This window comes from Ammospiza nelsoni, chromosome 6 (assembly GCF_027579445.1).
Source record: "Ammospiza nelsoni isolate bAmmNel1 chromosome 6, bAmmNel1.pri, whole genome shotgun sequence".
Lineage (NCBI taxonomy): Eukaryota > Metazoa > Chordata > Aves > Passeriformes > Passerellidae > Ammospiza > Ammospiza nelsoni.
This window is the reverse complement of record NC_080638.1, coordinates 59,323,903-59,384,850: the sequence shown is the minus strand read 5'-3', so window position 1 is coordinate 59,384,850 and position 60,948 is coordinate 59,323,903. Positions and strand designations below refer to the sequence as shown.

At 41.7% G+C, this 60,948-nt stretch overlaps 1 protein-coding gene across 3 annotated transcripts; it reads left to right on the top strand.

The window, feature by feature from the left end:
* The first annotated feature begins 1,093 nt into the window (after positions 1-1,093).
* On the top strand, positions 1,094-30,042 carry PPM1A (protein phosphatase, Mg2+/Mn2+ dependent 1A). 3 transcript variants are annotated; one of them, XM_059473753.1, is made up of 6 exons: positions 1,094-1,430; positions 15,320-16,171; positions 17,906-18,023; positions 22,960-23,068; positions 25,641-25,698; positions 28,029-30,042. In XM_059473753.1, exons 2-6 carry the CDS (start codon positions 15,338-15,340, stop codon positions 28,056-28,058), a joined length of 1,149 nt encoding a protein of 382 aa, XP_059329736.1. In that variant the 5' UTR covers positions 1,094-1,430; positions 15,320-15,337; the 3' UTR covers positions 28,059-30,042. The 3 variants fall into 3 exon arrangements, with proteins under 3 accessions (XP_059329736.1, XP_059329735.1, XP_059329737.1); XM_059473752.1 differs by having other exon boundaries at positions 27,957-30,042; XM_059473754.1 differs by lacking the exon at positions 22,960-23,068.
* The last annotated feature ends 30,906 nt before the right edge of the window (positions 30,043-60,948 follow it).

Here is a 60,948-nt window from a genome sequence, read left to right as displayed (position 1 = left end):
CGTCCTCCTCCCCTCCTTGAGACAAAAGAGAGATTTGTCTAAAAGCTTCTCTTCTCAATGTGCTCCCCGCAGGCTGATGGGGGAGTCGCTCCGTGAACACACTCCCATGTCTTTTGTCCACAGGCCAGCCTTCATCAAAGGGGGCTGAAACCCGTGGGATTATTAAACCCATTATGCGTTCATTACTGGTAATCCGCTGCTGATTCTGCCAGCGGTTGTGCTTCCAACGGGAAATCCTGCGGGGCTGCGGCTCAGGCGAGCGTGAGTCCCTCAGGAGCAGGGGACAGTGACACGCTGTGCCAGGCTGGACCTCAGGAGGGATTTCTTCACGTAAAGGGTGATCAGATATTGGATCGGCCTGCACAGGGAGGTGATGGAATCGATAGGGAACGGCTGGACACGGCACTCAGTGCTATGGTCTGGTTGACACGGTAGTGTTGGACTCGATGATCCCAGAGAACTTTTCCAACCTAAATGATTCTGTGATTCGGGGAAACGAGGCTGATCCCGCCAGCGCCTCGGGACCCACTGCGCGCTCCATGGTCCTCAGGTGGGCTGAGCTGCCGCCGCCACCGCACCGGGACCGGGATGCGGATTGGAATAGGAGCAGGACCGGGATGGGGATGAGGATCGGGATGCGGATCGCGATTTGGATCGGGACGCGGATCGCGATTTGGATCGGGATGGGGAACACCCTCCCCGGCTCTCGCGCCAGCCTCTCCCCCTCAGGGGCAGGGGCGGGGCCGATGACGTCACCGCCCCGCGCGGCGCGGGACCCGGGGCGGAGGGTGATGTAATACTCGTAACGGCCCTGCTCCGTCCGACATCCGGGTACCCTGCCGGGGTGCTGCTTTTTTTTTTTTTTTCCGCCTTATATATATATTTTTAACTCTCTCTTTTATTAATATGAAAAAGCTCAATTTGCCGCTTTTGGGGCGTTTTAATTATTTGATTTTTTAAATTTTTTTTTTTTTTTAACGGGGGGAGGGGAGGCGGCGAGGAGGGAAAGGGCGCGGGGGCGCGCGCGCGCGCTCCCGCCTCCCCTCCCCTGCGGCGTGCGCGCCTGCGCAGAGGGGCGGCGGCGGCGGCAGCGCAGTGCGAGTGTGTCCGTGTGTCCGCCCGTCCGTCCGTCCGTCCGTCCGTCCGAGGCCGGCGCTCCGCGCAGCGCTGCGCTGGTGGGCGCGGAGCAGCTCCGGCGGGGGACGGGGACGGGGGGGGCCGGCGGCGGCGGCGGAGGGGGCGAGATGAGCGCTGGGCTCCCCCTGGGCACAGAGCCGCCCTGTGAATGAGCTGAGGCGAGGCCGCCAGCCGGGTGCCCCCCTCCTTCTCCTCCTTCTCCTCCTTGTCCCCCCTCCTTCCCCTTCTCCCCCGCGCACCGCCGGGAGCGCGGCCCTGCCCGCACAGCCGGCGCCGACGCCGCGGCCGGGGGGGTAAGTGGCGCTGCGCAGTGCGGGGCCGGGGCGGGGTGAGGGGGCGGCGGGGCCGGGGCGCTGCGGGGCCCCGGGGCCTGTAAACAACCGGGGGCGGCGGAGCGCGGAGAGCGCGGGAGCTCGGCGCCATCCCCGGCGGCACAGCTGGGAGCGGGTCGGGCGGCCGCAGGGAGGGAGGGAAGGAGGGAGATGGATGGGGAAGGGGACGGGGGGAGCGATCCCGCTGGGATGCCGCTGCCGGGAGCCCCCTGCATTGCAGGCGCCCGCTGAGGGTGGGGGTGTCCCCGGAGCCCCCCGAGCACGGCGGGAGGAGGGTGAGCAGCGAGCGGGGTCTGGGCCTGGCTCAGGTAGGAGCTGCAGCTTTCCCTTTCTCCCTGCCCCCTCCTTTCCTCGCCCAGAGTTCATTTAATAAAGGCTATAAACAGCCTCCTCTCCCATCGCCGCCCTGACGCTCGGGGCACGGCACTGACTTGGGGGGGGGGGGGGGGGGAGAAAGAAGAAAAAAAATAAAGAAAAAACAACACCACGTATCTATTTATAAAGCACCCCACCCCGGCGAGGGTCGGAGCATCAAGCGCTCCCCAAATAGTGTCATTGTGAGGCAGCGGGCGGCTTTCCCTCGCCAACGCCTTTCGGGCGTTTAAAGTTTGTGAGAGGTTTCGGTGCCTTTGGAAACAATGTCGTGAGCAAAGGTTGCGCTGACGGTCTGTGATCTGTCACGGCGTGCGTGGTAAAAGGCCGTGGAGGAAAATGCTGGCCTCGCTGAAAAAGTTGTGCGGCGATTTGCTGGGGAATTGGGCTTGCGTTTGGAAATGCCAGAGGTTCTGAGTTTAGGTCTGTCCTTCTTGTGACATGAGATTGTGTTCTGGTAGCTGTGATACAACAGCTAGAGCTTGACAGTTTCAGGAGAATTGATTTTGCTGACATGTGTTCGATATGTATTTGTATTTATTTGGTACGATTAAAATATTTCTTAGTGTTGCCATGCGGATGGCAGAATTTTGAGGGTACAGAACTAATGTTTAAGTTTACAGTAGCACTTGGGAAAAAGTAAATTTTCTGGAGCTATATCTTTTGTCGGATGGAAAAGTGCTTGCACTGGGGTGGCATCTGTGGTAACCTTAAAGTTTAAGGTCGTTACAGTATTTCATCCAAAGGAAATTTTTATTTTTATTTTGGTAAACAGAAGGCAGTTTTAGATCACGAGAGCAGTAGCTGGAAGGAAGGTAGGTGATATGTTTTCCTTAGATTGTGATATTTAGCATCAGAGTAAGCAGAATCAATTTATGAACTAGAAGTTCTAACTCTTGTGATTCTAGGGAATGAATTTCCAAATATGAGCCCTTGTGGCACTTTGCTGAGCTGTTTCAGTGATTAGGTGGCTGAAGCAGGTTTTGTGAGGTACTGGTGGAATAAAGGCTAGATTTAACTCGGGACCCTGAGTGAGTTGCCAAATTACCAAGAATTTGGTCAATTCTTTTGCAATTTCTAGCCACATTTCTTCTCTGATAGCTTCCCTTCTGTTGCTGTTCATAGTTTCTTCTGTGAATAACATCAGAGAAAACGTGGGCCAGGGAAGTTTTGCCTATCCAGTCACAGCAGTGTTCAGAGGGAAGGTGTTGAAGGACAGCAGCTTGGATTGGTGCGCCAGCATTAGCTGCTCCTAAAGTTTTCACTCCCTAAAGTTTCTGGGTCTCCTTTTTGTATATGAGCCTGGGCTAAAATCTTGCTGATGCATCATGCCAATTATTAATGTTTTTCTCAGAGATCTTTGTTAAAATCCTCAGATAAACGTGGAAAGAGTTTGTCTGTCCTCTGCTCTCCCTTGGCATAGCCATGTTTTCTCATATACAAGCAAGGCCTAGCTCTGGTTTTCAGGTCTCTGCCTGGTGGTTGTCAGGTAAATCTCTCCCCTGGAGGTACAGTAGAAAACCATTCCTGTTTTCCAAGTATTTCCTTAACTGTCTCTAGGTTTGCTCGGGATGCTTTTGTTGAAAGTGAGGAGAGGTGGAAATGCCAAATGAGTGGCAAAGCTTGCAGGTCCAAACAAGCAGAACTCACTCAGGGCAATTTGAATTAAAGCAGAATACTAAAAGTTGGGCTTGTTGGTTTTTTTTGTTTTTCTATAAAATCAAGCTCATTGCTTCTTATCTGGAGTGCAGCTTATCCAGTGGAGTTGAGTCATTCTTGCTGAGGTAGCATTTTGAGAACTGTCGTTAAAATGCTTAGATATTTAACTCTGGCACAGTGTAATTTGCAAACTTATGTAACTGCTATGTTTTTGAATGCAGCTGTCAATAAGAGATCTCATTGCCTTTTTTTTTTAGTGGAAGTAGGGAATCTAAAGCAGCTGCTTTTACAAGATGACCTAAATATAAATAATTCAAGAATAGCATATTTCTTACTAAAATGTTGACATTGCTACTGGCTTAATTCTTATGTGTTCAGGTCAATTCTGATGTACAAAATGTTACGTAATTGGCTAAGCAGAACATCATTGCAACTAAGTGATGGAATGATGCAGGTTGTGCTAATAAATAAACAAGTTTTAAAATGGGAAGTACTGTAAAATAACTGTTTTCATTTTACCTTTGCAAACCAGAGACATTTTAAGGACTTGAATAGTAGTAATGTTTGAATTCAAGGCAGTAGTGGTTTATCATAGTTAAACCTGAGCCAAACTGCATTTATGCTTACTATGGCATGTGGACCTTTGTCATTTTTGCTCCTCTTTTCTCATAAATCATACATGACTTTCAGTTTTTATTAAAAAAAATTGATGTATCATCTGTTTCATTCTAAATGATGCAACTTGTAGTCTCATTTGTTCTTTAGGAAATTAATCTCTTTTTGGCTAATACTTGATTGCTGAGCTCTTACTGATCTCTGTAATTTTAATCAGATGATCCAAATTGCAGTTAAGAATACTAGGATAAGAAATAAACTTTGTAACATTTACTCATGCTTAACTACAATCCTCTTCGATGAATGAATGGCAAATGCAAAGTATCAAGTCTGTGTATACAATATGTAATCCCTGAAAAAATGACAGTGTTCTTAGGATATTTAGAAGATCCAGGGAACGTGCATAAATGTACATTTTATGGCATTTTATGTACATTCCATTCATCAGTGCTAAAAAATATTTTTAAGGGAGGATTTATATATTTGAGCCATGATGTGGTGCAGATCACAGCGGAGATAACATTTTCTACTTGGAGCTTCTTAATGTTGCTCTCTGTCTGTCTGTGAAGGAACAATTTAGCATTTAATAAGATTTAATATTTCTAGAGTAAATCACTTGACTCTTAAGACTGGGAGGAATGTTTAGGCCAAGGGAATTGTAATCAGGGTGATACCATGGCAGTGAGTAGGCTGATTTCTGTTCCTGGGTAGAGGCAGTAACCACTGGGTGTTACTGGTGTTGAGCCACTGCTGCAAGGTCTGCTTTTCTATATTTGTGAGCTAAACTCTGCTCTGTGTTAAACCACAAACTGAGTTACAGATTTCTGTCAAGTTGCTGTCTTTTTTCTTATTTTGTTTGTGTTTAAACACAAACACCAGTACAATTCACTAATGGATATTTCAGCTGCCTGTTGGAGCCTACAGAACAGAGTGTGTTTATAAATACATGAAACAGTTGCTCTGATTTTTTTTAACAGCTCTTCTCGAAAGGTGTTTATATGTGACTAAAACAACAGAATAAAAACTTTTGCACTGACAGACAGTTGCAATGAAGTACACTTCTGCTGTTTAGAGTATAAACTTTATAGCAGTATATATCTATATGTATCAGAAGAGCATCTAAAAGTGCCAGGAAGGAAAAACCAAAACTGGCTAACCACATTTCAATATTGAAATGTAGAGAAATGCAGTTTACAGAGAGAGGAAAAAGTACATTAGCCTCTTCTCTTCATTGCTAGCAGGTTAATTCTCAAAAGTAAGAATATTTTAGTAGATAAAAAGGTCTCTAAAGTCTTCTAAGATAATAATTTACAAACCAAACAGACTCAAGTGTAACATGGCTTGTATTTTGATAGCTGCAGTTTAAATAAAGCAAAGCACTTCAGTGTGCTTGTGGTGATATGCCACGTGCAGCTGAATTATGTGGGACTGCTCAGATTTGTGATGTTGCTCTCACATTCAGTGCCTTGCTGGATTGATTGTGACCTAGAGAATGAAATGTGCTCTCATATTTGGGTCTCAGCTGTAACTTGAAGGATTTTCTGTATCTATGTGTGCAATTCATTTTTACTGCCAACTGTCCCTGTCATCTGAAATTCAAATGGCAGCCTCTATTGTTCTTGACCATATATCATAGCTATTAGTCCATTAAGTTCTGTGGTATTTTTTCCTTAGAAATGCTCCAAAATGCAGTAGCCACGAGAAATGTGTAAACTGTGCCTGAGCACTTTGTGTTTGAGGATGAGTTGAAGGAATTCTCCAGCTGTTGAGTAAAACCCAGGCTGTGGAAAGGAGTGCAGAATGTGGAAAAACGTGGGCGGTTAAGCAGCTAGCATTAAATTGTAGGAAAATTTAATGAAGAAAGAATCAGTTGCTGTCAGTAAATAATTTTCTAGTTCCCTCAGTCAATTGCAGTAAGTATTTGGACAGACCCTTGTTAAAAATCAACTGCTGCTACTCTCTGTAAAAAACCACTCTGAGGCTGCAGGGCAAGGCCCTGTAAGCTTAGGAAATGCTGGCATTAGCACTGCTTTGGTTTTTGAAGGAGAGGTGAATTCAACATTGTCCTCATTAAGTGGCCAGAATGTTTAGAGCTGTCATGAACTCTGGTTTGGAGGGAGAGGAGCAGCTTTAGTGCCTTGTTTATCATGGGAGTGATAGAAGTGAGCTTGGCAATCAGTGTGCCCTCAGGAAAGCCTTCTGTCCTGAGAGCTTCTGTCTGCAGAAAAGGCTAAGAACAAGGGTTGTTTTTTTATTTGTTTCTTTTTATGTAGTCTTGGGTGAAAAATCTGTTTTATTGCAGCAGTCATCATCTGTCCTTGTTCTTTTAATGAGATAGGAATGCTGGGGACGTGAGGGCAAAATAGCTTTGTAAATAAAAGCTCTGTGTGTGTACAAATGAGCAAACTCCAGCTTTTCCTAAGCTTTGAGGATTTAACTTCCAGGTCTTAATGTGCTTCTGGCATAGTTTTGATGTCATTTCCTTGCAAGCAAAGCCAGGTTCCAGCTGTAACTTCAGAACATTTCCTATTTTATTGCCATTTTATTCCCGTGTGTAGTCATCAGGTTTCAAGTCTCTCCTGTGTGCTGCTTTTCCTATATCCTCACCAGAACAGTGTTAATGTTGCTGAGATTAGAACCCCACAAATGTTTTCATGTGAAGTGAAGGGTCTGGGAAATTGTTAGTGCATTATTTCATAATATTGAGTGCTTGACTAAACAGGAAGTTCTGGGCCCTCCATGCAAACATCATCTTCTAATTATTGGGCACACACATACTGGTTGTGTTTTCTCCAAATAGTTTATTTTTATTTTACTCCCAAGCTCTGTCTGTATAAACTTTATTTTCACTTGGGTTTCATTCAGCCATATTGTTAAAATAAATTGCTTATAAGACAAACTGTAAACAATTGGCTGATGCTTCTTGTTGAAGTTAGAAAGATCTGAAGTTTGAAAGCTTTAAATAATTAGTTTTTAAAAGGAGCAGTGATATTGGTGAGCAACTAGAAACACAGAGAGGAGAAATTAAGGAGCAGACAGAGGAATGATTCCATGTGTTCAGTTTTATTGAGCTGTTTAGGACTGTATTAAATTGTTAATTTAACTAAATTGTTAAGATGTTTGTGGTGAGGTTATCAGTGAAACCATACAGCAGAGGGATGGTGGGGTCCTGTAAGAATTTGTACACATTGCCACAGGCAACAAACAATATCAGCTGCAAAAAAAATGGCAGTTTCCTGACCCGAGAGTGACTGTGTGAGTATAATTTGTTCCCTATATTTCAGGAATAGTTCAATTAATACAATTGCTGTTTTGCTGATTTTAAAATTGTAATTCGAGCCTCCCTTTGTCTTTGAAGTTTCAGCAAATAATCCCATTGGGACCTCTTTCCATAGAGCATCTTTTTCCTGGTTTATTTTAACACTTAGCTAAAACACTGACAAAGTGGCAGCAGCTTGACTTCAGGTGCATTTGAACAACCAGAAGAGTTGTGGACAAAACCCATTCAGCTCTAGAGGCTCTTTACCCAAAATCTTCACTCTTTTGGGTAGGGGCAGAATGGCTTAGGACTCCCCAGGTGTCTTGATTTGTCTGAATAGGTTTAGCTGAACTTGATTAAAAAAATAAATGCTTTTTGTTTGATTAGGTTTGGTTTTTTTCCTTTGACACAGAAATGGCATCGGAATTACATGAGCCTTCCTCCAAAAAAAAACATTCCTCTGTGAATCTTTAACTTTCTTTTTGTGGCAGGTATTGTTTGCTTGGGAAAACTGACAATGAATGAAGATATTGAGGCTTCAAGCTCTAAATAAGAGATCAAAGAAAAGCAATTTAGAGAAAATAAGGATTTTAGCTATTATTTGAATAATTTTATATGTTCAGATTTGTTAAATTCGTGCACTCTGAGTGGCTTGTACCCAAGTAGGAATTTTCACTTAGGCCCACAATGTTTAGGAGTGGGGAAATGATCTGCAGTGATGAGAAATGACAGTGGCAGAGCACTCGTGGTATTACAAATACTGGAAAAATTTGTAATTCAACTTTCATAACTCACTATAGCTCCATTCTTCTGGGTTGTCTCTTTCTGTTTCCTTTTCAGCCATGTTTTCTTTGTGGTGGAACTGTTGCTGTGTGCAGCTCTGTTGGAAAGGCTGCCTGGCTCTGTGTACTCCTTCTGTCATGAGCAGCTTGGTTGGAATCCTTAAATTCACTTGTTTGCCTTGCTCTTTCAAAAAATTTGAATCATACTGCATCTCATTGATACATAAACTGAAGCAAGGCCTTTCTTTCTCCCAAATTCTGTCTGCACAGACTGCAGCTTCCTTGGATCTTCCAGTTATTTTTTTTTCTGTTGTTTCAATGGGGCTCTGAATTTTGGCTGGAGCATGCAGGAATTTCTGTGCTGTTAACAAAGCACTTGTCTGAGCTTTTTTTCTAAAATGGGTGACTTTTGTTTATTTTCCAACACTTCTAAGTAAGAAATCTTTGGAAAATGAAGTATAACCAGCAAGGTGCTGAACTCAGCAGCAGCATGGACATGTTTTCTGCTTATTAATGCTTTCAAGCAAGGACTTTGGTGTTTTCATTCTCATGCTGTTCAGACAGCAGCACATGAATTTATGCAGAGCTACCTCATTGATTTTCATAGTTCTTTTAGTGCCATTTTGGTTGTCTCCATAGTTTTTCTTAGTGATTGGGCTGCTCATACTTTGATGCTGCTGTGGTTTTTTTGTACCTTCCCACTTCTAATTTGTAGTACAGATATTTAGAAAGGAGCAAGAATTCTGTCTGGGCCAAGAAATACTCACTGAATGGTGTTCTGAGGGTGCCAGTCATGTTAGGATCCTGATGAGTGACTCATGGATGCAAGTTGTATCTCCTCTCAGAATCAATGTAGTGAATTTTCATTCCCAGCAGTGCCTTTGGTGATTCTGGAAAGAACTTTCCATAACTGTCCAGATTGCAAAATTAACTCCATAAAGATTTCTTGAAATTACATCACCATCTTTCAAACTTTTGAAGGAACCATTTGTTAGAGGTGAATTATCTGTTTCAATGTCCAGGGCTTCCTTTTGCAGAAATCAGATTACACATGTCTCTGCTGGAGAGAGTTTGAACCTCAGCCAAAATACACTCAATATTGAGAAGCTTCTCATTTAACCTTGGAACAGCTTTAGTTGTCTGCAGGAAAGGTAGGTAGGAGCAGAAGATCATGTTTGAAGAAGAAGCTGAAACATGTTGTTGGAGGGAGGGTGTTAACTTAGAAATGGTTACCTTCAGTGTTCCAGAAGGCTTTAATAATCCTCTCCTAAATCCTACCTGCCCTGCCATACACACCACGTGGCATCAAATATTTTGCTGCTTAGTACAGGGAGGCATTTGGAAAGGCTGTCAGCTCCTAGCAAGGAGAAGGGATTTTAAACAGAAGTTATGTTTTTAAAAAAACAACTCTCCAAACAACTTAGCTCAGTGAAATGACAGTGCCTGTGGAGCAGCTATTAAGAGATCAGAGCTCATAGGTGTTTGTATCAGAGGTGCAGTGATTTAGTATTTTCTGCTGTGCTGTGAGGTTGTAGCAGCCATCACTGTTGCATTTTAATTACTGGGAGAGAGGGAGGATAAGTCAGGGAAATTTGGAATAGTTCATACTTTCCTTCATACACACAGAGTTATTAACTAGCTTCCTCTGATGTTTTGGTTTTTGTTGTTGTTTTTTTTTTAGTCTGCCACAAGCCATACCTCCTACATCTGTTCTAAACCAAAAGTTCTTAATGTTACTAGAAATTTTCTTACCCATATGGGTAGTTTATGTTCTTCCTTTTGCAGTTGCCTTACTGAAGTAGAACACAGACTTGAGTTGGATCCCCAAGAAACAAATGTTCTGGTGAGGAAATGGTGGGTTAGTCTGTGTTTATTGAAATTGCCCCAGCTCTGTGTTTTATTTCTTTTACTTCTTTTACATAAACAGTTCATGTCTCCTAGCTGCCATATATTCCTGTGTCTGAAAGTACACATTCAGAAACATCAACTGTAATTTTTTGGTGTTTTATTGATGTTTCAAACTGTGAGTGCCAGAACTCAGTCATATAGCCTCCAATAGCTTTTAAATAGTTTCATTGGCAAGAAGCTTTTTCATGACTTCATTCAGCCCATGACTGTGGTGTAATTATGTCTCCTCATCTGCGTGTTCTGTTTTATTTTAGTCATTCTTCCGATCCCTGGGATGTTCTCTGACATGTTGTTTGTTAAAATTAATTGATTTGGGGCATCCACTATGTACTGTCAGTTTTTCATTCAGGAGGCTATAACTTCTGAAAATGTTTCCATGTTTGCAGAATTACATGCTGTCTGCTACTGCATCCAGGCAGAGGGAACAGTACAGCAGACCAGGCTGCAGTTGAAGTGAACACACACCCTTTTTCTAGTCTGTATAATTTGGTGACTTGCTCTATGTCCTGTAGTTCAAGCAAAGGTTGTAATCTTTCTCTGTGCTCCTCATTACAGCACACAGGGTGTAATGTCACTGAGAGAATTGTTCCAGGAAATTGGAGTGTGGGGGTATTTCTCAGCTTAGTTAGAACAAGTGCCTGTGACTTCAGTGTGGTTCATGTAAGCAGCTTATCCTAGTGGAAGGAATACAGCTTGGACATTGTTTAAAAAGGATTATTAATTTACATATTGTTCAAGTGAAAGTTTCAGATGGGGGTGGTTAGTTTGCTGGGACAAAATGATCAAATCTTTGTCTAAATTCCTTGGAGAAATAAATTTGTATTTCTGTAGGGCTATGTGGAATTGCATTAGCTGTCCTTTGTGAACAATTTAGGGCTTATGTTCATTTGAACCTTCAGGCAAATGAACAAGCAAATAGCAAACCAGTAAAATTTATTTTCCTGTGTAGCAGAAAGCATTGCACTTGTGCTGCCTGGATAGCACAATTTGAGGAACAAATGAAGGAGCAAAGAGATTTCATGCATTCCAGTGGTGTATCTGTGGTTGTCCCCGGTTCTCCATGGCCTGGGATACTAATTACCCTCCTTTTTCTTTGCCACTCTGTTCTCCAGTTACATCTACTTTCAAGGAGTTTAGTACTGACTCTTTGGCATGCTCCATTCATTATTTCAGTTCTGTTTCTAATGCTGCAGTCCTCTGAATTTTGGCACTCTTGTGTTTTATCCAAGACCTTGTTGATTTTTCTAGGTTGTGTACAGTATTCTTACTTTTCTGTCTGCAAACTTCAACTTGAGTTTTCTGTGCACTTGCTGGAGAGACTGTCCTTCAGTTTGACCTCCACAAAATCAGTGCTTCAGAAACTGTGGTTCAAATGCACTTGGAGATGCAGAGATGCACCCCCTGCACACTCATTTCTGTTCACAGGGGTCCATTTTCACATCTGGTTTTGTTCACATGCCTCTCTCTTCTTCAGAGCCAAAATCCAGAAATTTTGACTGCAGAAAGTTCTTCTTATTTAGTACCTAAAACTGATGGAAGTCACTGATTTGGAAATGGTGATCCAAAAATCATCTTAGATTAAAACTGAGGCTTGTTGACTGATGGCTGTGCAGTTGTAGCATGAGATGGTGTGTGAGAGCCACCATTTATGAAGAAAATGTTATACCTCTGACCCTTTTACAAAGCACCACCCTTAAAATACTGTTCAGAATGCTCCTGCTTTAAGGAAAAAAAAAAAAAAGGTGGTGTATTTTGCCACTAAACTTCATGATTAAAGTGCCTTTTCTCTTACTTTGCCTTTAATGGGAAGAATGTCTGTCTCCTTCAGTACATATGTGCATCATTCAAGCCTTCCAAAAGTTGAGGCTTCCAGGGTAGAGGACTGGTTCTGTTTCCTGCCATGAGGCTGCAGTTTTCTGGCATGATTGTAGAAATGTGTGACTGGATTAAGAGAGTAAAATTCTTTGGAGGATAAAGATCATAAAATGAGGGCTCCTCATAAGAAAGATGACTAAAGACATGAAGAGAGGCTGAGTTAAGCCATGTTCAGGATCTGTTTTATGGATTTGCATGCACTCTGTTCTGTGTTTTTACATAACAAAGTCATGCTGGAACTTGGGCACTTGCACTGCTATAGGTTAATCAGATTTGCATACAGAGTTATGTGCTTAACCAAAGGTGTCATTCCAGCTCAGTCACTGGAGTGCACAAAGCACCTCATCAAAGAATGACAAATGTGCTCATAATTTAGGTGGACTCCAGTGTGTGAAAGATGTGAACTCAAAAACAGCTCTAAAAGGTATTTTAGTAGGAAGGAGGCATGGCTTTCTTATGTCAGCATTTCTCTGTGTGTGTCCTTCCCTTGTAAAACTAAAATTCTTTTTGTTCATAGCTAAGACTCTTGAAATTCTTCAGGTTTTAACTGCACATTGAGGATATGGGGGGAGAAGTAGCAGGTAGTCTCCAATTCATCACAATTCACAGATGGTTCTGTTTTAACTGACTGAATTTTTTCTGAATGAGAATTGGAATTCTGGGAAAAAACCTAAAGATCTGGCACATTCCTCCTATCCACAAGTAAGCAATGCTTTTTCTGCAGATACAGTGAGGATTTTGAAAACCTGGCCTATTCTCCTGCAGGTTTAGACTGCTACTCTGGTAAAAGTCTGGTTGGCTGGAATATGGCAGGGAAGACAACTTCAGTCTGTTATTGCAGTTTTCAGAGGGGGATCACGTCCTGCTGTGGGCAGCTTCTGAAGGAGTTGTTCCATGGCCACCCTGTGGTTTTCCTTTTGCCCAGCTGTATTCTCATCCATGGTGGGCAGCTCTCACCCCTGAAGAATCCTGGATCAACATCTCACCTACAAAGTTTAGCTTCAAAGACCACCAGTTTTTAGGGTTCATTCTAGGAGGCGATAAGGCAATTCGGTATTTAAATGGAGAGTGATTTGTTAACTTCTGGCAGTTCTGTAGTTGTTAGAACTTCACACAGACTGTAAGTATTTCTAATTTACATGATAAACTACTGAGCAGGACAAACAGTTTACAAAGCACAGCTCTGAATGTTGTGTGCATACTAAGGTGAGAGATTAGAAGAAAAATGGCCCTTTTTAGTCCAGATTTTGACAGTGTTTGTGGTCAGTATAACTGTACCTGCTCTTAATGTTTTCCTGTTTTATTTTAAATAAAGCAATAATGTCAAATACTTCACAGAATTATATTGGCCAGGGCAGTGTCTGCTTTTTAAGCTCTAAATTAAGGTGAAAAAGTTGAATATCTGCATTCTGTTTAATGATCTCCTCAACAAAGAGAACATTCAGTGTTAAACTCTGCTCCTATCATAAAATGAATAAAAAGTGTTATTCAGCAAAATAATTACCCACAGGATTTATTGCAGCATTCTGTAATTATTTTGATCACTCTGACTTCACTAGAGTTGCATGTGAAGATAAAAAAGTCTTAAGTCGTATTTTTTTCCTAGCAACTGCAGTAATGTGAACCTCCTGCATGTGCTTGGGACACGACACACGGTGCACCCTCTGTTTTGTTGGTTAGTTACAGCTTCCTTGGCCATCAGTATTTTGTGCTCACTTGAGAAGAGGCAGAACTCCAGAGCAGGGTTTGGGGTGAGGGGAAGCAGAGGTGAATCGCTGCTGCCATCCCCCTGCAGCTGAAGTATGTGTTTTGTTTTTGTTAGCAAAGCATGTGAGCCAAAGAGTGCATAACCAGTCCCCATGCCTCACATTTGAATCACTGTTGTGGTGAGATCAAATATAAACATTTCTGGGCTGTTTATTTGAACACAGATGTTTCAGAAAGGTTGACAGTGGCTGGAAGAGACAGTGTGAAGAGCTTTTTTCATGTATGGTGTCATTAATGGCAGTAAAAGCATGCTATAAAAATGTGATGTTGTCACTTAGAAAACTGGTCAGATATATTCCATGGTCAAGCTAAACATTTCTGAAACCCCTGGTGTACTGATTTTTCTGCTAGTGCAGCTGTTAGTTGGGGCCTCAGGTAAAATCTGTTTTTGAGGTTCTTTTCACAGATAATTTTTGTCCACAGTCTTCAAACAGAAAAGCTCATAGTTTTGTTCCATTACTTTGTATTGTATAACAGTGATTTGCAGGCTCTTGGATGCTTCCCAAGGCATAATTTGCAAGTATAAAATGTGTGACCTATTTTGTACGATTTTTTAATAATGAATGCACAAATAAAGCAATGTGGATTAGAAGGGTGGGTTGGATGGTTAGGGTGTGAAAACCATGAAGATAAACCAGTCAGTTTACACTGCCTGCAAATATCACTTATTCTCTTAAGCATGAATATTTGCTGCATCACATCCCAGTGAGGAGAGGGTGTGCAGTGTATGGGTCTGGCTTGAATCTTGATTCACACAAGAATATACAATAGATGTGATTTTATTTCCACCCAGATTTTCTCAGATTTGTCAGGGGCAGTTGTCTTTCAGTGAAGCATGAATGCATGAGGGTTTTAAGTAAATCTGCAGCACAGACATCTGAGAAGCTGCTGCGTAATTTAACCGAAAATCTAAGGATGAGCTTTCACAAGATGGCTGAGCCAAACTAATGGCTTGCTGCTGCCTAAAGGGACAGCTGCTCTGTTCCTTCCCAGTCCTGCTGCTAGTTTATCCAGTGCTGCTTTTTCCTTTATGCAGACTCGCATCCTCTTGGTCATTCTTATCATTTATCTGCTTTAAAAAAGCCAAATAGCAACTGAACCCAAAAACCCCTGAAATCCCCATCTTAAAAAAAAAAACCTAATCATTTTGCTTTCATTTTCCCATCGCTACCAGAAAAGCAGTGTTAGCAGGAATTTGTGGCCAGCAGGTAGGGATCTAGGGAATGCCAGTGTCCTAGAAACATTGAACTCTTTCATGGCTCAGTAGTTGCAGGGAACAGCCATTCAGATGTGTGCCAGTTAACAAATCCTCTTTGAAACTCGTTGCATACACAGTTCTATTAGAGGCTTTTGCCAGAGCCATGAATGACAGTGAACATGAATTTTTCAAGTAAAACAGCTGAAAATACAAAAATATGAAAAGTACAGTTCAGCTAGTAGTAGTGTCCTTGTTTAAATTAGATGAAAGCAATGCAAATTTAACTGGAGACACAGAAAATTCAGCTTTACAGCTGTGTACTTCGGGCATCTTACTTGTACCCTTATTTAATATCTTCCAGCAGGATTTTTAAGAAACATCTTAATAATCCTTTTTGTTTTTTTTATCTTTGTAGAACTGAAGGAAGGTCACCATGGGAGCATTTTTAGACAAGCCAAAGATGGAGAAGCATAACGCGCAGGGGCAGGGGAACGGGCTGCGCTACGGCCTGAGCAGCATGCAGGGCTGGCGCGTGGAAATGGAGGACGCGCACACGGCTGTGATCGGTTTGCCAAATGGACTCGATGGATGGTCGTTTTTTGCTGTCTATGATGGGCACGCTGGATCCCAGGTTGCCAAGTACTGCTGTGAGCATTTATTAGATCACATCACGAGCAACCAGGATTTTAAAGGGCCAGATGGGCCACCATCTGTGGAAAGTGTAAAGAGCGGCATCAGAACAGGTTTTCTGCAAATTGACGAACACATGAGAGTCATCTCTGAGAAGAAGCATGGCGCAGACAGAAGTGGGTCAACAGCTGTGGGTGTCATGATTTCTCCCCAACACACGTACTTCATCAACTGTGGAGACTCGAGAGGGTTGCTCTGTCGAAACAGGAAGGTTCACTTCTTCACACAGGATCACAAACCAAGCAACCCTCTGGAGAAGGAGCGTATCCAGAATGCAGGCGGCTCCGTCATGATTCAGCGTGTGAATGGCTCCCTTGCTGTTTCAAGGGCACTTGGGGACTTTGATTACAAATGTGTCCATGGGAAAGGTCCAACAGAACAGCTGGTCTCACCAGAGCCTGAAGTTTATGAAATTGAGAGATCAGAAGAAGATGATCAGTTCATCATCCTGGCGTGCGACGGTATCTGGGATGTTATGGGAAATGAAGAGCTGTGTGACTTTGTAAGATCCAGACTTGAAGTCACTGATGACCTTGAGAAAGTTTGCAATGAGATAGTTGACACCTGCTTGTACAAGGTAGCCAGACTTGAGAGAAGGAGTTTACTGTGCTTTCCCTATTAGAAGTTTATGAGCAAGCTAATAATAACTTTGCTTCTTCCAGTCTATAAATATTCAATGGTTTATGGTAACATGACTTTGACAGTGATGACCATGTATCCTACAAAAGTGGTGATAGAGGGGGAATGAACACAACAGAAACAATGTTTTTCTGGGTGGTTTTGGTTAATTAAGAGATTATAATCATGTACAGATACACTGTGATCAGTGGAAAACTATAAACTTCTGGGAATTTATGGGCAAGCTAAAGACAATAACTGCCCTTTTTTGTTTCATAATGTACTTTACAAAACCTCAACTCTTAAGACTTAATCAGGCTAGAGAGTGTATTTCCCCTTCCTAATCTTCCCCTGCTTTCTTGGGCACATAGTATTAACATCACTGTCATATTTACATCAAGATAAATGCAGAATCAGTGAACCTTGACTTCATGTTTTGAAGACTTGGCTTCCTAAGTTAGTTTTTCTTTTGGTTTAATTACTGTATTTCTTACTCCCTGTTGTGTGGTACAGCTCTGAAACCAGCTCTAGTAGATGGAGACTATTTGGGTTAACAAAACTATGTAACTTTGTCTGCATTAACTTCTACTTTGTGTTAATGAGTTGCAGTGTGATGCAGTTACTGAGTTTCATAAGCTTGATACTTATTTTGCAAAGGCAAATTGGCAGTCATAAAGAAAAAAAGCCAACTTTTTTCTAGAGAAACAAGACAACATCCCTGCTCTTCCCACATGGCTAATAGTATCATTGTTTCCCATATGAAAAATTGGAATTGCTTTCCAACACCTTGGCAGATTGATAATGGTTACATTTTTGGTTACTATTTTTCTTTGGGAATCCTAAAAGCAAATACCAGGAAGGGAACAGTGGCTTGTGGATGCTGTAAGCTTTGCAGGAGCCAACTGTCAGCACCTTCCCATGCCTGTATACTGTTTTTTTTGCACACTGGCTTGTTCTTGATCTTGCTGACATCACTGGAGTTAATTAGTGTTAAAAGTTAAGCCTGTGGATGCATATTTGTAGGCCAAAGCAAAGGAGTATTGTAAGTAAACCAAACACTTACTTTGCATGAGCAGAATGTGTTTGTATTTTTAAATATCCAAGTATTGAGGGTCCTTTATTTGGAGTATTAAATGTAAACATTTTTTTTTGGAAGATCTCAGTACCTTACAGCTGGTTTTCTAACAAATTCTGTCACTTGCAACTTTTCATGTTTTAAATGAAAAGATGAAGGAAAAACCTAATAGCTGTGATTTTTAGTGGAAGCACTGTCTGAATTTAGCACCTTCCTGATGAGTGCTTTTGAGCAGTCATGGTTTTGTTCACCCATTCAGCTGTTTTCCCAAAATGTTTGGATGGCACTTAAAACAAGATGGAACACAACTTTGTAATTATACATCACTCATTACTGATGTCAGTTTTTAAATGACAGTGGGGTGTCTGTAACTGCCTCCCTGTAGTCTTCAAACCATAAAAGTGGAAAAAACAATGACTGAAGAGTTGTACCAAATGAATGGGCCTGGAATTCTCTAAGGGGTACAGGGAGATGAATTCTAATGGTAGTATTATTCCATAATAGTCAAAACTGGATTCTGATACCATATGATTTGTGAATTTCTGTATTTAAAATGCTTTGATGTGTGTTTAGCCTGGTGTGTATACATTTCTCAAATCATGTTTTCTTTTCCACCAGGGAAGTCGAGACAACATGAGTGTGATATTGATCTGTTTTCCGAATGCACCAAAGGTATCACCAGAGGCGGTGAAAAGAGAGGCAGAGTTGGACAAGTACCTGGAAAGCAGAGTAGAAGGTGGATCATTTAAAAAAAAATAAGTAACTTTGTTTCTAAACAGACCCCTGGCCCCCTTCCCCTTCCAACAATTAAACCCTTAACACATACAGGCTTTTTAATAGACCTTCAAGTGCCATTGGCCATCCTGTGTACCTCTGAAAAAGGCACTCTGTATATCCTGAAAAAGTTCTGCCATGAAAGTGCAGCAGCCTGTAGCCCTGAAAATTATTCAGGATGGCAGAGAATTCATTTATGCCCAGTGTTCTTCCTGAGTCTGTTGACAGCACTAACTTCAGACCAGTGAATCCTGGTTCCTGTCACATGGAGTTAAAGAAAATAATCAAAATATCTTACAAAGTGTCTGTGAAGATGATAATTTGAGTGCCATTTATAGTTAAGTACAAATCAGTTAGCTGTAATATTTTATTATCCAATAATAGTATGGTTACAACTCAATTACTATAATCTTTAAGCACCTGCTTACGTATTTACTTATTTGAAAGTATGTCAGAAATTTGTCAAAGCTAATCTTTAAGCATTTGTGACAAACAAAAGCTGGGAACTCATCTTGATAGTAACTTAAAAATTTTTCTTAAACTTTAAATCAAAACTGTGAGTCTGGGGCTTTTTGGATCACATAAAAATGATATTTGAAATCAAGTAGATTCAAATAATTTCTGATTAAAACTGCATTTATAGTGCCTTTTGATATTTAAAACCAACTACATCTTGGAGTTTGTTTCTGAAATCTAAGACATGCTGTATGCATTATTTGCATAGGTTCAGTCTATTTTTGAAGTGGACTCCTCTGTATGTTACAAGTCTAGTTATGTGTGTGTATCCTTCCAAGAACCCTCAATAGCACACAGGGCACGAGAGGCAGAGTTCTCCACAGCTGTGCCAGCAGTGGTCAGTAAGTTAGAGGAGTACATTATGCACTTTTTCCTCCTTAACTTGCATGATGGTAACACATTGCAGCTCCTGAAATTTCACAGAGAACTTGCCTACATGGGAATTTTGGGCTCAGACAAATCCATGTGCAATTTTTACAGCACTTACAACCTGTGTAGGTGCTCCTGCAGAAAGTACCACGTTTTTCCAAGGTCTCACTTGCCAGCTCTCAGCAAACTGCATCTGTTGTGCCCCTGAACAAGTGCCCAGGCAGACATTTGTGTGTTTAATGCCCACACTTGCCTGAGAGGAGAGGAGAGGAGGGGTTGGTGCACAGTCAGTGCTGGTGTGAATGTCCCTGGCAGCGTGGCAGGAATGTCCCCATGCAGTCCCACTGCGGGAGGGAGGTGCCAGCAGAGCAGGGAGCAGGTTTGCACCAGGAGGAGCTCACAGTGTGTGCCCACCCACAGATCTGCTGAGGAACAAGTGTGCTGTACATTCACACATTGATTCACAGCCTGCTAACTCTCCTGATCTGGGCAAGTGCTGCCTTCTTATCTTAGATATTGTGGCTGAGCTCAGACAAACCCGTGACCTAGAATATGAAAATATGATGAAGCCAAGGCTGCATCTTCAGCTGGCCTCATCCTACCCCAGGAGTGTTACAGTGAGGAAAGCTGGCATTTTTGTATAGCTGCTTCATTTGGTAAAGGAACAGCCTAAACACTGGGCCTGCATGTGGTTATGGTACATACCAGGAATTTGGCTGCTGGTACTTTGCATTTATACAAATAGGAAATTTGCAGGAATGATCAAAGTGTGATAATTGCATAGAGGCAGAAGGATTCTGTATGTAGTTATAAAGCACTTTAATTTAATGGGATGGTGTCTGAACAACTTGAGGAAATATACTGTACTTCCTCTCAAGGGTCTTTGCTTAAATTTTAGAATTATCCTCAATTTTTTGTCTGTTGTTGCACAAAAAGATTATTTAAATGAATGTTTAGTAAACACTACTCAACCCAGCAGTGATTTGTATCAGCTGTGTGCAGAATTTGGCCTTTTAGGACTTATGCATGAGGAAAGTTGAAAGGCCTGAACCAAGGCAGAATTTCAAGAACAGAAGTTGATAACTTTGTTATTTAATATATAATTAATTAATTAATGTGCCATTGCATTGTTTCTGAAGTAAGTGGATAATGCCTTATTGACTAGTAAGGTAGGACTGCTGCAGCATCTGAAACTTTATACACTACAGTGAATAATCTTGCTCTTATCTTAGGATATTATAAGAGTGGCAGTGCTTAACTTTAAAAGCCTGACTTTGGGCTGAAGGAACTAAAAAATATAAAGAATACTTTTAGAATGATCTTACTAATCTGTAATATCAATTTAAATTTAAAATTCATTAAGAGGGAAGCTTGGTTAAAATGCATATTACATATTTTTATGCACTTCAGTTCTCAGTGAAGTCCAGCAGGTAATGAGAGTCGATACTTTCTAATGTGCATTTTTTTCTGGTTGTATTTTTATCCCCTTGGCCCAGAATTTACCTTTTTACTGTTAAGAACTAGTGCAAATTTTAGGACTGAATAGGATTTAATAATGATGGTCATCTTGAATAAGGAGAGATGATTCAGATTTTAAAAAATGTAGAAACTTTTCTACTTACTGTGTCGCTTAAGACTCTCCTGATATGTTTGTGGTCCAGATTTGTAGCTGCAACAAAAAATGGAAGAAGCAGCAAGTGTGGAGAAGCATCCTTGTGCCATTACTTGCAATAAATCAATGTTACTCCTAAAGTATCATGTGAACTTCATGGTAGAAGTAATCAATCATTCCAAAATGTGTTGCTATTATTTGCACTAATATGTGTTATCAATGTGTTGACTCTAAAAAGAAACTTGTCTAAGCTTTTTTTTCTGTTCTCATTTTTTTTTACATAAAACCATTCCATAATAGATATTCCCTGCAATATTTATACCTATGTAGAGATGAATAATTTTAAGTTAGCTGTTATATGTTCCTTCCCTGATTTTCACATAAACAAAGTTCTGGCTTTTTCTTAAACTTTGTATGGAATTCCCATTTTTGAATCCTTTATTTTAGGGTTGTAAGTACATTTTTCCAGTACTTGATGCCATGGAAATGTGTAGAAGGTTTAAAAGTAAATTAAAGACTGGGGGGAGGGTTAAAGGTGTATTGAAACAAGATAATTCCAATAAATTAAACACAGCTAGCAGACCGACTCCATTTGTTGTGTCTTCAGTGTTCATTCAGTCTGTATCTATAGTTTTATCAAAATATAAATGTATTCATTTAGTGGAGACTGTATGTTAAATGTACTGCAGTTACAGGTTGTGAAACTGTGTAGTATAGGTCAAGTATAAATTCCTTATTTTTGTACAGCAGAACTTTAGAACTAGCACAATGTAGCATATTCTAGATGTTCAAAATTGCACAATAAAGGAACTTGGCAAACCAAATCTGAGATCTTGGCTTCTTATTCAGATTTAAGATTTCATAGATTATTTCTTTGCTAAATGTAAGATGGTAAAATGAACTTTGGCTGTAGATTTTGAGGAAATGGCAAGTTTTTGAGGTGTCTCTGGTGTGCAGTGTCATGTATTTAAAATTTAAGTTTTGAAGGAAACAGCTTAAAGCTTTGTGCTGCAGAGTTTGATGCTGGTTGAGGACTAGGCAGTGTTTCCACTATACCTTGCAAATAATTTACACAGCCTGACTGCAAAACAGAGCTGATGGTTTTTGTAAGCACACGCAGCCCTGAAAAACCATTACATACACAAAAAGTAATTCACAATTGTTTTTTAGGTTTTGTTTTGTTTTGACTAAAAAGGACTGGATACATGTTGGTTTTAAAAGCTTTCAATGTACCTTATCTCACAAATTATAAAATGGAAACTTGGTGTGTTCTTCTGGAATTTAGGGCAAAATCTGAATGCTTGAGTATTTTTCAAAAGTGGTACTGATGAATTCCAACTACTTTCAAACTGTGTAAATGCTTTATTAGCTGAAGAACAGTGTGCATGTACATACATGCATGTATAGATGTGCACATATGTACACATTGTTGTATGCATGTTCCAGCATTCACTTGGAGATGAAAAACACCAGGTCTTAATAATTCACATGTTTTGCAACTTCTGAGAGCTCGTGTTTACAGAGAAATGAATGAGATGCATTTTAAAAAATGTTCTTTAAATTTCATAAAATGCCTGTTTAAGGAATGACTCTTCATACTTCTTCTGGTATGATCTTGAATGTCTTGAATTCAAATAAAACCGTGTACTTTTGACTTGAGGAGAAAAGTGAAAAAAGCAAACACAAACCCAAAACAAACCAACCAGGCCTGAGAATAAACTTAAAGAATTAATGTCTTGGCAAATGTGGCTGTGGCTACAATACAGATTCTCTTCACCCAGAAGCTGGAGTGGATCAGCTTTAAGTTTCTGCCCTGAATTTAAATATCTCCTGAGTTGAGGATGAAACTGTCAATTAGATGTGATGTCCCTGGCTTTTAATTTATGTGTAATAGTCCTTAAAATATGCATGTTGCTGTAATGCAGTGAGGTACAAGTATTGGTTTATACACATACAGCCATGGGAATTACTTCTGACATGTCTAACCCTTTATTTCTTGGAAATACTCTGTTTTCTGTGATGGCAATAATATTTTATCTTGTGTTGCAGTGATAAAGCTGATGTTAATATCTGCCCTATGCCTTGGGAAGATATTACATCTTCTGTCTAATGTATAGCAGGAAAGCCATTAAAGATTTTTTCCCCACTGTTACTAGGTAGCTGTGTATTTCTAAAACCAAGTCAGCATGTGAACAGCAGTAAATCTGTTACAGACTTTTACTTACGGAACCAAAGTTAACAATTACCATGTTGAGTACGATCTGTCGCTTTAATTTAATTTTTTAATTTTATTTTTAATGTTAAGCTGCCTTTTTTTTTTTTTTTTTATAAAACTGAGTGTTTCAATCTTTTGAAGTTAAATTTGGACTGCACTTACAAAAAAAGTACTTCTGATTCCCAGAGATCATAAAGAAGCAGGGTGAAGGAGTGCCAGACTTAGTCCACGTGATGCGTACGTTAGCAACTGAGAGCATCCCAAACCTCCCACCGGGAGGGGAGTTGGCAAGCAAGTGAGTTCACATCAGTGTACATGTGGGGGTTCATTTCAATCACTTTGGGACTGCAAGGCCACTCTTAAAAAAGTTGGGGGGCAGGGAGGGAGGAAGGGCACAGGACAAAAGGTGGTGATCTCTTCTCCAGTTTTTATTACTCAGTTGTTCTGGATGAAAAGGACAAGCCTAAGAGTGGAGTTGACTGTGAATCATTGCAAAAATTAAATGTCAAACTGTAGTTTTTGGGAAGGAATGAGGGGTTTTTAAGGGTGGCCTGTCTGTTTTTTTAATTTAACTGGGGTTTCTGGGGGGATGTTACATTTGAACATGTGAAAATAATGCCCTGACTTTAATGACTTGGGTTGAAGTGTTCTACACTTCAACAAGAAGTTATATGCATAAAATGTTTTGCTTGGCAGCTTTCTTTTCTTGTCTGTAGCCATGTTGTAATTGCTTAAAAATTTGCTTTTGTTCCTCTCTGCTTGTGACAAATCTGAAAGCCAGATAGAAATCTATCAAAAAAGAAAAGTGGGAAGTTAAATTTGTAGCTTTATATAGCTGACTTTGTCCCTGAAGGGTTCAGTGGTGATGCTCTGTGGTTTCTCAAATATTCAGTCTTTAAGGAAGCAATGTGCTCAGCTTGTTTGCACCCCAAACCAAGAGCTTTTTGATTCAAAAGATTCTTCATGAGCCTGTGCTGTGTTAAAAAGGATAGGGCACATATGGTATAGAATATTTTTGACCTTTCAGAGTATGATGCTTGTATTGTTACACAAAACAGCAGGACTTCAGGCATGTAATTGAATAAATTATAAATTTAAAAATTGAACAAATTATGAAGGGATAAAATAATTAAATTATAAAGTGATAACTGTAAAGATGGCTTCTAGAAAACAATGTTGTTCCTATAGGAACTGTTTGACTAGGAGAAGAAGAGATGGCAATTTAAAGTATAATAGCATCTATTTAGGATGGGCTGCTGTACTGTTGAAGTATGAGTGAGTCAGTTACTCATGAAATGCAGCATACAAATTGATTTTTCTTCATCTCCTTTGGCTGGAAGTGGCATCATGGCTGTGAAGAAATGCTGAAGTGATGTGACTTCAGCAGGATTTTGTATCTCAGTGATGCTAGCTTGAATAGGGATTTAGAGAAATATTGATTTAATTGGATTATTATTATTACATTGAGTTTATGTAACTTAAAGCATTGTTGCCAATTTGGAAGGAAAATAATGCTTTCCAAGAAACCTGCCTGTATTTAGAATCAAAGATACCTATTTCTTGAAAGATGTGGGAAACTTTCCAATCCATATGTGTAATGTACCTTGTGTGTAATTGCTTGATTTTATTGCTTTGAATCCAACCTCTTCTTTCATGCCCTATAACCATTCACTATGATGTTTATACATGGTAGTTCCTGACTCTTCAGTGTTGCAGGATGATTACAAAGCTTGTCATCTGCTTTTTTTCTTCTCTTGCACTCCTTTGTGATTGCTCTGCATGCATTCATCAGCAGTTTAAAGGTTGCTCTTTGAATTTTGCTTTGCACCACAATCTGCTACTTCATCTTACTTAGTTCTGCAGAAAGGGATCCAAAAGAAAGTTGCATTTAAAGTCCAATATGTAATTTCTGGTTTTTACTCCCTCTTTCCTTCCTGTTCTCCCTTCAAAGTTTTTTCATTATCTACTTCTAAAGGCATAGGCAGCTTCTTCCTTCAGCCTCACATTCAGTTGTGTTTTGTTTTTTGGGTTTTTTTTATTGCCTGTTTTCAAGGGGTTTTTAAACTCTCAATTTTTCACCCTATGTTAAAAAAAAAATAAAAATCATGTTGCTCATTTGCATGTTGATGGCAAATGTATTCATCTTTTATCAATTTATTTCTTATCAATTTTCTATCACTATTAGAGAAGTCAGGAATCCCAGAGATGAAGGTTAATTTCAAGCTACCTTAAATATGCTAAGTAGGGGCCTTTTTAAAAGGAGGTAACTGTAAAAATGCTTGAATAAATTTTTTTTATATTTTTTTACCAGACAAAATTGAGTATTGGCCATGTCATTGTAGAAGAGTATTGTTCTAGATCTATTTTTTTCATGTTTGCACATGGAAAGTACATTTTAGGGCATAACACAAACAAAAATGTACCTCAGAATGTAATTTTTGTGTGTCCAGAAAATAACACAACACTGTTCCCCTATGGAAGTAATACATAATACATGCCTTAATACATGAGGCACTACTGCAGTGGTGTTTGGGCACAAATGACCAGGACATTCAGTGTCCACTGAGGTTTCTGCTGCCCTTTTTCAAAGGGAAGAGCTGAGTGTCAGGTTGTGCTCTTCTCCTGTTGAACTCCAAAGGATATTCAGCCTTGTTTGTCTTAAGCCTAAAGGTTTTAAAGGATTTTTTGAAAAATCCTTTTTTTTGTTTTTTAAGGTTTTAAAGTGCTAACTTGGACTAAAAATGGTTCTGTGAATTTGGAATCTTCTAAAGTTTGCATTTAAATTAAAAATGGGAATTTGACTTGGGGAAAAAAATAAAAATACAAAAAATTAAAATCTTGTGGGTTTTTTGTTTTCTTTGCTCTAGACGGAGTGTGATTGAAGCTGTGTATAACAGACTGAACCCCTACAGGAATGATGATGCTGTAAGTATCTTCTCTCTTACATTCTCTTTCTCCCCACCCCAATCATTTGATCTGTTTTGTAAAGAAAGATATTACAAATTCCTGTTAAAGACCCTTTCCCCCCAAGAAAGGAATAACACTGTTGTGCTTTTTGGACTGTGTTTTGTAATTGTTTTCTGCTGCCTTCTGCTGATCATCATCTCAAAACTCCAGTAGGGTTGATTCATTTGTCCTCTGGAATTTCATTATTTCAGCCCTGCTTGGGTTTCCAAGTGTTGCCAAATGGTGGAAAGAGTCGTGGGGAGCCTTTTTCTCCCTTCTTCATAGGACACATTTTTTCCTAAATATCAAGAAAAAAATGCTATATCTAAAGGTTAAATGGATGTATTAAGAATACATTAGTTTACCAAATGGGCTGTGTAAACACTTTTATTCTTAAGCACAGAGCATCTTACAGCAAGCAAACACTTTGGGTTCTTACATGTCAGTGCTGAGAGAGACATAAATCCACCGTCAGGATGGGGGGAAGAAAAACCAAACAGTGAACATGAGCATGATTCCAGTGGCACTTTAATCACCAGAAACAACATTCTGTCACTGAAAATACAATCTCTCCTGGAGCAGTTAAACTGATCCTTTAACTATCAGCAGAAATTTCTTCCATGCTTGGATGTGACAGAAGTGAAATGCAGCCAGACATGAAGATTGTGCGTTGGCCTCACAACTGTGCACTAGTTTTATTTGGCAGCCCTCGTTCTATTTTGAGCATTAAAATTCCTGAATAGGGGCTGAAAGAGGATGCTTTACCTTCAAAATACATTCTGTAGTATTTTGCTGTTCTACAAATGTACAGTACACAAACTTTGTGATCATGTTGGCTACTGGGATACAGAAATTTGCATATGGAATAGTTGGCAAGCAGCTCCTGCGTTTTTACTCATGCTGCTTTTATTCTTCATTCTTGAAACAACCATTTTGCTTTCATGTAATTGCTCTCCTTTGCTACTTCTGGTCTTGAAGGAAAAGCTGGAGGTGGTACTTTTGCAAAGGGCAATTTCAGTTTGTGTTTTTTTAACTACACCTCCGTGCCAACTGTTCCTCTCTGGTTTGCAATGGATTCTGTGTGCAAGATTGAATGAAGGGTGCAGAACTACAGTGCTAAGAAATTCTCATGTGTGGCATTGCTAGAGACTTAATTAGCCTCTCTCCTCTCCAAGGAGTCACTAAGGCAGTGCTTTTGGAGAAAAGTAATATTTCTACCTCCTGCAGCCTCAGTAATGATGGGGAGGTGTAGCTGTGGAAGCACCAGGATGAGCTGTTGTAAAAGCCCATCCTGCCCCTTAATTGCTTAGGGAAAAGGAGTAGATGATGCTGGAACCACCAAAGGTGGTGCACAAGAGCAGTTTGCTCTGATTCCTGTGCTGCTGATTCAGCTCTGTTACTTCAGCTGCAGAGCTGTGGCCCCACTTGCTCTTGGTTAACCTGTGAGCCCACCTGATGAGGTGGAAAAAGCTGAATACAGAGCAAGGGAAAAGGAAACAGGCCTGACACAAAGGCAAATGCTTTAAAAAACACTTGGTAAAATTAAATACTAATTAAACCAGGAATTGGTTAAACATTTGTCAGGCTTGTGGTCGTTATACAAAATCTGCTGTTGCCTGTGGGCCTAAATGGAATGAATTTTTGGGACACTCAGGAATTGGATAAATTGAAATACCAAGTAGTGTGGCCACAGAATTATGATTGGGAGCACAGCATGTTTCTACTTTCAATATTTTTATTTTCGTTACATACATTTCTTTTTTTCCCCTTGCAGTTTTATTACCATCCAAAATTACGATTTCCTTCAGTTGCCTAAACTACACTTCTGTAACCTTAAATTAAAAGTGTTAAAATAGCTCTGAGTTATAACAGGGTGTCAGTTGATGTCTGTATCCTCCCATGCAACGAGGGAGGGCTGAGAAGACAAAAGATGATAATGGTGATAACACATGACATGAGCACATCCTGCTCTTTTCTCACACCTGTGAGCTGAGAGATTCCATTTTGTATCACTTCTAACTACTCAGGAAATAGCTAGAAAGGCTCTAGAAATGCTTTTGAGTTACATGCCCAGGATCTTGTTTTCAGGATTGATAAAACAGTCATATTTTGAAATTTCTTGATTCTGATGTTTTGTTAATTAAGAATATGTGGGGTTTAGATACTTTTAGAAAGCTGTTTCTGAAAGGGGAGAGAAAAGAGACTCCTGAAATGATTTAAGTCTTTACCCTTTTCAGTCTGGATTATCCAGAAACGGCCGCAAGAATGGGCACTCCAGACTTTAAAGGGTTCCTTCTTTTTTCTTTAAGGATTCTGCCTCAACTGATGATATGTGGTAAAACTGCTCATCTAGCTGTGGAGTTCACCTTTCATCCTGCAAATGAAAGTGCAGCCCAACCTCAGTGACCCTTCTTAACATCCATCCTCAACCTTAATTAAAGAAGGGAATATGATGTGTTGGTGAGAGTGACTACAGCAGTACAACATCTAGCCCAGGAACTGATCTTTTTTTGTAAAACAGACTTCTGTAAACGTGATTTCAAACCATAAATTCATGTTGTAAATCAGACTCCAGCAATTTATGTTGTATGATTTTGTTTTTGTAAAGTGCAATTGTCTTTGTACAAATGCTCATATTTAATTATGAACCGCTTTAAATCACTATAAAGGTTAGAAGAAATGTTTTGGCTTGTGTGATGCAACAATATATATCCCTTTTTAAAATCATGTTGTGGTTTTGGATTGCAAGGAGCAGCAGCCTAGCCAGCTAGGTGCTCAAGAGGTGCACAAAACTGTTAAAGATAACTTTTTTGGTTGAAATGAAAGCTGAACTCATGGGCAACCTACCAGAAATTACAGTGTGTGAATTTCACTTGGCCATGGAAAAATAACTTAGGAGCAGTGCACATTCTTCAACAAACATACATCATTTTCTTGGATGCACTCCTGCTCTCACGTTGAGTCGAAGGGATTTGTGATTTTGAGTTCAGTGGGAGTTAAATCATGCCCTGTTAACAGTATCCTGTTCATACATGTACCAATCTTGAATTAGAACACCTTGGTTCTTTGCACCTCTTTTTCGTTAACCCTTACCTGAAACTACTAATCACTGAGCACGAAGACAACTTTCTACATAAAGTAGGAGTCTGCAGCATTTTTACAATCCTGATTGGCTGGGTCTGCTGCTGTTCCAAGAAAAATACTCTTGAATTCCATTTTATCAATAAAGCTTGATTTAACAAACAAGACATTTACCCATAAATGTGTAATTCCTTCTTTTCCTGCCTTTTAAAATGTCAGTGCCATTGTAAATGATATTTTACTTGTGGAAGAATATTTTTCTTAATTGGTAGCCCATTTTTAAAATGGGAAGGATTTTGATTCTTGCCCAAGACATAGCCATATGCTAGAGGATGATGTGGGATTAATCCGTTACCTTATTTTTTACAAATGTTAGTTTTTTCAGGCTTTTTGGTGTTGTTTTTTTTTTTCTCCCCTCCCTTCTGAAGATGTGCATTGGTTTGAATTTGCCTACTGTTTGATAAAAATACATTTGTCAAAGCCTGACAATCTTTAACATTTTATGGTGTGTGTTTTTAATTGACCCACTTACTTAGAATGAGAGACTAGTGGTTAAACAGTACTTGTGATTTGAGGTATAGCATGTTGACAATATTTAACTGTTTGTTGTTTAAAATTCTAATTTAAAATTTTATAAGAAAATAAACTAATTTGATTTAAGCTTAGCTTTCTCCCATTGAGCATACGAAAATTAAGTTTTCAAGTCAGTCGTGTTTGCAAAACTGCTGTTTTGTGCACCTTGTATTGTCTTTTTGGTTGAGAATATTGTATTTAATATGTAGTTTACTCATTTAGTAGGCAGATTCCTCAAAAGGAAAATCAGTAAAACAAGTAGATTGTAACATTTACTGCAGTTAAACAGAATCAGAACTTGGTGTATAATTACTTTTTGATAGGAAAATGTAGTACAATGCATTTTGCTATATTTGTCTTTCCCTAACTTTGACACATACATATTTGTATATATAGCCTTAAAACTAATGCAGAGTTAGGGAACACTGAACAGTGAAAAAGTAACTTATAGTGTCTTGGAACTAAGTATAGTATATACCAGCAAACTTTTCTTTTATCCCTCTTGTCTCTGTGGGGTGCTTAAACGTAACTTCATTGTATTCAGTTTGTAATCTGTTCAAGCATGAATGAAGAAAACATAAGCACTATTTGTATTTATAAATTTATAGCAATTTTTGCTTAAAGAACCAGTTCCTTACCTACCTATGAATAAATGCTTAAAATGTCTAATTTTGTTGTAGAGTGCAAAACTATAATGATGTTAAGTTATAGCTTCACAGGCACCTAATTAACGAGCATATTTAATAATACATGGTGTATTAGTGCGAAAAGCTCAACTTAATTTAGGACTAGGCAGATAAAGTTCTGTCCTTTTTTTTTTTCTTAGAGACTAAAGTTTAGTTTTGGAAACTGCAAAACCTTGAACTGGACTGTGGAACCTTTGAGTTTTAAACTTTAAAAATCGGAAGCAAAACTGTGGTGTGAAAAGCCATACTTCAAACCATAATCACTTAAACTGTCTCAGTGACAAAGGAGATTTTTTGAAGCCTCTTCTGACGAGGTCTCCTGAAGGTTAGAAAGAAAATAATTCTGCTGTTGCTACAGGTGATGTGAGTAGGTTTGAGGGTAGTGGCAGAAAGGCTGTTTCAGGCCTTTCTCTCTCTCGCCTACGTTCAGCGTTTTGATGAGCTCAGAGCACTGAACTGTGATGTATGCATAAACACTGCCATTTTAGATACAGACTTTGACTACAGAATAAACCAGTTAAGTATATAAAGCATCCTAGAAAAGAGGCAAGCTGTACTTTTTTCACTGCTCTGAAAAGAAAAAAGGCACTTTTGCACCTTTGTGCATCTCCTTCTTGCACCAGAAACTTTTTTTTTTTTAAATGCTAAAAACATTAGCACCTCAGGGGCAAGGCAGCAATTTTTATTTTGAAATATTGTGTGCTATTTATTTCCCTCTTGGAAAAAGATTCATGTGTGACAAAAATGAAAATTGTGTGATGTTAACAGATGTATTTTTAAATACATGTTCAAATAGGATGGTCCCGATTTGCTTGTTTTTAAAAGGAAATGACATTTGTAAAGCTACTTTGCTTCGTATGCCATGCAACTTTGTTTTCCTTCTACATTTGACAGCTTCACTGGCTACAGTTTCTGTGAGTTTTGTTATAGTCAGATTAAATGTTTGGCTGATCGTTCTGGGAGAATACCTGTAACTGCTTTATAGACAACTGTTCCAAATAATTCTCACTAATTCAGCATCGAAAATATGTTCAAGACAGAAGCTTCTAAAATGTGCTTTATACCAATGTTGGATGAACTAAATGCAGTGACATTAAGTAGGATCCTAGATTTGCAAGGCTTTGTAAATCCTTTGTATCCTTAGAGACCCCAGTACTCTGCTGGGGCAGGAACAGAGCCTGAGCCTTTCAGCTGGGCTTGCTCTCAGCTGGCCCAGGAGCAGCAGCACCAGCACCTTGAGGCACAGCCATCACTCAGTTAAACTGTGAGCTGGAGTCAGAGCTGGAGACAGGAATTTCATCAGCCTGTGGTTGAACTGCTGTGAGCTGTGGCAGGTGTAGGCTGTGTCAGAGGTGCCTGGTGAATGCTGAGCAGCAGATGAGTCATGGGAGCATTACCTTGAGAGTTCCTGCAGGTGCCAAAGCTGATCTTTTCAACATTTACTTGTAGCAAACTGACTTCAATGTCCATTACATTATTTATTGCAAAGCTGGTGCTGTCACTATATAGGTTCGTGTCTGAGCCATTTTGCTCAGTTCAGGAGTTGGAAGCTTAAGATGATTTAACAAAATTAGGGATCAGTTTTTTCTTCAGTTGATTCCCTGATAAGAATCCCGCCTTAATTTTATACACTGGGATAGGAGACACTTCCTATTGCATTCCATTTTTAGTAGTTTATGGTCTAAGGATGTGGCTTCATGATCTTAGGCCAAGACTAAACCATTGCTCCTAGTTTGCCCCTACTGCCTTTTTTTGTGCCAGTGCTTGTCCTTAAGTAGGTGTGCAGTTAGGGGAAAGAAAGAAGCTGTCCTCTTGAGCTGGGTAAATTGATAATCCAGCTGTGACGTGCTGGTGCTAGGGAAAAATGGAGAGTGAGGAGACAGAACTGAGAGCAAAGGAATGCTTGCCCCACCCCTCCTGCCACAGTTTGGGAAACCACACCCAGATAAATGATGGCCTGTGTAGGGAGCATCTGGCCTTTGCAGATCTTTCCTCACTTAAGACAATTTTTTTTTTTTTACAAACATTTCTTTTCTTTAAACTGGAACCATCAAACTTTGGTCTGAATGTCTTGTGTGTGAGTTCTGTGCTGACAACCTTCCTCTGTGTTCACATTCTCTGCAAGTTTGGATCTCTGTCTTGTAGGAGACAGCATGGCTGCCACAATTAGATTAATGATATGGTTGTTACAGCTTTCCTTAGTTCAATGTACATCAGGATTTCATCATGGCAAGGTGTTCACCTCCATCTCTGCCTGCATCTTCTAGAACTGCTTTTGTGCACAGAAAACTTGGTGTGTTTCAGTTCTTGGTATTTAAACTTGGCCATGTCTAAAAGAGGCTAACCTTGAGGAAAGCCAGTGCCCTTTTCCTCATCCTTTGGCAAATACAGTATTTGATACAAACCTGATGTACCTTGCACAGGTTCAGAGGCAGCAAAGCTGTAGAGCTACAGGGCTGTACCTGACATTCTTGTGTAGAAAATGAATTGTCACTTGGTGCCAAGCTTTACCAGCTATGAAAATGATGTCTCCTAGATAATGAGTGTGGCTCCTTGTTACTACAGCTACCTGTGTCTGAGGTGATCATAGCTGAGCCTTTATGGGCCAGTTCAGGCTGTAAACTCTCCATCTGACTGGGGAGGTTTTTGACTCTCTAAGTGGTGAAAAGAGGCTCCAGACATGAATTTCCAGGATGCTGTAGCACAAAAAAAAAGAATGTGATTCCTGCTATAAGCTGTAAGCAAGGAGCAGAATTTAAAAGAATCACTCTGTGGCTAAATAATTTTGACTGACCTGTCTGAAATACTGATCAGAGACTCCAATCTTTTGTGAGCTTTTTCTCTGGAGTGCTTGCACAGTCTGCAGCTTTTTGCAGACCCAGGTGTGCACATCTGAAGCACTCTGTGGCCTTATTTTGCTTAGTAACATTGCTTTACAAATGAGGTAGCAGCCACCTGGGCTGTGGCACGTGTTCTCAGGAGGTCAGGAAGCTGTAGGAAAACTTGAAGCTTCTGTTTAGCATCATGGACCACTAAATGCATTCAAGTAGAAAAAATATAGACATGTTAAAAGTTGAGTTTACATTGTCTCCCATTGTTAATTTGTTTCTAGAAAAATGACAAGTGTTTCTACCATTTGCTTAATATGTGAAAAAAATGTCTGGAGCTTTAATCTCCTGATTGTGTCAGAGTTGTTGACTTGTAGTTACTTAGGCTTTGTGCATATTCCTCATTTTCTCTGTGTTTTTGTTAGGTGTTCCTTTTGAGTAGCAGTAATACAGATTTTTCTTTTCCCATCTCTTGTACACATTCTTCTGAAGTCTTTGCTTCCAGGCTAAGGGAACAGGAGTGATATTGATATTTTAGGAAAGTTGTTTTGGAAGAGGCTTGCTTTAAATGCAATGACCACAAAACCCCCCAACCTTTGCACCACAAAAGTTGGGAAAGTGGGCTTAACTTAAAAAATGCCTTTTATAAACCAAGAAAATCTAAAAGTGTCAAAACTTTGGGTTAGAAGTGGGGTGACAGGTCAGGTTTATAGAGTGGTTTATGCATAACCAGATTTTTAGATATAACTTGAACTGATTCCTGCCCAAGTACTTTCTAAAATATCACTAGGCACCTGCTTTCTTATTTTTTATTTTTTATCCAAAATAAGAAGAATAACACCAATGATCCTCACTACTGTGTGACCAGCCATGTATCTGAGGGATGGGTGCTGTGTCAGGCACCATTTTCCTTCAGGAGCACAACATCAGCACTTCCCAGCTTGCTCAGTAACATTGAGGCAAAGCTGAAATTCCTTTTTTTTCCTTGAAGTGTTGGCTCTGAAGAGCTTGGTGGGAATCTGGGGCTTTTCCAGGTGGACAGGACTCCCCATGTGTGTTGTGAGGAGGCCTCTGGAGTTGAAGGTGCTGCCATTGTTATTTATTTTGAGAAATACCTTTAGGAATAATGAGAAAACAAACTGCAGGTCCTCAGACAATCAATACTTTTATTCTACTGATGTCTGTAGAGCAAGGTCCAGAGTTTCAATTCAGCTGTTACTGAATTCCAGCCAGTCTGAGCAGTGCAAATACTGGGTACCCAATTTCATGTTCACTGTTGGGGTTTCAGGCTGGATCACAATATTTCTGTTCACACTGCAGGGGAAAATTAGAGTCAGATAGGCTTGGGAAAATCAGGCACAAACTTAACTTTACATGCTGCTGACATTCGTGGAGCTTTTGCTCACAACATACAAATTCTGCACTTGTTGTTGGAGCCTTAACTATCCCACTTCTCTTGGAATGAAAAACAAATGTTATCTTTATTCAGTTTAGGTTTTGAAAAAGCTTTTCAAAGCCAAAGGGAAGACAGTGATGATGTAAAAGCAAAATGTTTGGTTAATCTGAGATAATTTCTTAATTCTTTAAACATCTAAGAATTTTTTTCTTTTAAAACCTTAGAAGAGCACAGTTTAAGAGATTTGATCTTTGATGAAGTGCTTTTAGCTGCAGATCAGTGAAATCCAAAATGATGTATCCAGGATGGAAAGACAATGAGACCTTGAAAATGTAGGAATAAATGTGCTGAATTTACATTGAATTATATCCATGTCCAGTGATGGACTCCTGAAAGGTTGGATGATCTTTAAAGCTCTTCCAACCCAGACCATTCTATGGACCATTCTATGAAGGGATCTTTGATAGTGTTTACAGGGGAACTTTTTATTCTTGCTGAGTGATGCCAGACTGAGAATTTGGAATTTCCAGCCCCTTAAATTGGAAACTGGGCATTGCTCACCAGAGTCCCCAGTGCTGGGATGCTGTCACCCCACATTCCGTGGGTTAATGCCCTGCAGCCCATGGGAGTTGGGGTTTCCCAGCCTGGTTTTGCTGATGACCTTGGGCACCAAGAGTTAAATTGTATTTTTTAACCACATCTAACTCTTTGGTGCCAGGAATCCACTTTCTGGAGTAAGTGCTGAATTATGCAAATGTTCTTGGCAAATGGTGCTGGGTATTTCACTGCTCGGAAAACTCAATTACTCGTGACCAAGAGTTGGTAGGAGACAAAAGCTGAGGTTCTCCCAGCCAGGGAGTGCTGCATATCTGAAAAGTGTGAGCTTTGACTTCCAGGACCAGCTGTTTGATAAATCTTTATAAGCAGAGATTTTGGGTTCTAGCATCTGTCTTGTTCCTAAGACCACGTACAAACATGCTGAATTAGAGAGTTTTCACCTGTCTTCTCACAGAATTGACTCCACACCATAAGAGTCTTGTTTGTAGTGACATGCTGTGCCTGTCTTTTTAGAAAATTCATGACCTCTTTATATCTATTTTGTGGAAAGTGTAACTTTTTTCATTGATGACCTGTATAAATGTGTGTTACGAATGGAGAGATTTAAGCTTGAAAAGCATGTTTGCAGATTACACAGCTTCATTATGGAATTTATAAATTTAACAGAGTAATATACAAGAGCATAACTATTTTCCTTAAGTAGAATGTATAACAATATATAATAAATTATTCTCCACGTAGTTCACCCACTATTTACAGTTTTACACAATTCAAACTGTGTGTTTACAGAAAGTTCAATAAATGTATATTTTGTACTATGTACAGATTCCTGGTCCCAAAGAAAATGTGTGAACTTAGTTTCTAACTTAACTTTTGAGATTGTACTTTTTTTTTCTTTTTTTTTTTCTTTTTTTTTCTTTTTTTTGGTTTGGAATCAGTTGAACAAAACTGCATTACGCCTGTCGATGGTGGAGGCTTGCATTGGAGTAAACGGGAATTGGAAATATTTCTAATCTACAAAAATGATTCCACTAAATAAAACAGGCAATTACATTGTGTGTGTGTATTTGAGTGCTGCACAAACCATCCTCACATCTCTTTTATTGTCCCTGATTTACAAACTTTCCAGGCCTCCTTCAGTTTTCTGGCTCAAGGGAGTTAGATTAAAATGAAATACTGAGGGCTTATTGTGATCACTTTTTAGTTACAATTATTAAACTCCCTCCTTTTTGCTGTTTTTTCCCCTTTCATGTTGAAATTCCAAGATAAAGCTGCATGTGCTTGGCTCCAGCCCCAGCATTCCCCAGAGGCTGCCTGGTCTGGGGCTTCCAAGAGAACTAGAGATGGATTAGGATGCCCAACTTCTGGAATACTTCATCACACAGGAGCAAAATACATTTTTATCTTTTGCCCTGATTCAGATCCAGTACTGTAAAATAAAAGCTAGACCTTTGTATTATAATTTTAAGAATTTAAGGATGCTAAAGGCTAAAATAAATATGGTTTTAGCCTTTATGATTTGAAGGAAAAATGAGCCTGGATGTAACCAGCTCACATTTGTCATCTGTGGAAATCTTTATAGACAGAGCTGGAAGGATTCTGACATGGATTAAATGAATTCAATCTGGGGAGGGGGCAGGAGGGGATTCTGCTGTCACCTGAGACCTGGAGCAAACTTGTCTATTAAAGGAACTTAAAGATTCAGCCCCATCCCTTTAAGGATTAAAACTCAGAACCACTGAATTGTCTAGCAAAAGAAAAGGGTATTTTCTGTGGATTAAAAAAATGGAATTGTTATGATAAAATATTCTATTAGCCTTGGTTCACATTAATGGAGCAGACATGGGAGACAAAATATATCCCTATGTCTTCCAGCTCAGAGTGTATAAAAGGACTGGTTTATCCTATCTAACTGAAAGTATGCATTTTAATGTATTTTTCCTCAAAGCCAAAGAATAATATACCTCTGAATAGCATTGTTGGTTTGTTTAAATGGGGTTTTTTAATCCTGACATCTAATAATAAATTTGAATTCCATCCAAGCTGTTTAGATAGAAATATTAGGCCAACTGCAGATGTTCATTGTGGCTGAATTTCATGAGGCTGCATTTATGTGAGCTAATTTTAAAAGAGGCAGAACCCTGAAGCCTGGTTAAGTCATTTCACTCATTTCAGTTTTAGTGTTCAGCAATTTTTAAGAATATAGGAGATTATTCTAACAACTTCTGAAGGAACAGAGGACAATTTGGTAAAAACTAGAAAGAAGATCTTAAATTTACTGAAGGTTTGACTCAATCAGAGTCTTTTCCAGCCCTCATGATTCTGTGATAGAAATAACTAAGACAATTATCCCCGCAAATACACATACCCAGGAGAGGCTCTGGGACATGTTCTTGGGTGAACATGGTGCTGGCACTCATTTGTGAGCTTGCAGGGCTGGATATAATATATACAATATAATATAAAACATATGTAATAATATATATAATATATAAAATATATATAATATATATAATGTAATGAGAATTCCTATACTGATTAAGTTAATTTGTACATACCAATTTTAGTGCAAATTTTCCTGTGTTTTTACTGGAAGTGGGAGAGTTTAAAATTATCTGTAGCCTTTCAAAGGTCCTACTTAGCCCCAGCTGTGGGAGAGATTTATTCTCTTTTCCCAATTAGCAGCTTTTTCTGGGGTACATGCTCTACTTTAAGAAAATGCTTACTATGGGTTTTTAATCCTATTAAACAGGACTGAAAACTTTGTGACCTACAACTTAGACTTGTCTGGAATGAAGGGTTTGCTGAACAGACATTTGAAACAGGGAGTTTATTTGAACAGTAGAGCAGATATGAAGGAAATACAATTAGCTCTGTGTTTTCTTGTCTTTACCTCTGCTCCTCAGCAATAGAAGTGTTTGTGACACTGTCCAGTGTCCTGCTGATCTCTTCATAGGTTTCACCTTGCTGGAGCTGCACCATGGCTCTTCCCTGTTACTCTGAGCAGAGACCAGAGTTTGCTCTGGCTCATGAGCACCAAGTGGAACCCAGTGAGAACACTCACCTTCCTCTGAAATTGGACTCCTGTCCCATGCTATAAGAAGAGAGCAAAAACATTCAGGGTACATTACAAGCATGCAATAAAACATTTTTAAAAAGGCTTTTAAGGAAACAAAACATTTTCTAGTCTGTTTTGAAAACAGCCTGTGGAGTTTCTGGGCCAAGAGGAATAGGATTATTTGAACAAGCCTATCCTCCAAGTCTTTTGAGCTGTGGGGTTGTTTTTTTCCTGCATTTCTCTCTTACCCAAATTACCTTTTCCAAAATGCCAGAAGCCTTTTGAAGTATTATTTTAGAAGAGTAATTTATTCTTCTGGTGATCATCCCTGTCAGAGCTACAGGAGGAGTCTTTACCTGAAGAATATGAAGTGGCACCGTCAGATTAAATCAGTCTTAATCCTGAGGATGTTTTAGCTCATGTTGTAAGTATCTGGAAGTTGCACTTCAGAGTGGTTTGTGGATCTTTGTATTTGCAGTTGTTATAAAGTTGTTTTTTTATTTGGGGGATTTTAATGCTCACGTACAGCTTTAGCAGACTGCATAGAACTGGAATAGGAGAGCAAGTGAAGTCACTCCTCCAGCTGGTTGTTGTTAACTCCCAGTAAAGAACTGGAGACTGGTCAGATGTCAGCAATCAGTTTCAGGGAGAAAATAAAAGCAAAGCAGAAGGCTGATTTAGAAGGCTATTAGTGATAGTAATATCAATGAAATGTGCAGCATGAATTAAAATAATGCAAATATTTAATTGCAGAAATGTATTAACTTAATGCTTCTACACTCTTAAAGCTCAGTATGGAAACTTTATTGATCTGTAAGGAAATATTGATAGGTGCCAGCCCTATGAGCCCTGTTTCAGGTATTAGACTGAGGATCTCAGTTTGCCTGCACCCAAAAACCTCAGCCTGGGCATGGGTTCAGTGCCAGAATAAACCTGCCCCAGGCCACAGCCCAGCTTTTATTGTCAAATAGCCAATACTGAGCTTTCATATTAGCATTGATAAGGGGTGTACTCTCCTTATCACCTGGTTTCTAGATAGACTGTGGCCTTTAGCCTGATTTTTATATTCCCTTTACCCAGGGATCAGCTGGGTCTTGTCCTGTGGCTGCCTCTTGCCCTGCATGCAGTGGAGCACATTCCTCTTGCCACCTCTGCTGTGCACCTGATCCCATTGATTTTTCTCCCTTGTCCATCTCTTTTGGGCCTGAAGCTGCCAGACTATTATGTAAAAGTCTGAAAATCCCCTCAGTGTTGGGAACTGTGTCCCCTCTTGCATATTCTCTGCATTTTCTAGGAATAGAAATAGTTCTAGGAATAGTATCTGTGGTGATGTTTGCAGGAGTCCCAGGACAAGGGAAGAGAGAAGAACCTTGACTCCATGTTTCATAAGGGTGATTTATTATTTTATTATATATTATATTATATTATATTATATTATATTATATTATATTATATTATATTATATTATATTATATTATATTATATTATATTATATTATATTATATCATATTATATTATATGAAAATTATATATTAAAACTATACTAAAAGAACAGAAGAAAGGATTTCCTCAGAAGGCTAGGTAAGAATAGAATAGGATGGAATAATAACAAAAGCTTGTGTCTGACTAGAGAGTCTGAGACAGCTGGACTGTGACTGGCCATTAATTAGAAACAACCAACATGAGCCAATCCCAGATGCACCTGTTGCATTCCACAGCAGCAGATAATCATTGTTTACATTTTGTTCCTGAGGCCTTTCAGCTTCTCAGGAGAAAAAATCCTAACGAAAGGATTTTTCATAAAATATATCAGTGACAAGTACCATTCCCCAGGGCCCCACCTGGCTGCACCCTCCTCGGTGGCTGTGCAGAGTGATGAGGTTCTCCCCTGTTCTCTGCAGGCTGGACCCTCTCCCAGGCTTTGAGACACCGCCAAAAAGCCAAACTGAGTTTGCTGCAGGCAGGTAACTCACACACCATGGTGTGGGCACCCTCCCAGCCCTTCTGGGCAGGCTGTGCCCATTCCCAGTGGCTGCATCCCTGCAGCATGTGCTGAGCATCCATCCCCAGCTGGGGCCAGGCAGCTCCTCGCGTGCTCAGAGTAAAACCCCTCAGATGTTTGTGTGCCACGGAGCTCACAACTCATTTCCTCTGCTGCTTCTGCTGCTCTGGGGGATTTTCTGAGAGAAAAAAGAGAAACAACACAAGACACAGTTGCACAGTCTGCGTTAGCTGACGCAAAAAAGATTAATGGAGCTGCTTCTGACCCTTTTTGATTTTTTTTTTTCAATTTCAGTACTGCTTGACTTCAAAAGTTTTTTGCACAATTTCCTGGAAAATGTTTGTCTGGTGAACTGGTGCTGTTGTATCATGTTCTCAGTGTTTGCAGAGTGTGTGGTTTTAAGTGATGTAATCCCTGTGCTCCAGTTTTCGAGTTCTGTGGAAGCAATGCTCTCCAACCTGAGTCTCAATTCATTGGATCATAGAATCATTTGCATTGGAAAAGATCTCTAAGACCATCAAGTCCAGCTGTAACCCAGCACTGCCAAGGCCACCACTAACCCATGTCCCCAAGTGCCTCATTCCCACATCTTTTAAACACCCCCAGTGTTGGTGACTCCATCACTTCCCTGGCAGCCTGTGCCCGTGCTTGACAACCCTTCTGATGAAATTTTTCCCTAAAACCCAATCTAAATCTCACCTGGCACAACTTGAGGCCGTTTCCTCCTGTCCTGTCCCTTGTTCCCTGGGAGCAGAGCCTGACCCCACCTGGCTGCTCCACCCTCCTGTCAGGAGTTGTGCAGAGACAGAAGGTCCCTCCTGAGCCTCCTTTTCTCCAGGCTGAGCCCTCCCCAGCTCCCTCAGCTGCTCCTCATCAGATTTGTGTTCCAGACCCTTCCCCAGCTCTGTTGCCCATCCCTCAACATCCTTCTTGTCCTGAGGGGCCCAAAACTGACCCAAGGGTTTGAGGTGCAGCCCTGATGGAGTGAGCAGCCTCAATGCATGGCACTGAACCAAAAACTTCCCCAGTTCTGCTCTAATGAGGATGATGGAAACAATTACCAGAAGCAGAGTGTCTGCCCACCAGTAACACAACCAAACTCATTTTTCTGTGTCTGTTGGGAGCATCAAGAGTCTAAGAGTTGCCACTTTGCTACCCAAATCATGATTCTATTCTCCCCAGAGAATGACTCAGTGGTTTCTCTCCTGTGTCTGACTGTTCTGCTCCCTGGCACCAAACCTCATCACTGTGCTGGTCACAGCTTTCACTGGCTGAGCAGAGCAGCTGAAACTGGGCAGGAGTTACAAGTCCTGGAAGTGCAGAAAAGCTGACACTGGCAATTGGACATACCAGCTGAAACTTCCCCATTTCACCAGTCCCAGTTCTCCTGTACTTGTAGCCAGAGAAAACCTTAAGACAAAGGCACAGGGCAGCCCAAGCCTTCAGGCCAGCTGTCTCTTTTGACATGTATTTCACTAGGCAGTTGTAGATCCTGCATTAAACACGTTCTTTGGCTATTACATCCTGACCCCCAGCACAGCTGGTGATGTTTTTCCAAGGGGGAAGAGGAAAACTGGGGTTCATCTATTTTGATCTCATGGAAATCAAATCTTTTTGCAAAGAAAGCCCATGTTTTCATCTCCTGGTCTGAGGAAGGGTAGAAGAGAGGGGCTGTTCCCATCATTGTCCCCTTTTCCTTGCCACCACGAGGATCTTGGGCTGGGACCCCTCTCTGGATGAGCTCAGGGAAGATGTGGCTGTTTTCTGCTGCTGTGCAGGGAGAGGGTCATTGACTCCATTCAGCTGAAGGCCCTCTGTAATCGATTTTCAGAACAGTCTGAGGTCGTTGCATGCTGTGCCCTGCGGCACCACAAGGATTTGTACATTGTGTGCTCTGACCTGATTCTTTTTCCCCTCTCTCCCAGCATCCTGAGGTGGATCTGCCTTGCTTTGTTGTCCCTAGCACGCATCTGGAGGGGGTGGGGTGGCAGTGATTTGATTTGATTTTTTAATTAATGCCCAGAAATGTACATGCAGCATCAGCTTCTGACTTTCCACCGCCCAACCTTTGGTGTCATTGCCCTGAAGTGAAGCCCTGGTGGGGCCTTTTGCTCAATGTCTGGGCCTGCTCTGGAGCACATTCACAAAAAATATTTGCGAAGCCATAAGCCATGGGTTTCTAAGATGCAAAAAAAAAAAAAAAATTTTGAGTCGTGCTCCTTTAGTTCATTGCAAGAGCCAGAGATACAGCTTTGCTTTGTGTAGATCCTTGGTCTCAGCCGATTAACTGAGCCTCCAGGAGAGCTTTCTTTGTCATTGCAGTCAGCTCAGAATATTTTAATTTGGTACCTGGAGCAGTTCAAATGTTTATATGGATCTGCCCATACATGTGGCTGGTGCTGTACAGTCAGGCATAAACAGGAGATACCAACCCCAGCAGAAATTTAGAAACAAAAGAACTTCACTCAACATTAAGAGCAGGGAAAAATTTGTGGTGAAAAGCACCTTAGAGCAGCAAAAGATGATGTTATTTCTCTAGATTAAATGTTAATTAGTTAGATTAATATTTGCAAATATCGCATACTTATGGCTAATATTTGATTAAAGTATGAAAGTAGGATAAATACTTCCTTTAATAAAGTTTGGCAAACAAGCTCAGCCCTGTATAAATGTCAAATACAGTCTGTGTTTAAATGAAGTCACTGCTGTCAAAAACAGACATAAAAAGTCTCAAGACATTACCCAAGCAAATCCATGCCTGTGTTCCAGTCTCATTTAGGAGCACAATCTCTAATTGCAGAAGTGATTTGGAAAACTGTATTAGGAATTTTCTCCACTGGCAAATCAGCGATTTTCTTTGCAGAAGCAAACAATGGAGAAGTGACCTAAATACACACAATTATGCAGGAGATTTTGCTTTGGGGCACAAAATGGAATTGTTTGAAAGTTAATTTGAATTTCAGACTGAGTCCCAACTGTTGCAGAAGGGAGAGTCAAAGGAAACTATATTTGAGGGGTTTTTCCAGCCAGCCCTGAACTTTCCTGCAGTAATCTCCTGTTTATAAATGAGACTTGTAAATGCTTGTGGAACAGCCTCTCTCTCACTGCTGAAGTTCTCTCACTCATTTCCCTCCTGTGCTTCAAATAATTGTCTGTGTGTTCTCAGGGAGGTGTCCTAGCAGAGGATGGCCTCCTTATCCTGCTTAGTGGGGAATGCTGGAGCTGGGATGCTGCCACAAGGTCTGACTGCTGCTGAGCTGAGCAGTGGGAAAAGCAGCTGATGTGAAGAAAAGGTCCAGACATCTCAGCAGTAGAAAACTGGAGAGAAATCTGAGGGTCAAAATGCTGTTCTTGCCTTCTCTTTCTCTTTGCAGACAGGGTATGATTTCCAGAACAAAAAAGAGAGCAAAAAGCTAATGGAAACCAAAACAGTCCCATGTAATCAATGGGAAGAGACCAGAACTGTCTGTTCATGTCAGCTGATTATAAAGCAGAATGATGAAGAAATAGCAGAGGAAATGAAAGAGAAAATCAAAATAGAAAAACTAATAGATTATAGAAAAACAGATTGAATAAATAAAAAGTTAATAGAAAATCAAATGTAATAAATGAAGAATTAATAGACAATCTAAAGCTAGCAGTCTCCTATATTCATACAGGCTAAACCTGTAGTCATTGAATAAAAAAAACAAACAAGAAAAAAACAAAACAAAAGAAAAACAAACAAAAAAACCCCAAAAAAACAAAAAAAACCAACCCCCTTGCATTTTCAGTGTGCTCAGAAAATCAGGATGTTGCAATCTGATAAACCCACATCTCTGGTCTGCAGTGCTTCTTACTGAGCAAATTCCTTTTTGCAGAGATGTTAAAGCCTTTCCATGGGAATGATGTCTCCAATTCTGTTCCTGGGCTGGAAACATCCTCTTCTGGGAGAGCCAGGGCAGAGTGAGGCAGTGGGGAGGGACAAGCAGACAGGCTGTTGTCATGTCTGGGATCCAGGTGAGCCTGAAAACTCCAAGAATGCTGCAGTGCAGCCTCTTCCCATTTCTGTGCTCCTCCTTCTGTTCAGCAGCTGAGGAAAACCTCTAAGGGTCATTGTGGAGAAACAGGCAAAAACCTGGTGAGGGCTTCACATGGAATAAGATCTTCATCCCACTGGTGAGCCCATTTCCTACAGTGCTTGGCATCAAATCCAACTTGGAGACAGGTTGTATTACTTTTTTTTAATGCTGTTGATTTCCAATTTAGAATAACTTGTTCATGGGAGAAGTATTTACTGCATCAAATGGCAAGGCTGAGACTGCTGTTGCAAATACCCAAGGAAAGGAGTGTCCCTCAAGGGATTTATTTCCCAGTGACTCCTGGTTTTGAGTCACACCAGTCTCAGTGAGTGCACAGATGGTCCTGGGAGCTCTGCAGGTAGCTGCAGGTTTGCAGGGAGGAGGTGGAGGAAGGAGGGACAGATCTTCAAACTGGGAAGATTCCCATATTGGGGTCTCCATCTTGATGTTGTGCATGTGCTCATGCCTTAATTTCTTTAGGAATAATTACATTTGGCTCTACTTTGTCCTACAGTTCATACAGATGGAGAATATTTAAAAAATGGTGATGTAATGTCTCTGTTAAAAATATCTGCCCACTTCCTCCTCCAGCCCATGGGTCAGAGGGAGCCATGGAAAAAAGGACATTCCTCCTGCCTCTGGCTGATTTCAGCCTTGATAGGGCTCAGACCAATCTTGCTTCAATTAATTTATTTTCTTTTATAACACATGTCTCAGAGCACTTCAAAAGCTGGGTTCCCTAATCTTTGGGAGATCAGCATGAGTCAGAAGCATCTGCAGGAAGAGCAGGAAGGTGCCTGAGCTGAGTTTTCCTGAGCCAGCAGTGGGCACGCTCCTGGCAGGGGGAGCAGAGCTCTGGCAGGAACAACTCAGGGGTTTAGGAGGAGGCTGTGCTCAGCCCAGCAGAGCCCAGAGCTGCTCTTCTCATCTGCTGTGAGCTGCTGCCTTGGGGACACTCAGAGAAAGCAACTTCAGCACTGCTGCCCTCCCCTGGATCACGCAACCAAGGAATTATCAGATGGTTTGGCTTGGAAGGGACCTTAAAGATGATCTTGTTCCGACCCTCCTGCCATGGCAGGGACACATTCCACTGTCCCAGGATGCTCCAAGCCCTGTCCAACCTGGCCCTGGACACTTCCAGGAGCATCCACAGCTTCTCTGGGCACCCTGTGGCAATGCCTCCCCACCCTCATGTAAACCTACTGACTTTCAGCTTAAGGCCATTGGGATTTTTGTTGGGATTTTTCCAACAGGAAAGACAGGACACACCTTTGATTCAGGTAGGTGCAAAGAAATCTTGCATGCAATGGAATGGCCAGGCTGGGTGGAGCCCTGGGCAGCCTGTTCTCCCTGCCTGCGGCAGGGGGTTGGAGATGATCTTTAAGGTCCTTTCAACATAAACCACTCATGATCCTATGTGTGTCACAAAGCCAAGGCTAACAGGGGAGTATTGCATTTGGGTTCCCCCCAGACGAAGGGAGGAATGATGAATCTGACTTCAGGTTCTCAGAGGGCTCATTTATTACTTTATGATAATATATTATATTAAAGGATACTAAACTATACAGAAAGGATACTTACAGAAGGCTAAAAAGATAATAATGAAAACTCGTGACTCTTTCCAGAGTGGGCAAATTTGGGAGAAATCCTCCAAAGGGGCCCCTCCAGAAAGCAAACCCACACAGGCCTTGCCGCCAAGCCAGTTTGGTAAGGAATCCTGGGAGAGAAGTGGAAAGAACCTGTTTATTTAACAGGCACAGCACCCCCAGCACACAAAATGAACAATACTGGGTGACACCACTCTGTCACCACTCTGAAAAAGATGACAAATTCAGAAAGTCTCTCTGGGGGTGCTCGCTCTGTTCTCAGTCCCTCAGCGCTGGGGCAGCTGCTGCCCAGAGTAGGCCCCGCTGGGCCACAAGGTGCAAACTCTTGGGGTTTGCCAGGGCCCAGCCCGGAGCAGGCTCGAGTGGTTCCAAAAAAGGGAAAGGAGAAACAGTCCAGGAAGAAATTTGGACTGTTTAGCTAAACTAGCTGATGAGCAGAAACAAAGAGTAAGAGCAAAGCAGAAGCAAGAGCAAAGCGAAAAGCCAAGCAAAAAGCAACAGCAGCACCATGTACTGCCCTGTCTGTGTGTCCTGCCAGTCATGGGGGAGCGGTTGATAACAAAACCAAAACAAAACTTTCACTCTTCAGAGCCAGTCTTGAACACACAGAACATAATATCCAGCATAAGCAGAGCACACAAATGGGGATACAAGCATCATAATGTCACTCTAGGACAACCTGTGCCTTGGTTTGGAAAGACAGGAGTCTGCTAAGGAAGGCAGGAGCCTCCCCTGAAATGGAGAATGTAAACCCTCCCCACCCCTCTGAATTGCTATAAATTTTAAATTAAGGGGCTCTCAGGCAAAAAAATATGGGAGCAGGAAATAACAGTTCTTTAATAGGGAAAAGAAAAAAAATAAAGGATAGGATAAACAATGCAGTACACTAGAACAGCACTGACAGAGTCAGAACCCAACCTGACACTCTGTGGGTCAGGCTGTTGGCAGCAGTCCCATTGGAATTGTGGCTCAGCCCTCCTGCAGTGTCAGGGGTGGCTCTGTTGGAGCAGGGATCCTGTAGAGAAGGATGTATACTTCCTCTGAAGATCCAGTGGAAGGAGAGGCAGCTGCTGCTCCTCTGGGGAATCCCATGAGGAAAGCCGTGCTGATGTCTCAAAACCTCTGGATTATATCTGGGTAGGAATGCTTGGCTCCTCCCTCTGGGCTCACATCTCCCAATGGGATGCTGTAGTTCTTATCAGCCATGCAGTGACATTCAATAGCTGTTATCAGCAATGTCCCCTTCCGAGGGAGGTGTGAATGTGGTCACTCAGAGAGAGAGAGATAAAGCAAACTGCCCACTTGACAAAGGTAACTTGCCATACAGATGGTAATGGAAAACATCTTGCATTGCAATCTTCAACAACTTGCCAGCCCTGCTGCCCTGCTCGGGCTTTTCCCTGCCCTGAGCCTTGTCCCTCCCCAGAGATCCCTCAGGCAGCTCTGCAGGGTCACCTGGCAGGAGGTGTGGAGCTCTAATTCCCTTTGTTCCCCCGGGAAATTCCATTTCCCTCCCCTTTGTGCCCAGCCCCAGGTCAATGCAGCGCTACAGCCGGGCAGGACAAAGCCCTGGGGGAGGCTGGGAATTGCAATCCCTCCCCGTGAATGCACCAGGGATGGGCTGGAGGATGCACCTGGAGCCCGTAATTATGGCTTGAAATGTGGGGAAAGGGCTGAAGGCAAGGCAGAGGCCAGGTGGTTTTTGTGGATGGCAAAGGAAGGACTTTTCCCGCTGGAAGAACAAATGGACTGCCCAGGAGTCTGCTGGTGATGGCATAATTCATCTTTTCTCTTTTCCTCCTCCTCCTTTCCTTGACTTTTCTGGGGTTTTGTTCATCCTCTGCTACCTCCCCTTTTGTTTGCATTCCCGGAGCAGCAACTGGAGGTAGGAAACCCCACAGTGGTTTATTCCAGCTGAGATTGAATTTCCAATAACCTGTGCCTCAGTTTTCACCAGGACCCCTTTGATCTGCAAACTGGCTGAATGACTGAAGCAGGAATTTGCTTCACCAGCCACCCAAGCTGGATTTCTTGGACCTGCAGCAGCTGTGTGGCACTAATTTAATGCTGTAAGTGATGGTGGTGCTTCTCTGCTTGCCAGGGATGTGCAGTGCTGCTGAGCTCACCATGGCCAAAGCCCTTTTTTGGCAATTCTTTGTGCTTTCTGCCACTGCAGGTATCAAACAAGCTCATGTGGGTGAAATATGAAATAGAGAAACATCTTTAACTGGGAGAGTAACACTATGCTCTTCTTTTTGAGAAAGGAAAGGAGGGATTTTCCTTTTGTGCTCTTCCTTTTGAGAAAGGACGGTGGGATTTCTAAGGGTCTCTGCATAAACACTGGGGTTTGGAAATGTGTGTGCAAACAAATGTTCATCCAAGCTTAGTCTCTCATCCCCATACAGGTGGGAAGAATCAGAGAATCAGGGAATGGTTTGGGCTGGAAGGAATTAAATATGCTTAAAGATGCACTGGCACAGGTTGCCAGGGAAGCTGTGGCTGCCCCATCCCTGGGACAGTCCCAGGCCAGGTTGGTTGGAAAGGACCCTAAAAACCATCCAATCCCACCCCTTCCTCCACGGACACCTTCCTGCATCCCAGGTTGCTCCAAGCCTCAATGTCCAACACGGCCTTGGACACTTCCAGGGATGGGGCAGCCACAGCTTCTCTGGGCACCCTGTGCCAGGGCCTCAGCACCCTCACAGAGAAGAATTTTTTTCCCAACATCCCATCCAGCACTGTCTTCTGTCAGTTTGAAGCCATTCCCTGTTGTCCTACCCTCCATGCCTTTGTAAGCATTCCCTCTCCAGCTCTCCTGGGGCCAGTTTAGGCCCTGGAAGGGGTTCTAAGGTGTCCCTGGAACCTTTTCTTCTCCAGGCTGACCAGCCCCAGCTCTCTCAGCCTGTGTCCAGCCTTGGATCCCCTTTGTGGCCTCCCTGGACAATGATGTCCCCGTGCTCACTGTTCTCCAGGCCTGGGACTTGTGCTGCAGTGAGTGGCCCTTCTTCTTCCCGAATGTTGTTTCCAATCATGCCAATTCAATAATATATGGATTAAAATAAAAGAATTCTTGGGCAACAATCCAGAAGAGATCATGAAGAGCTGTTAGTTTGCTTCCATGCTGCTTCCAGCCACAGTGATCCAGGGAAAGCCACTCTGAGGCCAAACACACAAAGCCTGGGTTGGTTTCTCAGTGCTAGAATAGTGGAAGGGCTGGCAAAAAGTCTCCCTGCATGGATCTCAGGGAAATCTGCTGGGTGCTGCTGGCTTTTCAAGGTGGATTTTTTGACCCTGAAACAAGCATGATGGAACAGGCATTGTGGAGATAAGACTGATGATGGGAGGTAACCCAGCCCTTTAGGAGGGATTATTTATAACTCCTTAAACCACAGAAAGGTAAACTCTGAAACAAACCCCTTAATTTTTTATCTTGTCTTCTTCATGTGCCTTTTTTTCCAAATTTTGTTATAAACCACCAGAACAACAACAGTCAGTGTACATTTTACCACTGTATGTGGGGCTTTTTGTTTGTTTTATCCACCTCTTTATCTATTATAGCTCTTCCCTCTCCCTTCCCCCTTCCCCTCTCCCCCAGTAATCACCATAACTCGAGGGGAAAGAGTCAGGATTCTGGCAAAACCTGTTTCTGACTGAACAAGTGAAATCCTGCCCCCGCTGACACCAGGGGCACATTCAATTTGCCCTTGTTGAGGCCAGAGTTTCAACTCTTATTTTTGTTGATCATTTTGGAGAGGCCATCAGGGAAGAAAAGAGGAAAACAAGAATTCCATTAACAGGGACCTCTTGCCCCAGAGCAGGTGTAAGAGCACACACAAGCTGAGGGCTGGAGTTAAAGGTGGGAGATGTGAAAAATGCATATTTTATGATTGGCTTTTTGCAAATATTAAAATGAATATTAAATGTGTTATGTTAGAAACTGATGCTGTATTAATTTTCTTAAGTAGTGTGGTAAATATAGTTTTAGGTTATAACATAAGGTTAAAATAGAAACTATGCTATGTAAGATTTTTTTTTTTTAAGGGGGGGGACTTGCAGCAAGATAGCAGCCACAGGACACCTGAAACTTTCAGAGAAAGAGAATTTATTGCTCCATTATCAGGAGAAATGACCTTCTTCCTGCCTTGCTCAGTCCTGAAGATGCCATCAGGATTCAGAGGAAGAAGCTAGCACTGACCAGACAGAATCCTGTGTTTGAATGGAATTTATGCATCATGGCTGAGCTGTATGAATATGCTACAGGCTGTTGTTTTTAAGGGTTAATCCTCTGTTAACGTGTGTCCTTTTTCGTGCTTATTTTGCCCAGAAAGCAGTGCCCGGACTGCCCGTACCTCTTTATTTCTATTGTCTCATATTGTCCTAATCCAAATTGTCCAAATTTTTATTACTCTAATTATATTACTACTTTTATAACTATTTCATTATTATTAAAATTTTTAAATGTTAAATACAAGTGATTGGCTCTTTTCACAGGAGAGCAGCTGGACACGAGCCATGTGTGGATGCTTTTTTTCATCCACCTCCACAATGCTTATTTTTTTTAAAAAGAGCTGTTCGAAAGGCAAAATAAACCTCCTTTAGATGCATTTCATTGCTTTCCAGGTTTTAAGAAGTCTGGGGGAGCAGAGGGGCTGATTTCCCCGCTCTGATGTTATTTATCTCTTGTCATGCTCTGTTTCTTCTCGTGGCCATTTCGAGCCTCTAATGCGGCCCCACAGCCCGGGCAGGGCTCTCCCCGGGGCTGGGGATCTCATGTCAGGAGGCTACGATCCAATTCACGTTCAGATGGATACATTAAATCTTTTTACTCCCCGCCTTGTCAGGAGAAGCCGATCTCCGTGCCCATGAACAGCAGTTTTGTGTGCTCGATGATACAGAATGGATTGTCACTAAACCTTTCAGGCATTGTTGTCAAGGTCAATAATACTGATCTGCTTTAGCACAACGGGGGGGGGTGGGAAGGGGAGTTCTGTCAAGATATGACCTTTAAAAGACCTCGTCTTCGGAGAATCAAGATTTAAAAAAAAAATATTGTGGGAAGGATGTTATTTTGGTACCTTTGGGCTTATCTGAGCTGGGGGTAATTATCCATGCTAGCAGGAGAACAGCTTGAGAAATTGCAACGAGGCAACCAGGGCACTAATGTGGTGAGTTCACCTAGGGATGTTTAAACTTCATTTTTCCAGTGGTCATTTTTAGCAATATTCATAGAATCATGGAGTAATTGAAGTTGGAAAAGAGCTTTAAAATTACTGAGTCCAACCGTTAGCACAGCACCACCATGTTCACCACAAAACCATGTCCCCAAGTGCCACATCCACACATTTTTTTGAGCCCTTTCAGGGATGGTGATTCTACCACAGCCCTGAGAAGCTTGTTCCAATGCCCAACTTCATTTTCAGTCCTGAATTTTTTCCTAATATGTGTTTCAAACTTCCCCTGGTGCAAGTTGAGGCCTCTTCCATCCCTCCTGGCCCTGGTTACCTTTCCCTCAGTAGGATACAGAAGTGGCACATCCAGCTGCCCTCACCCTTCCCTCTGCTCCAGGTTACCCTGCCCTTCATTTCTGCAGGTTTCAAACCAACCAGCTGCCCTGCACAGCCCCTGGGTCTCAAGTGGTGACATGAAGCATTTGTTGGGGTCACACACACGTCTACAAATTGGGCAAAGTCTTCAGCCACAGGGGAGGCAAAGCAGAGGCAAGGTCAGGAGTTGGACTTTGGTGATCCTTGTGGGTCCCTTCCAATTCAGGATATTCTGATCCTGTGACTCTATGAGATATGCATCAGAACAAGACTTCGCAACCTTCCTTTAGGTGTCAACACCCAGAACATCCCTCTGGCTGTGCTGAGCAGCCCAGACCCTGCCAGGGGGCTCAGAGACCCTGGCACAGAGCCCAAAATTCCCCTGTGGGTTTGATTATGACACATGGAGCAAGTTACCAACCTTAGATGAAGATCTGCAAGCCATGACAAATTAAGTAGAACGATAGTGAATTTATCACAAGGCAAAAAAGTAGATTTTGGTGGTTTTGGTATGGGGGTTCAGGGGGCAAGATGGAGGGATCTGGGTGTTTTCAGCCTTTCTCTTCTTCTTGGCCTCCATCTTCTGCTGTGATGCTGGCACTTTTAGATTGGTTTAGAGTAGAAGCTCACTGTCTAACATAGGTGATGGGTATTGAGAAGTAATTGTAAACATTGTACACGTAGTTTTTAGTATAAAGACATAACACTGCCCTGGGGGCAGGCAGAGTGCCTGGGCTGTCCTGCTGGATGGATCTCGGCAGGACAGGAGAATGAATTTTATAGATAAGATACAATAAACAACCTTGAGACTGAGAACTGAAGAGCTCTGACTCCTTCAAGCTCTGGGCTGGCAAAAGAGACTTTCAATCCTTTCTCGGGGTCACTCTGACAGGCTAGAGATCCCGACATTTAGGCACAGGCTTTCATCACTGCTTTTCCTCCCTCTATCAGAATGATAACTGGGGATGGGTTACATGTCTTAAATCTCTTGGCAGCGAATCACTGCTTAACTCACACATCCAGCACCTACAAATATTACCAGCAAAGAGATGTGACATGCAAAATTACCAGGCTGGTTGCCCTTACCTGGGGAGAGCTGTAGGTAAGAGGAAAACAAGAGAGTAGAACAAGCATTTTTTCCAGCCAGCATAAATAAGTTGTTGCCTACTTTGCTGCAGGGGGCTAATTTTTCATGTGCCACCAACACTGGCTGTTTCGCTTGACTTGATCTGTATTGTGGCATATGCACCAGCCCTTCTCCCTTCCTCTGGGTTCCATTTGGTTTAGGCCAGTGTAAATACATCTCTGGCAATCTGGAGAGAGTCTAAAGGTGCTTTGTGCATTGTTTGAAAAAGCTGGGTTTGTGTAGCATGCTCAGGGCCTCCATCCTGCAGCCTGCAAGCAGAAATCCCACCAGAACTGGGGTTTTGTATTTATTTCAACAGCAGCCACACCATTTGCCTTGGCTGCTCCCTTCTAGTCTCATCCTCAGCAGCAGCAGTGACCTGTCACAGGTCTCATGTCCCTAGTGACAGAGGATTAAAGCAACTGTTCCCAGAAGTTCATTTTTAAGGAGTTTCCCAGAGAGATAGCACATACCACTTTAAATGTGAGCAGTGCTGGGGCTCCAGAAGTGCTCCAGAATCCATCTAGCAGGAGATGGAAGTTCCTTTCACCATCCCAGAGTTCCTGGGAGCAGCTCTGTCTGTGTCTCATGTGCACACAAACTGAGGAGTTTTTTCTGAGCAGTTCCCCTGTTCTCGTTGTCCCAAAGCCTCCACCAAATGTCAGGTGGGGCACGACTGAGCATGGAACTCCCTCAGAGTGTGAATATTTAACTGTGCAAAAAGGGAGTTTTAACCATTATTTTACCTGGAAGTTATCAATTTCCTACCAGTTATCATCAGGAATAACATCTATTTGATTCCTGCTCAGATGACAGGAGCTTTGGGAGACTAAAGCCAGTGAGGACCTTCCCTGTTGCATGAGGAGCAAAGTTCTACTTTGTCAGAGCTCTCTGGAGTGGAGAATTCCCTCCCACTTCCCCATCTCCCCATACACTATCCAGGGCTCTGTCAATTGAGAAATTTGTCCTTTTGCACAGTTAGGCAGTCCTGAATGTTTCCAGCAAGAATCTGGCTTAGAAATCCCTGTGCCACCCCTGAGTATGAGGCTGAATTGAATTTCTATCTCAAGTCCTTCGCTCTCGGTCACTTAAACATCTGGAAAAGCTGGACTCAAACTCATTGCTGCTCTGCAGCTCTTCACCTTGGCTTATCCCAGCAACAAAATCCCTGGCCCAGGATTGTTCCTGTGGAGGGTTCAGTCCTGGGCTGTCCTGTGAAATCCCTCTGTGTTACCTTTTGGAGCAGGGCAATGACAGAATTCAATTGGAAAGTGTTTCTGGGGTCACTGAGCTGAACTTTCCACCATGGGGACCCAAGTCCTGTAATCCCTCTGACAGACAAAGGCACACACAAGGAGTGCAGTGGCTTTTAGTCCCCTTGGATTATCTCCTGGAGTATAAATGCACAGACACATAAATGGATGACTCAGTGAGAGCAGTGAGTAAGCACAAGATAGATAGCAGCATTTCCATGGCTTGGGGAAGTCCAGGCTGTGTGTGCTGTTTGGTGTCAGCTGAGATGAAAAATGGTGGGTTTAGCTAAAATACATCTGCACATGAACATGGCTTTTCATAAAGCAGGCAAACACATGCAGTGCTGCCTAACAGAAATATTCCATCAGCCCTGTGCATTATACTTTCAAAAGAGGGACCATATGTACAATTATATGATAAAGTTTAACAGAATCTGTGAGCTCTGCCAGTGTCCTGAACCATGAAAGCTGCAGATATTTACAAATGTCAGCGAGATCTCCAGTGAAACAGTCACATTGGTATTTACTGGGGGACTTCATTACTATTTATTAATGTATAAGATCATAGATTTGAAAGTATAAATAGATGGAGGAATTTTCTGTGGACAGCAAAAGCATGATTTGGAATATATGTGTCTGGGAGGCAAGTGGGATATCTGATGCATAGGAAACATTAAACAAAGGCTTTTTCTTGGAAATCTTTTTATACCCTCTAGTTCAGCTTATATTTCTACCATCACAAGCACGGCCCAAGCACAGGCAAGGAGGAATTACATAACTTCTGTTTATATTTCTGTTATTTCAGTGGATGCATTTAGAACAGCTTGATAAATTAATCATGACTCATGGTCCAATTCACAAAAGTTTGTTGGCCAGTTTGTATTCCTGCTTTTACAGAACCCAAAAGGTGATGCACTTAAACTTGGGACACAGCAAGTCCGTTCTGTGTTAAACAAACCTGTGCCCTAAAAACCTGCTCACAGAGGGCTGTGAACCAGGAATTCAGTGGCAAGAATGGAATTACCTTAGGTTTATGCAAAATGAAAGATTTGCCTTTTCAGGGAAGTTGCTTCCTCCTCCCTGCTGTCTCCTTCCTGCCCCATATTTGCTAAGAAAACCCAGGGTGATGCTCGTGTCACTGAGAGAATTGCACTTCAGATCTAGCCATGCTTGAGTGCATCTGGGTGTGTGCTTGGGGTTTTTGAACAGTGAGATATCTTCTGCAGATTTTCTTAAATAAAAAGAAAAATTCCAGTAGCATTGATCTCAGATCCAGAATTATCCTTGCCTCTTTTTCCTCTGCTAACCCAACTGTTCCTGAAGGGATGCTCTCTTACTCTCCTGGAATTTCCACCTTAGCCCCTGGTGTGCATCAGTCCTTCTGACCATCTGTCCCCAGAAGTAAACAAGGTTCAGCTTCAAAAAAGTGCAAAAGAACTTGTCATTTTTCTCTCCAGGTTTCCAGCTGCTTTAGCTCCTCCAGATTATCTCCCTGACCTCACTGTCAGTTCTCATGAATTCTCCAGGGCCCCAGCAGCAGCAGCAGCAGCCTGTGACATTGCAGTGCAGTGTCACTGCTGCCCCATCCCACCATTCCCATTTGGAGCACCTCTCCCAGGTTGCTCCAAATCCCATCCAGCCTGGCTTGAAGGCTCCCAGGAATGGACACCTGGTGGAAGACGTCCCTGCCCTTGACAGGGGCTGGAAAGAGATGATCTTTAAGGCTCCTTCCAACCCAAACCATTCCCCCACTGTGTGTCACACAGCTCTGAGCACGAGAGCTCAGCAGCCTCCCCAGGTAAAAGAGGGAGAAAGACTCAGCTTCAAAATGTCTGGGCCAAGATGGGTATCTAACGAGTGAACAAATAATCACTGGTTGGAATATTTCAGAAAAAAAATATTCTTTCTGAAATATAAGATTTAAAAAGTTGTAAATCATATTGATGCAATTAAGTTCATAAAAGCCATTTAACCATTAGTAATATTGAAATTTTTTATTCCTATGGGAATTTTTCATTTTAAGATTTCTTATTTTTAAGGAAAATTGCATCAAGGAACTTCGAGGAAAACAAAAGATTCCCATTTCAAGTCAAACACAAGATTAAATTAAGACTACAAATGACATTTGCAGCTTAATGAAACCTTGGCTTTTTATAAATGCAGGCTGCAATCTGAGGGGATGGAAGGGATGGGAAGAGGATCAGGCCCCAATTTTCCTCTGGGAAGAGGATCAGGCCCTAATTCTCCTCTGGTCCAAGACCAGGAGCTGCATCACAGGACAGACACCCACAGCCCCTGGCCCTCTGGTGATGAAGGAAACCATGATTTAAGAGGGTGAAGGTGGTGCAGGGTTTGGGACAGGGAAGAATGGATGCTCCCCTCTGGATGTGGAAGGAGAGGCTGGATTGCAAAGGGTGTTTGGAGAACAAAGCTCTGCACGGGTCAGGGCAGCAGCAGAGTGTAATCTTTAATGATTTAATCATTATTTTCATCACACCCATCCCAGGCTGCTCTGACTCAGCTGGAACACAGTGCTCTCCAGGGCCTGTGTGAACACAGGTTATGGTGCTCTGCAGCCATCAGCATGTACAGTTATTAATATTAGCTCCTATTTTCCAGTAGGAGTGGGTAATAAAGCATGTTTATTGCTCTAACAACTACAAAGCCAAGTGTTAGCTCTTTCCTGAGATCAGCAGTGCTGCCTACAAGTGACAGGTGACTTTGTGCTGACCTTGGGCTTGGGACAAGCATTTCACTGCCAAAGATGCATCCAAGAGGTAAATGGTGGGAATGCTGCTGCAAAGCTTGTTCTGAGCCGTCAGATTTCCACCAAGGGACAAAGTTTCTATGCACCCTTTTTAAATTTTTAAGACTAAAACAAATGGAAAAATACTGTAGTGCGGGCGTGTTGGCTTGTCTCAAATTGTATTGAGTGCAAATATCTTAAATATGGAGTTGTAAATAGGGTCATGGCACACAGCAAGGAGGCTGTGGAGTGTTTAACATGCTACTTTATTCAAATCAGCAAGTCCCATTAGAGCACATTACCATAATGTCTTGTGTCAGAGCCTTCCCTCCTCGCTCTGGCTCAGACACTCAGCTGCTGCTGGCAGGAGGGATTAGGGACTCTCTCTCACTTAAAGGTACCATCAGCATCAATTATTTCCATTTCAGCTGTGCCGGGGTGGGACTCAGGCACTGCTCGCTGCAATTCAGGCCCTGATGGCTCAGAAACCCAGACCACAAAAGCTGAAATACAAACCAGTCCCGTCTTCCAGGTGCTCCACAGCAGTCCTGAACCACAAAAAGATCATTTCGCCTGTAGGTGTTGTGCTTAACCACAAGCAGAGGAAATGCATCACCTGCCAAAAATGCTTTTGTGGCAGATTATAATCAAGGGCTTTGACATGGGGTGAGAAACAGGAGGCAAAATGGGGAAAGATCAAATATGACCTTCACCTGCACTGAATTTATGTTTCTAACCAAATGCAGACAGATTTTGGTTTCGTAATTAATTTTTGGGGGCATTTTTATATTTTTTTTTTCATGAATAAACAACCAGAAGCATCTTAAAAGCCCTGAAATTTGGGAGAGGTTGTCACAGAAAGCCACATCCCTTTTTTGTTTTATCAGCTCAGAAAGCTCCAACTGCTTTAGAGAATCTTTTATAAGAATGGTATTACAACAAATATAAGTATCTCCAAACACACAAACCTAAAGCAAAAATCATGCCAGGTTTTTCCCAACTTTGAACAAATTAATGGTTGTGGTTGCTTGAGTAATAGCTTCTCAAAATAAAATCTTGATGCTTCTATTTGAAGTGGTTTCAATATCAGCTTTCACTGTCAAGCTGATATTAATAAATGAGGCAGAAAAGCATTATTTATGCATAAAAATAATAAAAAGTAACACCAAATTTGCATCAGCTTCCAATAATCTCAGAAATCCTCAGCCATTAAGGTGCTGCCCCTTCCCAAATGTGTGTGCTGTCCTACCACAGCCACAAACTGGAGGATCAGGTTTAGGCAAACTGAAATCAGAGGAAATCAGAGGAAATCAGACAGATTGCACAGCTCTGTAGCAGGTGTGAGCAGATTTAATTATCTCATGCACCTTTGAAATTCGAGTGAAATTGCAAATCCTGCAGTCACCTTTCCAGCACAGGCTTCCTACCTGTGTGGTACATACTGTACCCTATTAATTAAACGGCAGGGATTAAAAAATGGATCTGTTGGAGCAAATCCAGAGGCCCTGAGGATGCACAGGGGGCTCCAGGAGAGATGGAGGGACTTTGGACAAGGGGTGGAGTGGCAGGACGAGGGGGAATGGCTTCACACTGATGGAGGGCAGAGTTAGGTTGGATTTTAGGAAGAAATTCTTCTCTGTGAGGGTGGTGAGGCCCTGGCACAGATTGCCCAGAGAAGCTGTGGCTGCCCCATCCCTGGCAGTGTTCAAGGCCACGTTGGATGAGACTTGGAGCAATCTGGGATAGTGGAAGGTGTCCCTGGACATCTTCAGGGTGGAACTGGATGATGTTTAATGTTTCATCCAATCCAAACAATTCTATGATTCTCTGAGTCTATGAAAAACCCACATTTTTCAAAAGATGAGATTAGTGTAGGAGGGCTTCAAACCATAAGATTTTTATTTATCTTTTCATAATTAAGCACGTGGCTTTGGAAGCTGAAATCCATTTCCTGCCATTATTATGAGCAGCGTTGCTCCAGAAGCACAGACAAGCGGTGCAGATGGGCTCCTATTAATAGCAGCTCGCCCGCAGCATCCCGGTGAAGCTGGGGCGGCTTCATCCGAAGGGATTTCCGAAGGGATCCTTGCAAGCCGCAGAACTCAACACAAGAGGGCTCCAGCTCCTTTTGTCAGGGAAAAAAAAAAAAAAAAAAAATCTGTGAGAAGAGAGCAGCGAGGCTGAGTGTGAGAAGCAGAGCTGGCAGGAGATGCCCTCTGTGAAAAATGCGTATTTTATGATTGGCTTTTCGCAAATATTAAAATGAGTATTATATGTGTTGTGTTAGAAAGTTATGCTGTATTAATTTTCCTAAGTAGTGTGTTAAATATAGTTTTAGGTTATAACATAAGGTTACAACCCAACCTTTCTGAAAATAGAAACTATGCTATGTAGGATACTTATTTTCTAAAGGAAGGATTTGCAGTGAAATAGCAGCCACAGGACACCTCAATCTTTGAATAAATCTTTGAATCTTCACCTGAATCCCTGAGAAAGGGAATTTATTGCTCCATTATCAGGAGAAACAAACTTCTTCCTGCCTCGCTCAGTTCTGAAGATGCCGTCAGGATTCAGAGGAAGAAGCTGGCACTGACCAGACAGAATCCTGTGTTTGAAAGGAATTTATGCATCATGTACGAAGTGTATGAATATGCAACAGGCTGTTGCTTTTAAGGTTAAATCTTCTGTTAATGAGTGTCCTTTTTCAGGCTTATTTTGCCCAGAAAGAGGTACCTGGACTGTCCATAACTCTTTGCTTCTATTGTCTCATATTGTCCTAATCCAAATTGCCCAAATTATTATTACTCTAATTATATTGCTAATTTTATAACTACTTTATTACTTATAAAATTTTAACATTTTAAATTTTAACATTTAAATTAGATTGGCGTTTTTCACGCCGTGTCTGTGCCTGGCTGCCCAGGGCATGGGAGGGGGAACACCTGGAGCAAGCACAGCGTGAGAGCCTCTGTGAGACTGAACAAAATCGTGTAAGAGCCTCTGTAAGTCTGAAGGAAATAGTGTGAGAGCCTCTGTGACACTGAATAAAACTGTGTGAGAGCCTCATGTTTGTGCTCCAGCATGTCAGAGGTCAGGAGAGGTGGGCCCTGGCTGACCCAGCCCCGTGTCCTCCCCACAGCCCAGGTTTGGGTGTGCTGCCAGCAGCGCTGCCCCAAAGGACAGCAGGGGCCTTTGGGGCTTTGGGACTGGGTTCCCAGCTCAGGATGACACAGAACCCCTCAGTCAAACTGGGGTGCAGCTCAGCAGGGCTGAGGGTGAGCCCAGGTGGGTGAGGAGGCCACTGGGCTGTGGCAGAAGGGGCAGGGCAGTGACCGTGTCCCTGTGCTGCACCTCAAACCCTGGGGGCAGCTCTGGGCTCCTCAGAGGGACATTGAGGGGCTGAAGGTGTCCAGAGAAGGGAACAGAGCTGGGGAAGGGTCTGGAGCACCAGGAGAGGCTGAGGGATGTGGGGGAGCTCAGCCTGGAGAAAAAGAGGCTCAGGGGGGACCTTCTCACTCTCTACAACTCCCTGACATAAGAGTGGAGCCAGGTGGGGATCAGGATCTTCTCCCAGGGTACAAACAACAGGACAAGAGAAAACAGCCTCAAGTTGTGCCAGGATAGTTTTACTTTGGGTATCAGGAGTAAATTTTTCACTGAAGGGTTTGTGAAGCACTGGGACAGCTGCCCAGGGCAGTGGTGGAATCACCATCCCTGAAGGGATTTAAAATTTCTGTGGCTATGGCACCTGGGGACATGGGTTAGTGGTGGCCTTGGCAATGCCAGGTTAATGGCTGGGCTCAGTGGTCTTAGAGGTGTTTACCAACCAAACCAGTTCTGCAGTTCTGTGATTCTGAATTTGCTAGAGTGGACTTCAGAGGAAGCAAGGAAAGGCATTGTCACCCTTGTCTGAAAATAGCCCACAACAGAAGGAAGGAAACGGATGTCGGTCATTTCTGCTGCTCATCTCTCATTTCCCCCTGGAAAATTTTATCCCACATTCATTACAAGGTAAATCTGCTTTCTGGAGGAGATATTTAGAGCCTTCCACTGCTTGTCTGTGCTCCAAAGCATTTGGACTAAATGTTTTAACTCATACCAGCATTTAAACTATTTCCCTTGTGGCGTGTTCCTAGCCTGTGTGTCCAGGACAACAAACATCCCATGGAAGTGCTGCATTCCAGCCAGGAAACTCAGTACACTCAGTGGGGGGAAAAAGCAGCATTTCCCTCTGTGTTTGCTGACAACTGAGAGTTGTCTGCAAAAAGTTTGATTGGGCTAAAAACTGTAGTGAGTTGGAATGAAATCATGCAGCACTTTATTTACTGATCATGAGAGTATGATAAGGCTGGATGTGAGCAAGAATAATAATAAAATAATAATAATAGTACTAGTACTAGTATAATAATAATAATAATAATAATAATAATAATAATAATAATAATAATAATAATAATAGTATGAAGAAGAAGAAGAAGAAGAAGAAGAAGAAGAAGAAGAAGAAGAAGAAGAAGAAGAAGAAGAAAAAAAAAGAAGTATTAATTATTAATTTGAAGCACTGCATAACACATGGCCATGGTACATAGAAGGACACAGGGCTGGACTCATGCTCCCTGTTGCATTTGAGGCAACACAGATTTTAAATTATTTCTGAATATGCTCAACCATGAAGAAAGCCCCAGTTCCACTTGTATTTGAATGAATTGTCTTA

Bases quoted from the DNA above. Each gene is read 5' to 3' on its own strand.
- PPM1A (XM_059473752.1), top strand. From the start codon at position 15,338: ATGGGAGCATTTTTAGACAAGCCAAAGATGGAGAAGCATAACGCGCAG. The intron at 23,069-25,640 runs GTGAGTTCACAT...TCTTTGCTCTAG, and splicing joins GGAGGGGAGTTGGCAAGCAA to ACGGAGTGTGATTGAAGCTG. The intron at 25,699-27,956 runs GTAAGTATCTTC...TACCCTTTTCAG, and splicing joins CCTACAGGAATGATGATGCT to TCTGGATTATCCAGAAACGG.